Source organism: Gossypium hirsutum, chromosome D06 (genome assembly GCF_007990345.1).
Source record: "Gossypium hirsutum isolate 1008001.06 chromosome D06, Gossypium_hirsutum_v2.1, whole genome shotgun sequence".
Classification (NCBI taxonomy): domain Eukaryota; kingdom Viridiplantae; phylum Streptophyta; class Magnoliopsida; order Malvales; family Malvaceae; genus Gossypium; species Gossypium hirsutum.
Genome location: NC_053442.1, coordinates 19,904,490 through 19,976,578, shown reverse-complemented (window position 1 = coordinate 19,976,578; position 72,089 = coordinate 19,904,490). Strand labels below are relative to the sequence as shown.

The 72,089-nt window shown below is 32.9% G+C and overlaps 4 protein-coding genes and 2 long non-coding RNA genes across 6 annotated transcripts in view; 3 read left to right on the top strand and 3 right to left on the bottom strand.

Annotated features, from left to right (window-relative positions):
• The window catches only part of LOC107901507 (ATP-dependent 6-phosphofructokinase 3), a 4,521-nt gene extending 2,286 nt beyond the window's left edge, over window positions 1-2,235 (top strand). The window contains exons 8-13 of the mRNA XM_016827545.2: window positions 1-50; window positions 167-296; window positions 437-702; window positions 784-829; window positions 926-1,080; window positions 1,673-2,235. The exon at window positions 1-50 is cut by the window's left edge and continues 19 nt beyond it. Of these exons, the coding sequence (XP_016683034.1) occupies window positions 1-50; window positions 167-296; window positions 437-702; window positions 784-829; window positions 926-1,080; window positions 1,673-1,876 (851 nt within the window). The 3' untranslated portion in view covers window positions 1,877-2,235. The remainder of the gene's footprint in view (window positions 51-166; window positions 297-436; window positions 703-783; window positions 830-925; window positions 1,081-1,672) is intronic.
• A 3,265-nt stretch (window positions 2,236-5,500) lies between these two features.
• On the bottom strand, window positions 5,501-9,984 carry LOC107901506 (ATP-dependent 6-phosphofructokinase 3). The gene is made up of 13 exons (XM_016827544.2): window positions 9,755-9,984; window positions 9,057-9,103; window positions 8,920-8,959; window positions 8,613-8,675; window positions 8,377-8,514; window positions 8,112-8,270; window positions 7,917-7,970; window positions 7,648-7,716; window positions 7,402-7,531; window positions 6,996-7,261; window positions 6,869-6,914; window positions 6,618-6,772; window positions 5,501-6,025 (listed from the first exon to the last, which is right to left on the bottom strand). Exons 1-13 carry the CDS (start codon window positions 9,854-9,856, stop codon window positions 5,822-5,824), a joined length of 1,473 nt encoding a protein of 490 aa, XP_016683033.1. The 5' UTR covers window positions 9,857-9,984; the 3' UTR covers window positions 5,501-5,821.
• Window positions 9,985-20,306: 10,322 nt separating this feature from the next.
• Window positions 20,307-23,017, bottom strand: LOC121218505 (uncharacterized). The gene is made up of 3 exons (XR_005914780.1): window positions 22,847-23,017; window positions 22,677-22,762; window positions 20,307-20,997 (listed from the first exon to the last, which is right to left on the bottom strand). It is a non-coding gene; the product is annotated as an uncharacterized lncRNA (long non-coding RNA).
• Window positions 23,018-23,053: 36 nt separating this feature from the next.
• Window positions 23,054-23,874, top strand: LOC107901505 (oleosin G). The gene has a single exon (XM_016827543.2). It carries the CDS (start codon window positions 23,208-23,210, stop codon window positions 23,658-23,660), a length of 453 nt encoding a protein of 150 aa, XP_016683032.1. The 5' UTR covers window positions 23,054-23,207; the 3' UTR covers window positions 23,661-23,874.
• A 17,580-nt stretch (window positions 23,875-41,454) lies between these two features.
• Window positions 41,455-53,669, bottom strand: LOC107901504 (uncharacterized). Its single transcript, XM_041095753.1, has 22 exons — window positions 52,543-53,669; window positions 51,651-51,766; window positions 51,007-51,215; window positions 50,579-50,698; window positions 49,987-50,115; window positions 49,777-49,902; window positions 48,972-49,027; window positions 48,785-48,884; window positions 48,581-48,698; window positions 48,161-48,370; window positions 47,294-47,630; window positions 46,358-46,451; window positions 45,901-46,009; window positions 45,434-45,705; window positions 45,132-45,259; window positions 44,759-44,993; window positions 43,812-44,000; window positions 43,424-43,713; window positions 42,903-43,116; window positions 42,566-42,808; window positions 41,924-42,015; window positions 41,455-41,849 (listed from the first exon to the last, which is right to left on the bottom strand). The coding sequence occupies exons 1-22, from the start codon at window positions 53,364-53,366 to the stop codon at window positions 41,702-41,704; spliced, it is 4,359 nt and encodes a 1,452-aa protein (XP_040951687.1). The 5' UTR covers window positions 53,367-53,669; the 3' UTR covers window positions 41,455-41,701.
• Window positions 53,670-67,473: 13,804 nt separating this feature from the next.
• Window positions 67,474-69,866, top strand: LOC107901503 (uncharacterized). The gene is made up of 2 exons (XR_001685270.2): window positions 67,474-68,020; window positions 69,536-69,866. It is a non-coding gene; the product is annotated as an uncharacterized lncRNA (long non-coding RNA).
• The last annotated feature ends 2,223 nt before the right edge of the window (window positions 69,867-72,089 follow it).

The following is a 72,089-nucleotide window of genomic DNA, read 5'->3' as shown; positions in this document are numbered from 1 at the left end:
TCAAAGTAGCTGTTGCTGGAATCCCAAAGACCATTGACAATGACATACCGGTACTTCACATATTCGTAGTTGTAGTTCTCTACAAATTTCGTTATTGTTACCACTTGAAAGACTTGTCGATTAATCCATGAGATGACATCGTGCTGGGTTGCTGATTTTGGTTCAGGTTATTGACAAATCATTTGGTTTTGATACTGCGGTTGAGGAGGCTCAACGTGCCATTAATGCTGCACATGTTGAATCCCTAAGTATTGAGAATGGCGTTGGACTTGTAAAGCTAATGGGACGCTATAGTGGTATGCTTAGTTTTAATTATAATGGATGGATTCTTTACAATTATGTAATCGATGCTGCCTGGTGTCTCTAGTTTTGTTTGATTGTGGAATTGGTGTTTTTGGATCCCTTCTTTAATTTTCTTATTTAACTGCTGCTGCAGGTTTCATTGCAATGTATGCTACACTAGCCAGCCGAGATGTTGACTGTTGCTTGATTCCAGAGTCACCATTCTATCTTGAAGGAAGTGGCGGACTTTATGAATATATTGAGAAACGACTCAAAGAAAATGGACATATGGTTATTGTGATTGCTGAAGGAGCAGGACAGGATCTTGTTTCAGAGAGCTTGCAGTCCATGGACCAGCAAGATGCTTCAGGAAACAAGCTTCTTCAAGATGTTGGACTGTGGATCTCTCACGGGATAAAGGTGCTACCTTCAATTGATGCATGGCTATCGAGTAGATGTCTATGTAAAATCTACACTGAAGTCTTTTATCACTTTGTGTAGGATCATTTTGCGAAAAAGAAGATGCCCATTAATCTTAAATATATAGGTTAATGTCTCATCCACTCTTTATTTACTTTGTTCCTACTAAATTCAACCTTTCGATAATGTGCAAAGATATATGACATGAAAAATTGGCTTGCAGATCCTACATACATGATCCGGGCTATTCCTAGCATTGCTTCCGATAACGTCTACTGCACCCTACTTGCTCATAGTGCAGTTCATGGAGCAATGGCTGGGTATACAGGCTTCACTGTTGGTCCCGTCAATGGCAGACATGCTTACATTCCATTTAATGTATGTTCCACGACTCCTTTCATAAACTGTTAAAAGCTATAAATTATTGTCCAAGTGTCCATGGAACCCATCAACCATGAATGTTGCTAATCAATTTCTGTTTGTTATTCTCGCTTTGTTTGAGACAGAAACTTAGAACAAAAGTTAAATACAAGAAGGGGAAAGAAAGAACTGTGGTAGGTTGGATGTATATTTGCCAAACTTGACCCGAATCCGGAAACCTGAACCGATCAACCCAAACCCAAACCCGATTCAATCTGATTTTGACTATAAATGTCAACAACCCGAAACATGAATTAACTTAACCTGACTGAAAAGACCTGAACCCAAAACGATCCAAACCCACATGGACTTGGAATTTTCGAAATTTGAATTGACCTGATCAAGATTGGCTCAACCCAAAATTAACTCGATGAGTTCAATTGACAGGTCTAGTTGCAAGGAAGTGGCATATATGTAGGTTTAGCCATTGAGTTTTTGTTGTTCGATCTACTGGCAAAAAGATTATCATCATGGAGAGCTTCATTTGGTCTCCCACTAATATTTAAACACTTTCTTGACTGAATTTATCTTTTCTGATGGTAATTCGCAGCGTATCACCGAGAAGCAGAACAAGGTTGTGATTACAGACAGGATGTGGGCAAGGCTGCTCTCTTCGACTAACCAGCCAAGCTTCTTGAACCCCAAAGACATTGCTGAAGCCAAGGAAGAGAAACAACCTGCAACTGGCTTGTTGGATGGGGAAAATTGCAAAGACAAAAAGTCAAATACCGAAGAAGATCCTTGCATGGTTTGAAAGTTCCCTCCCACTTTTTTATGGTCACTCGGAATTAGCACTCTTTATCATCCTTAAATAATCAGTTAAATAGTAACTCGGGCTGCGTGGATTACTAAATAGTTAGAAATTTTGGTGGAGGTGGATATTAACATTAAGAAGTTCATGGTCTGCTTACATGTGTTTTGAAATGTATGATCAGCTAATCTAGGCTGCCATGGAACTGAAAGTACTGATCAACCTTGCATTGCATCATTTTTGTCTTTCATGTTCCTTTGTGTTATGTTATTTCTGTATGCCGTAAGAGAAGATAACTAATGGTTATATCACTATTCCAGGTTAGAAGCTGTTTTATGAGTAATTTATTATTATTATTATTATTTCTGTTTCTGAATCCATTAATTGGGGGCCAAAAGAAACACAAGAAACTTTATTAGTCTGCTGCTGTTGTTGTATGAATTACTTATAGTTTGAAAATTTGGTGGTGTTTTAATCAATTGGGTAAGTCAAGTTGATTTTGGATTAAGTCAATTGAGTTTTTAAAATAATCTGATTATTTATTCGTCTTTTTTGAGTTAGAATTGTTTTTAAGTTCTGTTGCGGAAGTTTCAAGTGAAGCAGAGAGCATAAGAGAAATTATGACAAAGAAAAGACTCGATTTGATTCAAAATTCAATGAATGCTGCTTGCTTACACTGTTTTCTTAAGTAGCTGAAAAGGGGATTAACTAACGGCCATTCGGTTATCACAGTTGTATATTAACAGCCTGTTAAAACTTACCGTTTAGCTTAATATAAAACGCATCGTATTACTTAATACTAAAACTCACCATTTCTAAGTAGTGTTTTTCCTCTCTAATGTTTAATGGTTGCAATTGAATTTTAAAACCATCAGCTATCCTATCCTTGCTCCTTTTTTCTCCCTTAACAATTACCCTCCTTTGTCAAAAGATCATTGACCTCAAGTATTGTAGATGACATGATAATTCTTCTCTGTATTTGAATCAAATGTTTACTTTGATCTTTTTACGAGATTACGGACTCGTTTAGATTATCTACTGAAGTAAGTTGTTTTTTTCGCAATATAAATGTTCTTACAATGTCACTTATCATCAATTTGAACTTAGACAATTAATGAGCTAAAATTTATTTGCCACAATTTCGCTATGCATGCAAAATATGAAAGACGGAAATACAAAAGAAATAACAATGAAATGTGAAATTTATTTATTCATCGTTCAAATACATAGAAAATAATTACATATTTACTACAATATTAACACATTTCCCAACACATACCTTACCAATGGCCCATTATACACTCCAATCTGGTTAGTATCATGCCCTACCAGTGGCCCACCAACCTAGTTAACAACTAACATGCTCTACCAATGGCCTATCATATTCTTCCACCTTGTTAACAACTAGCATGCCCTACCAGTGGTTTAGTACATCTGTCATTCTGGTTAGCAACTGACATGCCCTATCAGTGGCCCATCATATCCGGGTACCGAGTTTACACCCCAAGGAAGTTGTATCTGTTTCATGTTACATACCAACACATGTAGATGATTACATGCAGTAGCTTACCACACCTCATGAAGACATCTCACCTGAATTCTAAACTACAACAACCCAAATTTCGTAATATACCCAAACTAGAAGGAAACTCAAAGAAGATCAACAGAGACTGGATACTCATCGAATAACTTCAACGAAGTTGGTTCCACCAAGACTTGCACTACGATCACAACTTTATTCTAAGGTTCAAACCTCTATTGGTTCTTCTCCAACAAAGGACTTTTCCTTACACAGGTTGTCCGAGAAACACCCAGCAAAAAACAAAAGAAGAAGAATAACCCCCAAAACAAAAGTATCACCAATATATATAGCTCACAGTTCTCACAAAACTAACATATGGCTAACATGCAAAGCTAACTCACCACCTTAATGTGGCCAACATAACCATTCTAGGCAAAACCTAACTTAAGTATTCATTGCACCATAGTTAATTTCTAGCTAGATCTCAACAAGAAACCAACTAAAACTATACAGTAAACATACGTGTTCGAACATAAAACAATCGGGTCCACAATCACACAATCCACTACTAGCGAATACTAACAGAAGGATCTATCACCCAAATCTCACCAAGAGGAAGAATTGTTTGGCGGGTTCCCACAATGATCATGTCAACACATAAAAATCATCAACCTAAAATTTGCCAAAAAGGCGAATTCTTCAACCAAAACATTATAGACCTATCAAAATAACCAAACAGTCCGCCAATCATGGCGCGACAAACACTACATATACATAACTGGTGGATAGGGTGCAATTCAACCTTACCCTGGCTTAAAACAATTCACCAACTAAGACAATGTCGGGCGAGGTATTACACTTCTTCCTCCACCATAGGTTCTAATATGAACTGATAAAGTTGTGATTTGGTGCACTTATGGGTAGGGCCATATTTTGCCCCACACCAGAAGCATAGCCCTCGACGCCTCCGATCCTCCAACTCAACCTAGAAGAGCACCTTAGTAAGGGTTTTTTCATCCTTGAGAAACAAGTGCTGTAGACGATCTTGATGACACACGAGAGCCTGTAGAGGAAGTATAAGTTGGACTCGCCTTGGCAGAAGGAAAAAGGGAAGGACCCCTAAAATGACCAGCAAGCCCTCCTACAACTCCTTTCCTAGTAGTAGTAGCCAAAATTGACTCCACCTATTTAGCCACTAAATAGCCCTCCACCAAACTCTTGGGTTTAAACAATGTCAACTACTGGCGGTTGAGTATGACTCCTATTTCAATTAAATTTGAGAAATAATCTTTCAGTCAAACTCTGTTTATTTGTTTCAATCAAATTCTAATTAGTATAAATTATTTTATTATTATTTGACCTATGAATTTAGCCTATAAATAGGCTCTTTTACAACCTTAAAAAATACACTCATTAGAGATTAGAACTCGTAACACATTTAGAGAATTTTTTTTTTACGTTTTGAGGTTCTTTGTTTTCGGAGTTTAGTTTTTATTTCCATCTTTTGTACTATTCGTTCTTTTGTCATTATAGTAAAATTATCTTTGCTCGTGATTTTTTATCCTCTTTGGAGGAGTTTTTCCACGTTAAATTTATGTGTTCAATTTCTCAATTTCTTCTGCTATTTTTTACTTGTTGCTTAATCGGGTCGATCCTCAACATTGACCAATATCTTCCCTCAGATTACTGGAAAAAATGCTTAAGGCGTAAGATTCAGGAAGTCGGAGTTGGTTGACTCACAAATTCATCATGAAATTGATCTACCGAACTATGTTTTTTCAAGGATACTGACTTGGCCATTGGATCCTGGAATGATACTAAGCCAAACCTTTACCGTAGACCACGAGCATAGGTGTCCCATGTCAGAATATGGATCCCTCCTTGCCTTTGTGAGAAGAAATTATGCTATTCTAGTGCTTTGCCTTCCAGATGTAGCATCACCAACCAAACCTTGGCATGTTCATGAATCCCCTCTGCTTTGAAGAACTGTTCCAATTTGTCCCACCACCCTCGGTAGTGGGTTTGCAGATAGCTATTTGCAATTTGTTCCAATTGGAATAATAATAATAATAATAATAATAATAAATTACTCATAAAACAGCTTCTAACCTGGAATAGTGATATAACCATTAGTTATCTTCTCTTACGGCATACAGAAATAACATAACACAAAGGAACATGAAAGACAAAAATGATGCAATGCAAGGTTGATCAGTACTTTCAGTTCCATGGCAGCCTAGATTAGCTGATCATACATTTCAAAACACATGTAAGCAGACCATGAACTTCTTAATGTTAATATCCACCTCCACCAAAATTTCTAACTATTTAGTAATCCACGCAGCCCGAGTTACTATTTAACTGATTATTTAAGGATGATAAAGAGTGCTAATTCCGAGTGGCCATAAAAAAGTGGGAGGGAACTTTCAAACCATGCAAGGATCTTCTTCGGTATTTGACTTTTTGTCTTTGCAATTTTCCCCATCCAACAAGCCAGTTGCAGGTTGTTTCTCTTCCTTGGCTTCAGCAATGTCTTTGGGGTTCAAGAAGCTTGGCTGGTTAGTCGAAGAGAGCAGCCTTGCCCACATCCTGTCTGTAATCACAACCTTGTTCTGCTTCTCGGTGATACGCTGCGAATTACCATCAGAAAAGATAAATTCAGTCAAGAAAGTGTTTAAATATTAGTGGGAGACCAAATGAAGCTCTCCATGATGATAATCTTTTTGCCAGTAGATCGAACAACAAAAACTCAATGGCTAAACCTACATATATGCCACTTCCTTGCAACTAGACCTGTCAATTGAACTCATCGAGTTAATTTTGGGTTGAGCCAATCTTGATCAGGTCAATTCAAATTTCGAAAATTCCAAGTCCATGTGGGTTTGGATCGTTTTGGGTTCAGGTCTTTTCAGTCAGGTTAAGTTAATTCATGTTTCGGGTTGTTGACATTTATAGTCAAAATCAGATTGAATCGGGTTTGGGTTTGGGTTGATCGGTTCAGGTTTCCGGATTCGGGTCAAGTTTGGCAAATATACATCCAACCTACCACAGTTCTTTCTTTCCCCTTCTTGTATTTAACTTTTGTTCTAAGTTTCTGTCTCAAACAAAGCGAGAATAACAAACAGAAATTGATTAGCAACATTCATGGTTGATGGGTTCCATGGACACTTGGACAATAATTTATAGCTTTTAACAGTTTATGAAAGGAGTCGTGGAACATACATTAAATGGAATGTAAGCATGTCTGCCATTGACGGGACCAACAGTGAAGCCTGTATACCCAGCCATTGCTCCATGAACTGCACTATGAGCAAGTAGGGTGCAGTAGACGTTATCGGAAGCAATGCTAGGAATAGCCCGGATCATGTATGTAGGATCTGCAAGCCAATTTTTCATGTCATATATCTTTGCACATTATCGAAAGGTTGAATTTAGTAGGAACAAAGTAAATAAAGAGTGGATGAGACATTAACCTATATATTTAAGATTAATGGGCATCTTCTTTTTCGCAAAATGATCCTACACAAAGTGATAAAAGACTTCAGTGTAGATTTTACATAGACATCTACTCGATAGCCATGCATCAATTGAAGGTAGCACCTTTATCCCGTGAGAGATCCACAGTCCAACATCTTGAAGAAGCTTGTTTCCTGAAGCATCTTGCTGGTCCATGGACTGCAAGCTCTCTGAAACAAGATCCTGTCCTGCTCCTTCAGCAATCACAATAACCATATGTCCATTTTCTTTGAGTCGTTTCTCAATATATTCATAAAGTCCGCCACTTCCTTCAAGATAGAATGGTGACTCTGGAATCAAGCAACAGTCAACATCTCGGCTGGCTAGTGTAGCATACATTGCAATGAAACCTGCAGCAGCAGTTAAATAAGAAAATTAAAGAAGGGATCCAAAAACACCAATTCCACAATCAAACAAAACTAGAGACACCAGGCAGCATCGATTACATAATTGTAAAGAATCCATCCATTATAATTAAAACTAAGCATACCACTATAGCGTCCCATTAGCTTTACAAGTCCAACGCCATTCTCAATACTTAGGGATTCAACATGTGCAGCATTAATGGCACGTTGAGCCTCCTCAACCGCAGTATCAAAACCAAATGATTTGTCAATAACCTGAACCAAAATCAGCAACCCAGCACGATGTCATCTCATGGATTAATCGACAAGTCTTTCAAGTGGTAACAATAACGAAATTTGTAGAGAACTACAACTACGAATATGTGAAGTACCGGTATGTCATTGTCAATGGTCTTTGGGATTCCAGCAACAGCTACTTTGAGGCCACGTCGCCTAATTTCCTGCCAAGATCATTAAACATAAGAATAACAATTAGTTTCATTGTTCGGTATTCAAATTAATGAAGAATAGCTTAGATTATTCAGACAATACTTAATAGAAGCATCCTTGACTAACCCTTGGTTATATTGATCAGCCTCTACGCAACATATTTCTTATTTGACACTCAGAAACTGAAAAAAAAAATGCCAAATGCTAATACCTCAAAAATCACTGCTGCTCCTCTTTGTGTCCCGTCACCTCCGAGTATATAAACCTGAATCACTAAAGGAGACAATTAGAACCCACAAAAAGTAGCCACGTGATACCAGACATTTGAAATAAATAAATATGAGACATAAATTCAAACAAACAAAGGGGATCTCTGACAAACTCTACACTTGCACCTCATTCACACCTGATTGATTCCGCGATCCTGAATGCTGTCGACAATCTTTGAGGTGTCATGACCACCTCTTGACGTCCCAAGGACTGTACCACCACGTTTATGGATATCATTGACAACTTTGGGAGTTAGGGTGACAGTGTTCTTTGAATAAAAACCCCTGTATCCTCCCTAAAGATGTCTCAAGTAAAAGTTGTCAGTGAGATTATCAGATGATGGTATTCTCTTTGCTGATCATAAACAAAATAACCCAAGGTATTGTACCAAAATTACTTACATCTATTCCAAGAATCTTTTTAACACCATACATGTGACAGAGGCCACACACAATTTCTCTGATCACTGTGTTGAGCCCGGGGCATAGACCACCACATGTTACAATGCATGCATGCACTTCATCTGATTCAAAATACACCTAATAAACATAAGAACTGTCAGTCAGTGAACTGTCCATAGCTTATCATTCAGTAACTATAACCCAATAGCATGTAGGCAAGATGAGAATTTTTTTACCCTCTGGCGAGGTCCTGCACGTCGAAAATGCACCCCTCTTGTACTGTCCTTGTGAACAACAATCTGTAATAAAACTAGTGAATCAGTTAACCAATTGATTAAAAAGGTATATAGGTAACTAAGAATTTATAACATTAGTTGCAACATATAAAACAAACAATTGTTTTTGTCTAAAGGTTTCACTGCATTCTTTCTTGACCACATATAAACCTCAACTTCAACGAAATGCAAGCCTTAGAAAACAGAGTATAACTTCAAATAATTTTTCCATAAAATGCAAAATCCAATCAAGTAGACAAGGATTCACCTTCTGAGTGACGGTATCATCGTCATTAACAAAATACTGCCTGAGAATAAAAAAAGCCGCACAAATAAACCACCGTCAACCACAATCCAAAATTGATGAATTAGCTGATGAAACCTTTCAGTTTTAATTTTACTCACTTGACAGCTGAATAAGCTGGATTGTCTTGTAAAGGATTCGGATAGCTCTGCCACGTAAATATACACCGATAAAATAAAATGTTTTATATATATATATATATTATAAAAACAGAGAAATAACAAGAGAGAAAGTGAAAAGGAAAAGCAGCAACTTAAAGGTACTCAAAATGGAGAAAAAAAAAAGGAGCCTGAGCTCTAAGCAACCAAGAGAGAAATGAAATCAAACGCTGATCAAATTACTATCACTAAACAAAAATATCAACAACGTACACCTCGTTTCTCTTATCTAAAGTGAAGAAAAATAATGACATAAAGATGCTCAAAATGAAAGGGACCAAAAAAAAATGAATCTGAGCTCTCAGCACTCAACAGAGCAATGAAATCGAAAACCGAAAAATTACTATCATTAAACAAACAAACAAAAAAATCTTAACACTGTGCACCTCGGCTCTTTTGATCTAAAGTGACGGAAAACCGTTCACTTAAAGGTGCTGAAAATGAAAAAAAAAAAAAAACTCTTAGCTCCCAGCAACCAACAGTGCAATGAAATCCAAAGCCTGATCAAGTAAGTAACTATTACTAAACAAAAAATCTCAACAATGTGCACCACTAACTCGTCTCTATCGATCTCAAGTAAACCGGATCAGTACTTAACAAGTAAAATAAATACATAAAAAGAGAAAAAGAAGAGAAAGTACAGGAAGATCAGGGAGGTAGTCGGTGAGGTGAGGAACATCTTCGAGGACGTAACCGCCTTCGCCGGTGGCTAACTTCATCTGCGTATCGCCGGGATTTCCCATCGCTAGCTTTCTCAAGGAAAACGTGAACGTTCGATTCTCTCAATTCTCGGAGAATAGTTGGACAAGCTTTTATATATTATTATATTACGAGTATTCTCTTTTACTTTAGAAAAAACTGGAAAAGGAATTGGCCGCTAATGGTAATGCTAATATATAGGGATTGTCTTCGGAGAGGTTTTTTTTTTTTTGGTACATCGTACAGAATATTTTAAATTTTGTAATATTTTTTAAATTTAAATTTGTGAATTTATTTTAAAATTTTAGTTTTGCCTAATTTTGATATATGAATATTCATTATAATTTAATTTTCATAAATAATTAAAATCGTAATAGATTTGGTATCAACAATTTTATTTATCAAATATGAGAATAGTTGTGAGAATGAAAATTTTGTTTATATGGAAATAAAATAAAATGGTACTTTTATGATATTTCCCATTTAAAAAATAAATAAAACTATTAATTCAATATTTAATATAAATTCATTAAAAATTTTAGTATAATTTATATCAATGAAATATGAAATATAAATATTTAACCATTAAAATATTGATGGTGAAAAAAAATCGTAATCTACCCTAAAAGAAATAATCAAATGTGCGAGAAAACACTTAAAAATATAAAACACGTCGTTTGTGCTTTGGATCTAAATTCTAGTCCCATTCCCCTTCTATGGTTGTGTAGCGCACAAAACTACTTAATTTGTGTAGCGCACAAAACAGGTGGTGCTGCATTCGTTGTATTCTTTATAGTGTATATGCATCATTCCCCTTCCCACAGGTTTCGCCATGCGTCGGGCGATTTATAGTTTTCTGGTTAAAATATGCTCAAATTTATATGATTTTTTGTTGTGGAAATTTATTCTCTTTATTTCTATTTTTAAAATTTTAGATTCTCAATATTTTAGATTTAAAAATTTTACTCTCCTTATTAATATTATTAATTTTTTATTAAATTTAAGTCTATTATAATGTTATTTCTTTTATTACATAATTATTAAGTGTATATTTTTATTGTTTCAAAATGTCACATTGACAAATTTAATCGAATAATTTTAACCGTGCTAATAATTAGAACTGAATTTTTAAATCTAAAAAACAAAAATATTACAATCCTAAAAAATAATACTAAATCAATTAAATTCAAAATATACCCTAAATATAGAGACTTAAAATATATTTTTATCAATTTTTATATAATTACCAACAAAAAATTATTTTTATTTATTCTAGTGGTTGATTATTAACACTATATTATAGAACGACCATAAATAAATAAATTGATATAAAAAATAAATATTTCATTGGTTCAAATAGTAAAGTTCGAGGTTTTAAAAATTATAGTGTTTTAAGTTCAAATTTCATTGTAGATAGATTTTGATATTTTATACAAAAATATAAAATAACAAAAGTACTCTCGTAAAAAATATTACTTTAAAAAGAATGAGTTTTTTTTTTAATTCCACAACTGAATTAATGTTTAATTGACTTATAATACAAAATTAATAATAAACATGACTTGAGTCAGGTAAATATTTGAGCTTGTCTCATTAATAATAATGCTAAGTTTGATAGGAGTATTATTTTTCCACATGTTTTAGTACATAAGTAAGCAATAAACTAATTACAAATGGTAATTTTTAGCCACTCACATGACTTGTTTGTGGTAAAGATAATGATTTTTCTTCTTCTTCTTCTTCCTCCTTTTACTTATTTTGAAGAGGTTTTATTTTTTAAAAGATTTTTTACTCATCATTCTCGTTTCAAGTTTAAATTTATATAAATTATTCCTTATTTTATATGTAACTATTTTGAAATATGTGTTAAATAAACTTTTTACTCATGTTATTATACTAGTAACCAAACGTGTCATAGAAGTACTTTTTTTGTTATTCATATTTTTAATAGTTCAACGTTGAATTTATCAATATAATTGTACTTGTTATGTGCAATATCTCTTTCATATCTATCTATAATATTGTTTATATTAATATATATTTAATAGTTTTTTTTGCATAAAATAAATAGTTAATTTTTTTCTTTACTTCGAACTTAACATGCATGATCTATATGAATAAAATTTAAAAGATGATGGCTGAGTTGTTAATATATCAATCATAAAAAAGTTATGATGTAAAACCATATTAATTTTATATCGATGTAAAAATCCCTCCCATAAACTTTTTCTACAAAAAAAAAAAGTATGGAAATTTGTTTCGGGCCAGAAATGAATAAAAAGTTCTGAAAATTGAAATAAAATTTTACCACTAGTTTGTAATTTCCTATAAAATTAAAAGGGCGATTTTTCATGCTTGGGGTGAAGGCCACTGCCTCGCCTCCCTCCTCCCTCAAGATTAATTGATTTTTATTTTTAAAAAATACATTTTAATATATAAATTTAATAACAATGTGGTTTATCGTTTTATTCGGAGAAAATTAAAGTTTTAGATTTTAAAGAATAAAATTAATTACACTAAACCTTTTAAAATTATTTTAAATATTCTAAAGTGATTTTTAAATTTAAAATGTTTAATTGAATCTTCAAAAGTATTAGTATTGTCAGAATGAGATTTTTAAATTAGTTTAGCCATCAATTTTAAAATTTGAGGTGAAACTATTTGAAATGCAGAATTATTCTTTTTAATATGTCATATTCAAATTGTTCATACAATAAAAAAAACGTATTTACAATTTCATTCACATGTATAAAAATTGCTCCATGTCAAATTTAAGTTAGTACTTAGCATCCAAGCAAGTGGTTAAACTATAGGTATTCATGGCTGATTGAATCTTAATTCGATTGGCATCAGTATTGTTGTCAGTGCAGGAGGACATAGGTTCAAGTGCGTTGAAGCGCATTATCCTCCTATTTAAGAGTTTGGAAGATGCTATGGGTAGTTTTAAGCATTGTATCCAAAAAAAAGAAAATATGAATAAAACTTATAATGATATTAATGTTAAAAAAAGTTCAAGTTCAAGCACGAGCTCGACTCACCCAAATGGCTTGTTTTAATGTTAAAGAAAAATATTTTTCATTTAAATTTAATTATAAATATATATATAAATATTAAAGTAAAATTATTTTATATATTTTGAAAAGTAAATGGGTAAGGCCAACTCGGAGTTGAAAAATGAACCCAAGCTTGACCCAATGCAGGTTAGGTGACCAACGACCCATGAACACCTCTAGATTAGACGAATAGAAAAATCTTATTGATGTGATATTGTTACTTTTATGACTTAATTAGAATTTAAAATTTAGATCATAGTGCTAGAATCGTTAAAATCTTGATACAAAACTTAATAAATCATAAACCAGGATCTGTCATGTCAAATCATCAAGAATAAATCAAGAACAAAACTAGATGCGGAAGCGTACCTGAATCCATGAATTCCTTGAAGTTTTTTCTGATAATGGGGATTTGATCTTCCAAATTAGCACACAAGAAATTCAAAGAATATTTGCTCTCTCTTTACTAATGATGGGATATTAGAAAAGTTATCTTGTGTGTAATTTGAGGACCATAACCCTAATATATATAACTTTGGCACATTAGCCCTAATTTCTAATAAGCCTATCATTAATTAGAAATTAATTACTAGAATATCTACACATATTTAACTCATACTTTATTTAATAATTAAAGCCCAATAAACCTTAACCAAATTTAGATCACTTTTAATTTGGGCTAACCTATCATGATAGTCAATAATAACATGTAATTACCCTTATTATATATGTGATGTCCATATTTTCCAACAATCTCTCACTTGGACCACACATATATATACTAATTACTCTATAATTACATGTCATTATATAGCCTTATAAGCTCAAAAATTTTACTATCATATTTAAAAGGTATTTCGAACAATCTTGTCCATTACTTATGCTAACATAGAACTAAGGCAACTTTCTTTACATATATTGTAACTAAATCCATCCCTGATCTCGCATATTAATACAAACAAATGACATAGATCAAGTATGGATGTGTAGTATGGAAATTACACACAATATGATCTAAACATGTCTATTTGCAACTGCTCCTCTTTAAACTTAATTGAGGTCAGTATCAAAATAACAAACAGAGTGAATAAACTGAATATTTTATTTCTGATTAGAAAATAACTAAATACATAAATGTTTGAAAACAAACATAAAACAAGTAAAATATAAAATCCCACTAAATCATGATATCCTCAAACAATGTAACACCCATGTGAGTAGTGTGTTCATGAAAGACCTTGGGTGGTAAGCCTGTTGTGAGCGGATCCGTTATCATAGAGTTTGTCCCAATGTGCTCTATGGATATTTGACCATTTTGCACTATTTCTTTCACAACTAGGACCTTTATGTCAATATGCTTTGACTTAGATGAACTCATGTTGTTATTGGAATACAGCATTCTTGACTTATTGTCCCAAAATAATTTGAGTGGTCTTTCTACATTCTCCAAAATGCGCAGCCCAATGACAAAGTTTCGCAACCATATTCCATGGTTTGATGCCTCATAGCATGCTACAAACTCTGCTACCACAGTGGATGAAGCTACAAGTGTCTGTTTGACACTTTTCCAGAATATAACTCCTCCAGCTAATAGGTAAATATAGCTTGATGCAGATTTCCTACTATTTTGGCACCTAGCAAAATCAGAACCAGAATACCCTACGACCTCCAAAAGATCTGATCTCTTATAAGTAAGCATGTAATCTTTTGGTCTCTGAAGATATCTCATAACCCTTTTGGCTGTTATCCAATGGTCTATACTAAGGTTGCTTAAATATCTGCCTAACATCCCAACAATGTACACAATATTCGGACACGTACATACTTGAACATATATTAAACTCCCAACAGGTGATGCATGGGGAATCTTTTGCATTTCCTGAATTTCAAGGTTACTTTTAGGGCATTGAGTAAGACTAAATTTGTCTCATTTAGCAGCAGGGGTGTCACCTGGTCTACAACTTTGTACTCCAGACCTTTTGAGCACTTTATCGATATAGCTCTTTTGTGACAATCCAAGAATACCCCAAAATCACTCTCGGTGTATCTAAATTCCTAAAACAAAATAGGCGTCTCTAAGATCTTTCATCTCAAAATGCATAGATAGAAATCTTTTGGTTTCGTGCAATAAACCTATATCATTAGCGAAAAGCAAAATACCATCGACATATAAAACATATTCTTTACATGTTTTATTAGATACTGGAGCTACAACTAGTAGTTACAGAAAGAATGTCATTCCTTTAGAAAAATGAGAACCTATGAAACATCTAATAAAAGTCATAGGAATAGATAGTAATGAAACCATAATCCAATATAAAGCTAAAAATAAGTCAATCTACATAAATAATGTAAGATTTGTGATACCTAAAATATTATGCTTTCCAGCAATGCATGGAGATTAATTTTATATATCAACATTTACCATTTTCTATTGATAAAAATTTAATTATGTTATCTGTAGAAAAAAACTTCTGTAGAAATACCATTGGTAAAAAATCATAAATTTGTTTGTGATGAAAACCTTACACCACCAAGAAAAGAACAAATTAAACAACTTGAAACAAGTCATTGGTTGTTTAAAATATTAGAAAATAATTTTAGTGAAAAACCATTAAAATTATGGCAAAATAGCCTAGATATTGTGAAATTAAATTAGAAATCCCCATAAAATTATTAGAGTTAAACCAGTGATCTATACTAAACAAGATATAGATGAATTTGATATACAAATTAAAAGAATTATTAGAAAAAGGAGTAATAGAAGCAACTAATAGTCCACATTCTAGTCTAGCTTTTATGGTTAGAAACCATGCCGAAATAAAAAGAAGAAAATGTAGAATGATTATAATTATAAAAGATTAAATCAAAATATTATTTTTTATGGTTATTTTATTCCAAGAAATGATGTTTTAATTAATCAAGCTAAACAGGCAAAATATTTTAGTAAATTTGACTGTAAATCAGGATTCTGGCAAATCATGCTAACAGAAGAGTCTAAGCCTTTGAAAGCTTTTAGTGCACCTAATGGGCATTATCAATGGAAAGTAATGCCATTTGGATTATGTAATGCACCACAAATCTTTTAAAGATGGATCATAACCCTAATATATATAACTTTGACACATTAGCCCTAATTCTTAATTACCCTATCATTAATTAGAAATTAATTACTAGAATATCTACACATATTTCACCGATACTTTATTTAATAATTAAAGCACAATAAACCTTAACCAAATTTAGATCACTTTTAATTTGGGCAAACCTATCATGATAGTAAATAATAACATGTAATTACCCTTATTATATATATGATGTCCATATTTTCCAACAATCTTTAACTAGGACCACACATATATATACTAATTACTCTATAATTACATGTCATTATATAACCTTATGAGCTCAAAAATTTTACTCTCATATTTAAAAGGTATTTCGAACAATCTTGTCCATTAATTATGCTAACATAGAACCAAGGCAACTTTCCTTACATATATTGTAACTAAATCCATCTCTGATCATGTATATTAACACAAACAAATGGCATAGATCAAGTATAGATGTGTAGCATGGAAATTACATACAATATGATCTAAACATGTCTATTTGCAACTAGTCCTCTTTAAACTTAATTAAGGTCAGTATCAAAATAACAAACAAAGTGAATAAATTGAATACTTCATTTCTGATAAGAAAATAACTAAATACATAAATGTTTGAAAACAAACATAAAACAAATAAAATATAAACTCCCACTAAATCATGATATCTTCAAACAATGTAACACCCATATGAGCAATGTGCTCATAAAAGACCTTGGGTGGTAAACCTTTTGTGAGCGGATCCGTTATCATAGAGTTTGTCCTAATGTGTTCTATGGATATTTGACCATTTTGCACTATTTCTTTCACAACTAGGAACTTTATGTCAATATGCTTTGACTTAGATGAACTCATGTTGTTATTGGAATACATCACTGTTGACTTATTGTCACAAAATAATTTGAGTGGTCTTTCTACATTCTCTAAAATGCGCAGCCCAATGACAAAGTTTCGCAGCCATATTCTATGATTTGATGCCTCATAGCATGCTAGAATGTAACACCCCAAACCCGGCCTAAACATTATGGCCGAATCTGGCGATGTCACATTGTAACACCTCTTACCCGTATTCAACGCCGGAATAGGGTACGAGGCATTACCAGAACATATATACTTATAAACTTATTAAACCGAGTTATAAAATTTCATACAGATTAAAACTTTCAAATTATTGTCTTCGAATCGCTAATTAGGGCTTACGAGGCCCAATATATATTCATTCGATCCAAGCCTTATAGCTACCACCATTGTAATATATTAAATATTCAATATCTCGTAATGATTCGCTAATCTATCTCATATAATTTCACACAGATTAATTCACAATTCACAATTCTTATCATTTCAAAGCTTATAAGACACATGTACATATCTATACTAACTCGTATGAGTCTCATACTCATTCATATGCTCAATAAATCCATTAAATCATTTCAACATCGAAGAATCCACATTATGTCAGAAACAATACTATTAACAATCATAAATATTTTCATATTAATTCCATGTATCATTTACTGAACTTCATATATCATTTCATAAATATGTAATTCACTAACACATCTTGCCATATACAATATCCAATTGGTGAAATCACTTAATTCAATTCAACTTCAACAATCACAATAAATCTATCACTTGAATATGAGTCCATGTAACACTTACAACCTTTGTCAAATTAGTGAACGTCTTACAGAATTGAGTACTTATTTTCTCGATGCCATAGTCCAACTATGGTCTTACACGTAATCACATAACATATACCGATGCCATAGCCCAACTATGGTCTTACACCTAATCACATAACGTATACCGATGCCATAGCCCAGCTATGGTCTTACACATAATCACATAACATATATCGATGCCATAGCCCAGCTATGGTCTTACACGGAATCACATATCACTTATTGCCATGGTTCATCCATGGTATTTTTCGTCAATTCGTCTTTATCACGGAACGAAAGTACTCAACCCTGCGTTCTACTCAATTTGAACTTTCATTCCAATTTATCTATCTTTCTCAACAATCATAATTCAACCATAAATATGTATATAGAATAATACATTATGTCATGCATAATACTAACAAATAATTGTTTGGTTTCAGCCATATGAATTTACAATTCAATTCATAATAACTAATTGAAATGAAACATTATGTCATTTCTAATTCAATGTTTATCAAATATAATCGGGCATATGATCAATTTATATACAAATCATTCATATATTTTATATTTCCTCTTCCTCCTCTCCATTCCACATCCTTAATGTACATAACACTCTTATAAATAATACTTTCTATAATTTTACTATTCACTCACATGTATATTCAAAGCTGTCTATCCGAGTCAGAAACACTAAATTATTTTCATCTAGAGCTAAAAAACTTCAAATTAATATCCGTTAATTTTCCATAAAACTAGATTCACATATATTTTTACCATAAAATTTTCATAATTTTTTGCTTAGCCAATAAGTACAGTTTATTCTTTAAATTTTCCCCTATTTCATTGCTTAACAGTTTTGACCTATCTTCACTAAAAATTAATTATCTCACTGTATATAATTTGTATGGTACTTTCATTTATTTCACTTGAAAATAGACTCATTAAGGGTTCTAAATATATAAATTTTATCCCGTAATTATTTTTTTACAATTTTTAACAATTTTACAAAGTTAGAATAGGGGATTCCAAATTCATTCTGACCCTATCTCACTAAACTTAAAATATCTCAAAATATATAACTCTTTTGCTTACTCTATTTATTTTATATAAAAATAGAGTCATTAAACTTTCATTTCATATCTTATTCACTCTCTAATTCGATTTCCACCATTTTTGGTGATTTTTCAAAGTCATACAACTGTTTCTGTTCAAAACCATTTTGCTGCTAATTCTACTATTTCATAATTTCACTTTTTCACTTTCGATCACTATTCAATTCAATTCCACGCATATATTCATCATTCAATTACACTTAGTTGTTAAATAATCTCATATATTTTCACTTAATCAATTTCCCATTGAACACTCTGAATATACACGAATACGTAGAGAATTAGCACATAAGTGCTACACTGATATGTAGCCAAAGCTACCACTGATACGTAGCCGTAGCTACCACTGAAATATAGCCAAAGATACCACCGATATGTAGTCGTAGCTACCACTGATCAATAACACTAGAAATGTCCACAGGCCTGCTCACACAAGCTGTCAGGTGTCTGCAACACATGCTAGATCATCCAGCACCCGGAACTCACTGTAACACTGTAACACTGGTCTCTAGTGACATGTCACTTGTATCCACTTCTATTCCTAAGTTCAACCGGGAATTTACACTTAACACTTTATAAAAATATATTGCTATTATTTACACATAACTTACTTTGGTGCAACAATATAAAAATTTAGCAATTTAGTCTTTAATGTTTTCTTTTCTCTGATCAAGGTCGATTCCACTTCTTTCTTAATCTATAATAACACATTTGTCTTATTTAATACTCACATTTATCAAAACAGTCCTTGACTCAAACTTTGGTAAAATTATAATTTTACCCCTAAACTTTTGCATATTTACACTTTTGCCTCAAAGCTCGTAAATTAAACTTCATCCCTTATTCTTATGTATTATGACATGCTGAACATTTTTCCCTTCTATGGCAACATCAAATTCCCACTCTAACACTTACTTATGAACATTAGGTTTTTTTACCGATTTTGTCGTTTTACTTGTTTTCACTTAAAATCACTTAGCAAAAGTTGTTTAACATAATTTCAAGCTTCATATTCTATCATAAAACATCAAAATAAACACATTTCACCTATGGGTATTTTTCCAAATATAAACCCTAGGTTAAATTATTGCTAGAATAAGCTAAATCAAGTTACCGGGACTCTAAAATCGTAAAGAACATTAAAAAGGGGCTTGGAATCACTTACTATGGAGCTTGGAAGCTTGAAAACCCTAACTATGGCTTCCCCCTTGCTATTTTCGTTCATCATGGAGAAGATAAGCACATTTTTCCATCTTTTTCCCTTTTTAATTCTTTTTATTACTAAATTACGAAATTACCCCTAACTTAAAAATTTCCTATTTCACTTATCTCATGCCTAATTTTTTCCAAAACTTAACCAATGGTCTAATTACCATATAAAGACCTCCAATTTAAAGTTTCATAACAATTGGACACCTCTAACATGTAGAACTCAACTTTTGCACTTTTTACAATTTAGTCCTTTTGACTAAATTGAGTGTCCAAACGTCAAAATTTTCGAACGAATTTTTTTCACAAAATTATTTCGTGAAATCGTAGACCATAAAAATATAATAAAAATAAATTTTGTCTTCGTCGAATTTGTGGTCCCGAAACCACTATTCCAGCTAGGCCCAAAATCGGGTTGTTACATACAAACTCTACTGCCATAGTGGATGAAGCTACAAGTGACTGTTTGACACTTTTCCAAGATATAACTCCTCCAGCTAATAGGTTAATATAGCTTGATGTAGATTTCCTACTATCTTGGCACCTAGGGAAATCAGAATCAGAATACCCTACGACCTCCAAAAGATTTGATCTCTTATAAGTAAGCATGTAATCTTTTGGTCTCTGAAGATATCTCATAACCCTTTTAGCTGTTATCCAATGGTCTATACTAAGGTTGCTTAAATATCTGCCTAACATCCCAACAATGTACACAATATTCGGACACGTACATACTTGAGCATACATTAAACTCCCAACAGGTGATGCATGGGGAATCTTTTGCATTTCCTGAATTTCAAGGTTACTTTTAGGGCATTGAGTAAGACTAAATTTGTCTCCTTTAGCGACAAGGGTGTCACCTAGTCTACAAGTTTGCACGCTAAACCTTTTGAGCACTTTATCGATATAGCTTTTTGTGACAATCCAAGAATACCCCGAGATCAGTATCGGTGTATCTAAATTCCTAAAACAAAATAGGCGTCCCTAAGATCTTTCATCTCAAAATGCTTGGATAGAAACCTTTTGGTGTCCTGCAATAAACATATATCATTAGCGGCAAGCAAAATATCATCGACATATAAAACATATTCTTTACAGGCTTTATTAGATACTGGAGCTACAACTAGCAGTTGCAGAAAGAATGTCATTCCTTTAGAAAAATGAGAACCTATGAAACATCTAATAAAAGTCATAGGAATAGATGATAATGAAACCATAATTCAATATAAAGCTAGAAATAAATCAATCTACATAAATAAAGTAAGATTTGTGATACCTAAAATATTATGCTTTCCAGCAATGCATGGAGATTAGTTTTATATATCAACATTTACCATTTTATATTGATAAAAATTTAATTATGTTATCTGTAGAAAAAATTTCTGTAGAAATACCATTGGTAGAAAATCATAAATTTGTTTGTGATAAAAACTTTACACCACCAAGAAAAGAACAAATTAAACAACTTGAAACAAGTCATATGTTGTTTAAAATATTAGAAAATAATTATAGTAAAAAACCATTAAAATTATGGCAAAATTGCCCTAGATATTGTGAAATTAAATTAGAAAATCCCAATAAAATTATTAGAATTAAACCAGTGATCTATACTAAACAAGACATAGATGAATTTGATATACAAATTAAAAGAATTATTAGAAAAAGGATTAATAAAAATAACTAATAGTCCACATTCTAGTCCAGCCTTTATGGTTAGAAATCATGTCGAAATAAAAAGAGGAAAAGCTAGAATGGTTATTAATTATAAAAGATTAAATCAAAATATTATTTTTAATGGTTATTTTATTCCAAGAAAGAATGTTTTAATTAATCAAGCTAAACAAGCAAAATATTTTAGTAAATTTGACTGTAAATTAGGATTCTGGCAAATCATGCTAACAGAAGAGTTCAAGCCTTTGACAGCTTTGAGTGCACCTAATGGACATTATCAATGGAAAGCAATGTCATTTGGATTATGTAATGCACCACAAATCTTTTAAAGATGGACGGACTCTAATTTAATAAATATAAAAAATTTTGTGTAGTTTATATAGATGATATGTTAATATTTTCAGATACATTAGAATTACATAGAAACTATTTAAGTATCATTTCTCAAGAATTCATAAAACATGTAATTATACTAATTAGTCCTAAGAAAATAGAGCTAGAAAAAATAGAAATGGAATTCTTAGGATTAAAATTATCTGCAGATGGTCTTAAACTGCAAGATCATATTATAGTAAAAATAAAAAAAAATTCTGAAAAAATTGAAGATAAAAAGCAACTGTAACAAATTTTAAGAATTATTAATTATAGAAGAAATTGGTTTCATACTACTTAATACTAAAACGCACCGTTTGGAAGCAGTGTTTTCCCTCTCTACTGTTCAAGGGTTACAACTGAATTTGAAAAGCATCAGCTATCCTATCCTTGCTCCCAATTTCTCCGGTTTGAAGTTGTTTGCATTTTATATTCAAATCAAAATGGATTAGGTTTGAAGATAAATTTTCAGGTCTAATCTTTAATTTTTAAAGCGGAAAGTATTATTCACTGAAATGCATGCGCCGTAATGTTATTAATTGAATTATGGTTTATTTGGTAAATGAAACCCTTATGAAAATAAAAGCTAAATATAAGCGATAAAGAAATTCGAAGAAACGATATAACAAGATAAAAGACCACAAAAGGTGTGAATGAGGAAGAACACCTAGCCCAACGGAAAGCTGTTAGATGAACCGAACAATTGTGGGAGCAATCGAAGTTTTCGACCGACTTGGATTGGTGTATCCACTTCTATTAATTGTCAAATTAGCTTGATTTTAGTGGAATGTGTCAAATCTAATCTTGCTAATAAAAGATCCGAATGTATGAACTGACCTTAAACATGATTTTTTGCGCCCTTAGCTCTATTGCTGTTTGAGAAGGGAAAGGAAGCGTTACTAGAACAGAGCGGCCTTTATTAACCACGCGTCACCCCCTGGTAATTCCACAACCATGCAAAGCAGCTAAACCGAACACGCGCCACAACGCCACCACGCCCACCACCCTTAACACTCTGTTCTAGACATTTGATACCCTCACCCCCTACACACATTTCAATGTCACCCCCACCCTCCGCCACGTACCCCCCTTTCTCACTTCCTTATATCACCCCTTTCCCCCATATCTCTCTCATCTTCTTCACTCTTCTTTTCTTTTCTCCCATTTTTTCTTCTTTTCTCTTACCATCATCATAATCATGCCGATCAACGATCAAAACAGACCCATGGCTCAAAAGCTCTACGACTCAGCTCCGTCGTCTCGCCAGGTGGCTAAGTTCTTGACCGCCTCGACGTTGGGCGCAACGCTGCTTTTCTTGTCTGGGTTAACCTTGACCGGGACGGTCATTGCCTTGATAATAGCTACGCCGTTGATGGTTATCTTCAGTCCGGTTCTAGTCCCGGCCGGGATAACCATATTCTTGGTGACGACGGGGTTCTTGTTTTCGGGCGGGTGTGGGGTGGCGGCATTAACGGCGTTGTCGTGGATATACAATTACGTGCAAGGGAAACACCCACCAGGAGCTGATCAGCTCGATTACGCAAGAAACAAGCTGGCAAGTACGGCTAGGGATATGACAGAGAAGGCTAAGGAATACGGACAGTATGTGCAGCATAAAGCGCAAGAGGTGACTCAAGGGCAAGCATCTTGAATTTAGGGTTTTAAGAATGGGGGGGGGGTTTGGGTTGTTTGAGATGTTTTATGCTTTGTTAGGTTGGTGTTTCTCTTTGCATGCATTCGCAGATCATATGTTTTAAGCTTTGTAATTTGTAAGGGATGGTTATTAGCATAGAAGATTCTGGTTTCTTTGTCAATAAAAATGCAAGAAGATTGTAAAACCGAGATGACTTCAATCTTCTTTTTTATGATCTGATTCGCTCATTTTATATTTGTACCAGTAAACATCAAAATCCACTTGTTCTTTTATGATAACTAGGGAATAGGGATCTGCATGCCATTCTCCAAGTTCCAACAATATTACTAACTTGGAATCAATTTAAATTCAAATTTATTCAATCCAAATTTCTTTATTTTCAATATGGAATTAGTTTATAAGAAATATATATTACGCTTTATTTATCTTTCAACAATGTGGTATTAGTTTATAAGAAATATATATTACGTTTCTTATTTCTATTTTTTATTCATCTATCAATTTATTTATTTTAATTCCATGTAAGGCATGAGTATTATGCCAAGAGATTGTTTGCAGGAAAATGTGATTATCTTCTTATTTATGAGTTGGTATTTATGAGTTAAAAAGGGGCCATGAATAGTTTTAAAAATTCTGTAAAAAAAACAGATACAATCAAAATCTATAATAAAATTATTCAAAAATACATATTTTTAACTACTTACATCTTCATTAAAAAAAAACACTTAAGCTTAATCATCTTCTAATTAATTATACTAACATAAAAAAAAATACTTGAATGTGCATTTTTAAAGAAAAATCGACTTAAGCACTTCTATTTGGATGGATTAATCATATCATAAAATAAAAAATAAATGAATTATGATAAATTAAAATATCAAATTAAATATCAAATTGAATGTAATAAAAGAACAAAAATTGACACTCTTTGATAAAGGTATCAAGGAATGCAATCTTTCTACCGATAAATGAACAAATTTAGCTTTTATATCTTTTAAAACATGTAAATTAGTCCCTTCGTTAATTTTATCTGTTAAATGATGACATGAAACATTAATTTAAATGTTTAATTATTAATTTGGTCCCTAAACTATAGTTAAAATATCATTTTTATTTTAAAATTTTTTCTTAACAATAATTCTAAAAAAATTAAAAAATGTTAATAATAAATATAAATTGTTAAAATTATTTAAAATATTTAATATTATGTTAAAACAAAATCAAACCCAAATTTATTAAAGTCAAAACTTACATGCAAATAAGTTCTCTTTTTTGTGTGTGTGAATCATGGTACTTTTATTTTTTTGAAAAACTGAGCTCTCTTTTAACAATGGAAAACACTTCCATTTGCAATAAATTCTCGATTTGATGAGAATTATTTAATGCAATGAGACACTAAATCAATTATTGAAGACGCTGTCCGATGAAATTTTAAAAACACCTATTTCAATAAAATCATAGTTTAATTAATGTTGAAATACAACCAAATCAAAGGAAAAATACATTTACAGTAATCAAAATTATCTTTCAATTTTGCATCTATGTGGTGACAAAGAAAAAGATGAAGACAAGGAGCCCCTATTGTTGCTTCTCCACCTGTTGATAGCTTTGGTGTTTTAATTAAAATTTTACTTTTTATCTTTTATTTCTTTCCATAAATTTAGAATATTATTTTTTAAAATTTTAAAACCCATCGAGTCCTTATTCAGAATCTAAAAATTTATATTAAAAATTCAAAATCCAAAAATTGTTAAACCCAATAACTTAAAAGATAAAACTTCTTAGGTATTAAACTATAAGATCTTCAAATGGGTAAGTTTGTAATAACAAAGGGATGCAAAAATGAGTACTCACTAAAGTAGAAGAACGTAAGCATTAAATAAATTTTTATGTATCTTTTAGTTCAAACATGGATGATAAAAATGAACATTAACGATGTAATACCTAATTTACCCGGCCCAATTTTATAAATAAAAATAAAAAACAAAAAATATTAAAAGTCTATTTACAAATAAAACAGCCCAAACACTACCCAAGCCCAACCTAGCCCAACTACACCTAGCCCAGACACTATCACGGCCCAACGCAGCCCAACACGACCAGAAACCCTAGCAGCAACAACGGGCCTCCAGCGTCGCTGCCACGCACGCCTCCACGCCCCCTGCTCCGTACGGCCACACCTGCAAACAAGCAAACAAGTAAAAAACGAGCAAAAAACAACAGCAAATAAAAAAGAGCGAAATATATTTTGGTGGTATTTTTTATTTCATTTTATCTTCGGCTATAAAGCCATTTTCCAAAATTTGTAACTAGACACAACATCAATACAAGGATACAGAAAAAACTCTCAAAAAAATAGCAAATATAACATACTTTGGAGGTGATTTCTGATTCCGATCTTCCTTTTTTCTCTTATTTATTATTTTTCTTTTTTCTTTGGATTTATTTTTCATAAACTGAGTAACAAAATAAAAAAGGGGAAGAGCCCGTACCTGGTTAAGTCCGCCGTCGAACCCCTCGTTAATTCCGATCGAAACCAAATGGTTGGGGACTCCGACGTTGAAGCGGCGCATGGGGGGTGCTCCTCTGCTTTAGGCTCTCCTTCAAGATAAAAAGGGGCTGCTGATACTTACGGGTTTTTTTTAGTTTATAGGCAGTACTGGAAACGACGTCATTTGATGCCGAGCCAATGGTTTCAAAACGGCACCGTTTAGAGGCCTACGACCCGCGTGGTGACCCTACCCGAGGAAGGATCCGCGCGTTTTGACCCTTGTTGGGTGATTTACTCAAGTGGTCCCTTGATTATTATAGCGTGTTTAAGTAGATCTTTTTATTTCCTTTAAATTTTGCCTCGCATTTTATTATTTTGTTTTAATTGAATCCGCCTGAAACGCTGCGTTTTGGACGGTGGGGAATATTCCCATTTCAGTCCCCCATGTCATTCGCGCTTTGTAATTTGGACCTTTCCTTTTATTTATTTTAGATTTCTCCCCTGAATTACTGCTTTAATGCCAATTTTGTCCTCTGTTTTGTTATTATTGCTAAAATTGTTTAGTTCATTACTATTACTTTTGTTATTATTGGTATTACTATTACATTAGTTCGTATATTTACTTTTTTATATACGTAAATTACTTTATTAAATACTGATTTTGCTTCTTTTTCTTATCTAATATATTAGTATATATTTTATGTTAATCTAATATTATCTATATATTTTTAATAATTTTATTTTTATGATACTTTTTTAAAATATTTATGTTTATATATACTTTTGTGCTTTAAAAGTCAATAACATTTTTATATAATACTATTTTATACATAATTTGTATTAAGTTTTTTATTATTATACGTATACACCTAATGTATCGTCGATTTCATGTTTACATTTTTTTTACTTATTACATATATAACTTGTTTCATTTAAAATTTTATTTCATTATATACTCGATTTGTATCAACCTTTTATACATACTATTATACATATATTATCATAAGAAATTTTCCAATCCATGTGTAATATTATTTAAATTAATATGTATATATTATTTCATGTATTTTGGTTTTCTTCATTTACAATATTCACTTTAAACTTCATTTTGGTATTATTTTTTATAGTATTTATTTTTTTATCTTCATTTTTGACTTATTAAACTCATATTTATATTGTTTATTTTAAAATTTTACACATATAACTCATTTTTTTGTATTGATAATTCGTTTATTCTTTGAATGTCGATATTATTAGCATTGGCATAATGTATGATTGAGAGTATTGTTACTATGCTTGCTTGTATTTACCTATTGATTATTTGTATTTCATTAGTGTATGTTATTTACAAATCATCATTTGTGTTGTACATTATTATTCAATCGTTTTTTATTCATTCAAAAGATTACAAATGTCAAAGTTATTTCATACAAAAGTTTTCAAAAATAACGCAATACTCGAAATTTGGAATCCTCGAGAGAATGGAGGCCTAACGTATTGGGTTCCAATTTTCCTCGTTGAATCTAAATAATCAAAAATTTTATTCAATCAAAACACATAAACCAAAAACTCTTTTCGGGAATTCGATACGTCGTGTCCTAATGTATTGGATGTGACATGTCGTTTTCTCGAAATGAAGATTTTAAAAAAAATAACAAGGGCTATATTCAATGCTAGGAATTTTGAGAAATTGTGCCCTAACGTATTGGGTTTCAATTTTTCATCTGACTTAAAGCAATTGAATATCCCTTTTTAACTTCACCGCAAGAGTTTTGAAAATCAAAAGACAAGCTTATTCTCGAGGACTAAAAATGTTGTGTCCTAATGAATTGGGTGTGACATTTTATTACTCTGAGACGAGAAGGTCTTTAGCATCCACATCGATTTATCCAAGCATCTTTTATAAAATTAACATTAATAAAAGGGAGGATCATGTTTTTTTAAAATTCTTCACAAATTTTCGATATTCGAAATTAAGACCTTAATTAATCAATTCGGTACCAATTTTAGACGTTACGAGGGTGCTAACCCTTACTCGTGCGTAATCGACTCCCGAACCTATTTTCTCAAATTTCGCAGACCAAAATCATTTTCAAGGTGAGTCGATCACACCTCAATAAAAGATCGGTGGCGACTCCCATTTTCTTTTTTTAAAGTCGATCCCCGTTTTTTTAAATCTAAAAAATGGTTTCGACAGCTTGGCGACTCCACTGGGGACATAGAGAGTCAAGCCATAAAATTGATTGTTTTTTGTCTTATTGTCAAAAATTGAAAATTGATTTTAAAAAAATTACAATCCTCTCTTTGCATATGTTTGTATGATTATTGTAAATTGTGTTTTTATATCTTGGCATCATATTGCATAAAGACTGTTTGGTCTTACCCTTTTAAGTGGGAGTGAGAAACTACTCCTTCGTGAGGTTTTTACCTCCGTGCAGGATAGTGGATCACTTTCGGGATACATCCGTACCTATGTCTTCATGAGATTTTCATCTCCGTGCAGCCATAGGGAAATGTATTCCCCTAAACCGAACTCAGTCTGTATGAGCCTATAATGGGTGAAGATCGAGGAATCTGCTATTTCGGGTACCTTGAATTTAGAGCCAAACCGCATATAGAAGACCTTAGGAACCCATCCTAGGTAGAGCCCCTCCAAATCCTTAGTGGTTACCTGACTAGGTACTTTTGTTTTCCTTGCTTGCTTCTGTTTTGTACTAACCCCTCTTGTTGTGTTTTGATTATGATTGCATTGCATTTGTATCTTAGGAAAGAGATATTGATTCAAATCCAATTACTAAATTAGAAAGCTTATCATGGAATACGGATTCCTTGATAAAGTGGAAAATAATATGGCTGCCTGAATATATTCCGAGAAACACAAGAAGAGCGATGAAAGAGTTCGTGACCTTTACCTCATGGCCCGAAGATTCAAGATGATTATCTAGGAGCCATCGATATTCTAAAAAGGAGCTGATCAGCATTACGAGAATAGGCGGACAACGGATTGCGACCAAGATCAAGCAAAAAGAGATAGAGGAGGCACCCCTTTTGTAGAATTCGTAAGGTCTATCTTAGCATACGGATGATGGAAACGATCGATGTTGTCTCTTAGAATATGAGGGCAATGTCGTATATATGTCCGCTTTATGTAGAGAAATTTTCCTTCTAGTAAAGTTTTCTAAATGTAATTGAATTAGATTCAACGTCTCTTTAGGCATTCATTTCATGCATTTGCATTACATGCATTAAAATTCATTGAAAGGGTTTAATTGAGTAAATTTATTTCAGCTAATGTGGAAAACCAACCAACCAAACACCCTTACGGTACTCGTCGCAAAACTAAGGAAATGGATCAAAGATTAGAGAAACTGGAGCAAATGCAAAAAGAAATGCAAGATCAGCTACAGATGCAAATGAAAGAGTAGTTGGAAAAAATTCAACAAGAAATGACAGAAAGGATGCTGGAGTCTCAAAAGGACATGATGACTGAGCTGACGCAATTACTGACTAAAGGAGTAAATAAGGGGAAAGGCCTTATGGTAAATGATGAAGAAGAAAACAAGGATAGACCTACTTATCCTCTAGGCTTTACGCCTCTGCATGTGCAGGTTCAGACTGAGGTACCTCCGCGCAGATCCTCTGTTTCAATTGGGCTTCAGCGGTTTCAAACCGATGTTTCAATACCGATAAACTTTCTGTCTGGATCAGGTCTTAACCTTGGTGATAATCCGGTGAAGGAAAGGTGAACGCGGAATTGCTGAAACAGCTGAAGAAGGAAAGGCGAACACGGAATTGCTAAAACAGTGGGAATATAGGTATAAATGGTTGGAGGAAAAATTCAAAGCCTTAAAAAGCACTAATAGTAATTAGGGAATTGATGCTAAGGATCTAAGCTTAGTCCCAGACTTAGTACTTCCTCCCAAATTCAAAATGCCTGAATTTAAAAAATATAATGGAACTAGCTGCCCCGAAGCCCATATCACCATGTTCTGTAGAAGGATGACTGGCTACATTAACAACGATCAGCTGCTAATACACTGCTTCCAAGACAGTTTGGTAGGGGCAACGTCCAAATGGTACAATCAATTGAGCCATACTAAGATTGGTTCATGAAGGGACATAGCTAAAGCATTCATGAGGCGATACAGTCATATGACAGATATGGTTCCCGATAGAATCACTTTGCAAAACATGGAAAAGAAGCTAAGCGAAAGTTTTAGGCAGTATGCACAGAGATGGAGAGAGGTTGCAGTTCAGGTTCAACCACCCCTCTTGGAGAAAGAGACGACAATGGTCTTCATCAATACACTGATGGCCCCGTTTATCACGCATATGTTTAGAAGTGCAACAAAAAGCTTTTCTGACATAGTTATGAATTGTGAAATGATTGAGAATGCTATAAGAACCGAAAAAATTAAGGCGAAAGAGAGTAATAAGAGGTCAGCCCCAAGGAGAAGAGAAAATAAAGTGAACAACACAGGTTACTCTAAATCAGTTACTGTGAATCAACCAGGAAAGGTGGCTAATAATTAACAAAATTCATCAAGGCAAGATTCTGGCATGAAGACTGAGAAGTTCCAGTTTACACCAATCCCAATATCGTATAGGGAACTGTATTAAAATTTGTTTGATGCATATGTTGTCTCCCCTTTTCATGTGAAACCTCTACAACCTCCGTACCCCAAATGGTATGATGCGAACGTACAATGTGAATACCATGCGAGAATTACGGGGCACTCAATAGAGAATTGCACTGCCTTCAAAAAGTAAGTTGAAAGACTCATCAACATGGGTATTGTCAAGCTTGATGACTCATCTAGTGCGAAAAATTCGTTACCCAATCATAATTGATAATGGAGTGAATACAACACATGAAGAACAGTGGGAAATGTTCATATCGATGAAAAAGCAACTGAAGAAGGGATCTTATTAGATATCCGACCTTATAACCCTGAGAGTGTTTTAAGAAATTAAACTGCGGAGGAAATCCCTGTAGTTTTTAAAACTTATTTAGAGTAATGTTCAGAACGTACTCGTTACTTTTAGCCTAGGAGAAATGAGAACTTCTTTGTGAAATAGGCTCATGTCTGAACGTTATTATTCTAATGAAATACATCTTTATGACCATTTTTTAACCAACGTTCTTCCATTCTTTTGAATAATTATTTTTTATTATTTCATTCTTTTGGATTTTCTTCCACATCATTCATTCATAATCATATTGTACAAATAATCATTCATAAATACATTCTTTATGGATCCCCAGATATCAATTACATGAATGACACTGCTAGAAACTCAAATTTTCTTTCTGAGTGAGGCATGTGTTTAGAGAGATCTCATGACTTTGAAAATAGCATAGATTGTAGCTTATCTCCGGACTTGTTGAGGATGGTAGAACAAGAGGATAGATAGATCATACCTCACAAGGAATCATTATGACATGATTGCAAAGACGAAGCAAGACCTTGTTGAGTCACCTCTAGAATTCAAAGATGTTTTTATATGATCATACCAGGATATGCCCGGGTTAAGCACTGATAATGAAATCTACACAACAACACGATGACAAAAATTTACACTGTGAACGATGCAATAAAAATTCTTTACTGGGGCAATTCCTTTCTTGTTAACTCAGTATAGCTTTGCCCGTTTGAAGTCGAGTTTCCATCTCTTCAAGTTTTGTTGGATTTTATCATGATTGAAGGGGAGGATCTAAAGTTTTCTATCGTAGTTTCGCCCCAGAAGGTTCTATGAAAGAAATCTGATACCAAAAGATCTTTCACATACGAGATAAAAGTGAAAGATCTTATGTGTAAGACTTTATTGAGAAGCAATGGTTCTAATCAAAAGAGATACCATGGACTTGCCTAATCTCATGAGTTTAGATCCAATTCATAAAAAAAATAAAAAATCAAAAAAAAAGGGGGGAAACCAAAATCAAAACCAAAATAACAAATGAAATGAAAAAGAAAAAGGAGAGGCCAAGGCGAAAACCCGCAAAGGGCGCTTTGTGACCAAAGGTGAATTTGAGTTGAAAACCTGAAAAGGGCAGCACAAATTTTGAGCGAAATGGGGCACGGACATCACCATTATCGAGGACTTCTAATGGGCATTGCTTCATTTTTTAGCATTAAAGGCTGCTTCATACGCCAATGCCATCATATGCCGATATAAAATTCTAAAGAAGATTATATTGAATAATGCATTGAGCCTGAACAATAGCACGATAGCTAAGGTCTGAAATCAATTCAGAAGCAGACACCACGGTTTGTCACCGAATTTCCTAGAGATAACATCAAGAAAATTGAAAAAATGATTGAGATTTGCAAGGACTGGCATGAGAAATTACCATTTGCCCTCATCACTTGTCGAGCATCTGTACCGGGGTAACACCTCTCTCTTTGGTTTACAGGATTGAGGTAGTTTTACCTATTGAAATCCCCTCTCTCCGGGTATTAGTTGAGCTAGAGTTGGAGGGATCCAATCGCGGTGTGATCAGTTGGACCTAGGAAATGGGTTAAAAGCTATTCATCAGGGTCGGATGTACCAGAAACAAACGATACGAGCCCATAATGAACAGGGTCATTTCAGAGAATTCCACGAGAGGGTTAGATGTCGAAAAGATCCTTCTTCAACGAAAAAATTCTAGAGGGAAATGAATGTCAAACCGGGAATGTCCCTATATTGAAAAGAAGACCTTTTTCAGAGGAGCACTGATCCTGAGTGAGATTGTTAATCCTATAAACTCGGATCCAGTCAAGAAATACTTCGTTTAAAGAAGAAGAAAGGACCAAGGTGAAAATCTGCAAATGGGACTTTGAGTCAAAAAAAATGAAAATGAAAATGAAAAATAAATAATGAAAAAAAGTAAAAATGGAGAGGCTAAGGTGAAGACCTGCAAAGGGCACTTTAGGCCAAAGGGGATTTGAGTTGAAAACCCGAAAAAGACGGCTCAAATATTGATCGGAAGGGGGCATGAAGTGATCAGAGCAACTCGTATCTTGATCAGATTGGGGCATGTGGTAATCTTGTTATACCTGAACCAACAGGAAAGGGTAGGCGACATCTTGGGGCATCGATAAAGCACTGTAGATCTCCTAAACACATGTCAAACTCAGAATGGTCTTTAGAAAGTTTGTACAGAGAATTTCAAGCTGCGATATCTAGAGTACCCAATTTTCTTACTATTTATATTGAATTTTTTGTTCTTGGAATATTTCATTCTTTTCCAAAACACACATTCTCAATCAATTTCTTTGTTATTCTTCTTTACTATTTTTGATAATTTGTTTCTTCGATCTATGCTTAGAAACAACTTTATTCTTATCCATTGTTATGACCTTTTTTGCAAGCATGTTACATTGGAATAATGATTAATGGACTAATAAAACTTTCACAAGGGAAGTTTTGCATATTACTCTAGAAGCTTCTAAATAATACGAGAACCTAAAACAGGACTATTATTTAGAACGCACCAAGTTTAAAGGTTGGAAATTTGAGAAGGAATAGTCTAAATTTGGACTTTCTCTTTGGATTTTGTTGTCGAATGCATTGATTGAACAAAATGACAAGATGTCATGTTGGTGACAAAGCTTAAATAAACAAGCAAGCAATGATTATCAAACAATAGGAAGAGGTTTCCTCGAAGAAGAGAGCCTTCATTTGTGCATGACCTTTGGTACGACACCCTGGGAATGGTGTAAGGGACCAGAAAGATTTAAATTAGGTTTCCTTGAGTTGTGATAGGAAAGGATTAAGGAAAAGCCATATATTTCTACCCTTGGATTACAGTGGGAGAATGATGGTACAAATTTTGCGCCCCAATGGATTGAACTTTGAGGTTTACAGTGGGGGGCAACCTGACTAAATGTTTCTTCAGAAAAGGCCGGTCAAGCAAGAAGGTGTTGTAGCACGCCAGTCACAAAACCTTAATAAACTTCAAGTAATGACAACCTAAGCGGGATCATTCTCGGAAAAATACAAATCTGCATTTTATGCAAATTCCATTTACACATGTCTAGTTAGGAGCATTTGATTGATTTTGATCATGCCATCCTAATCATTAGGCATAATTAAGTTCATTATACAGGTCATGTTCCTCAGAGAACAGATCAGTGAAGATGGCAGATCTGGCCTCCCTAAGCAGTAGTGGAGCAGGTTAAAGATACCAGCCTTGCCTCCCTCGGTTGTAGTAGAGCAGGTTGGAGATAGCAGATCTTGCCTTCCTGCATCGACGTGAAGCAGATCGAAGATACCAGCCTTGTCTCCCTCGGTTGTAGCGGAGCAGACTTAAGATAGCAAACCTTGCCTTCCTGTACTGACAGCGAAGCAGATCGAAGATACTAGCCTTGCCTCCCTGGGTTGCAGCGGAGCAGGTTGAATATAACGAATCTTGCCTTCTTGTACTGACAACGAAGCAGATCAAAGATTGCCAGTCCTATATCCCTGACCAGTATTGGAATAGGTCGAAGATTACAAGTTCTATCTCTCTAACCAGCAGTGGAATATGTGGAATATTGTATGTCCTATCTCCCTGACCAGCAGTGGAATAGGTTGAAGATTGTATGTGCTATCTCCCTGACCAGCAGTGGAATAGGTTGAAGATTGTAAGTCCTATCTCCCTGACCAGCAGTGGAATAGGTTGATGATTGTATGCCCTATCTCCCTGACCAACAGTAGAATAGGTTGAAGATTGTATGTCCTATCTCCCTGACCAGCAATGGAATAGGTTGAAGATTGTACGTCCTATCTCCCTAACCAGCAGTAGAATAGATGGAAGATTGTAAGTCCTATCTCCCTGACCAGCAATGGAATAGGTTGAAGATTACAAGTCCTATCTCCCTAACCAACAGCAGAATAGGTGGAAGTTTAGTTTATATACCTCTGATGATGCAGCAAGATGGAATGAAGCTACATGAAGAAAGAAAAGCACCAAGAGAGGTCAAGACCCGAGAAGGCCGGGCAAATTTGGTCCTGTTGAAGTCTTTGCTTCGTTCCCATTGCACGACACCAAGTAAAGAGGGGTAGCTGTAATACCTAATTTTCCCGGCCCAATTTTATAAATAAAAATAAAAAACAAAAAATATTAAAAGTCTATTTACAAATAAAACAGCCCAGACACTACCCCAAGCCCAACCTAGCCCAACTACATCTAGCCCAAACACTATCACGGCCCAACACAGCCCAACACGACCAGAAACCCTAGCAGCAACAACGAGCCTCCAGCGCCGCTGCCACGCACGCCTCCACGCCCCCTGCTCCGTACGGCCGTACCTACGCACAAGCAAACAAGCAAAAAACGAACAGAAAACAACAGCAAATAGAAAAGAGCGAAATATATTTTGGTGGTATTTTTTATTTCGTTTTATCTTCGGCTATAAAGCCATTTTCCAGAATTTGTAACTAGAAACAACATCAATACAAGGATACAGAAAAAAACTTTCAAAAAACAGCAAATATAGCATACTTTGGAGGTGATTTCCGATTCCGATCTTCCTTTTTCCTCTTCTTTATTATTTTTCTTTTTTCTTTGGATTTGTTTTTCATAAACTGAGTAACAAAATAAAAAAGGGGAAGAGCCCGTACCTGGTTAAGTCCGCCGTCAAAACCTCTCGTTAATTCTGATCGGAACCAGATGGTTGGGGACTCCGACGTTGAAGCGGCGCATGGGGGGTGCTCCTCTGCTTTAGGCTCTCCTTCAAGATAAAAAGGGGCTGCTGATACTTACGGGTTTTTTTTAGTTTATAGGCAGTACTGGAAACGACGTCGTTTGATGCAGAGGCAATGGTTTCAAAATGGCGTCGTTTAGAGGCCTACGACCCACGTGGTGACCCGACCCGGGGAAGGATCCGCGCGTTTTGACCCTTGTTGAGTGATTTGCTCAAGTGGTCCCTTGATTATTATAGCATGTTTAAGTAGATCTTTTTATTTCCTTTAAATTTTGCCCCGCATTTTATTATTTTGTGTTAATTGAGTCCGCATGAAACACTGCGTTTTGGACGGTGGGAATATTCCCCTTTCAGTCCCCCATGTCATTCGCGCTTTGTAATTTGGACCTTTCCTTTTATTTATTTTAGATTTCTCCCCTGAATTACTGCTTTAACACCAATTTTGTCCTCTGTTTTGTTATTATTGCTAAAATTGTTTAGTTCATTACTATTACTTTTGTTATTATTGGTATTACTATTACATTAGTTCGTATATTTACTTTTTTATATACGTAAATTACTTTATTGAATACTGATTTTGCTTCTTTTTCTTATCTAATATATTAGTATATATTTTATGTTAATCTAATATTATCTATATATTTTTAACAATTTTATTTTTATGATACTTTTTAAAATATTTATGTTAATATATACTTTTGTGCTTTAAAAGTCAATAACATTTTTATATAATACTATTTTATATATAATTTGTATTAAGTTTTTTATTATTATACGTATACACCTAATGTATCATCGATTTCATGTTTACATTTTTTTACTTATTACATATATAACTTGTTTCATTTAAAATTTTAGTTCATTATATACTCGATTTATATCAACCTTTTATGCATACTATTATACATATATTATCATAAGAAATTTTTCAATCCATGTGTAATATTATTTAAATTAATATGTATATATTATTTCATGTATTTTGGTTTTCTCCATATACAATATTCACTTTAAACTTCATTTTGGTATTATTTTTTTATAGTATTTATTTTTTTATCTTCATTTTTGACTTATTAAACTCACATATGTATATTGTTTATTTTATAATTTTACACATATAACTCATTTTTTTGTATTGATAATTCGTTTATTCTTTGAATGTCGATATTATTAGCATTGGCATAATGTATGATTGAGAGTATTGTTACTATGCTTGCTTGTATTTACCTCTTGATTATTTGTATTTAATTACATGTTATTTACAAATCATCCTTTGTGTTGTACATTATTATTCAATCGTTTTTTATTCATTCAAAAGATTACAAATGTCAAAGTTATTTCATACAAAAGTTTTCAAAAATAACGCAATACTCGAAATTTGGAATTCTCGAGATAATGGAGCCCTAACGTATTGGGTTCCAATTTTCCTCGTTGAATCTAAATAATCAAAAATTTTATTCAATCAAAACACATAAACCAAAAACTCATTTTCGGGAATTCGATACGTTGTGTCCTAATTTATTGGATGTGACATGTCATTTTCTCGAAATGAAGATTTAAAAAAAAATAACAAGGGCTATATTCAATGCTAAGAATTTTGAGAAATTGTACCCTAACGTATTGGGTTTCAATTTTTCATCTGACTTAAAGCAATTGAATATCTCTTTTTAACTTCACCGCAGGAGTTTTGAAAATCAAAAGACAAGCTTATTCTCGAGGACTAAAAATGTCGTGTCCTAATGAATTGCGTGTGGCATTTTATTACTCTGAGACGAGAAGGTCTTTAGCATCCGCATCGATTTATCTAAGCATCTTTTATAAAATTAACATTAATAAAAGGGAGGATCATGTTTTTTTTTAATTCTTCACGAATTTTCGATATTCAAAATTAAGACCTTAATTAATCAATTCGGTTCCAATTTTTGGCGTTACGAGGGTGCTAACCCTTCCTCGTGCATAACCGACTCCCGAACCTGTTTTCTCAAATTTCGCAAACCAACCTGTTTTCTCAAATTTCGCAAACCAAAATCATTTTCAAGGTGAGCTGATCACACCTCAATAAAAGATCGGTGGCGACTCTCATTTTCTTTTTTTAAAGTTGATCCCTATTTTTTTAAATCTAAAAAATGGTTTTGAAAAACGAAAACATGAAAAATTTGAAAGTGAGTAATCAAAACTTTCAATTGTTTTTTTTTCTTCAATCAAGTTTTATTTATTTATTTATGGCTACAATCAAGTATGAGAAACCTTTTTCTTTTATTATTTTGGATTTGTAAAATAGGGAAGAAAGTCTTGTAAAAAGACAATGGTTTTTGAATTTTGACTTGAAAGTTTGATAAAAGGTTTTAAGGTTTCTTTTGTACATCTTTACTATTTTTTTACATATATATTTTGAATTTTTAGAAAATTTTTGTTTTTAAAAATAATTTAATTTTTTAGAATTATTGTTAAGAAAATTTTCAAGAAAATGAAAATGATATTTCAGTTATAATTCAAAGACCAAATTAATAATTAACCATTTAAAATAACCTGTCACATCATCATTTAACAAATAAAATTCAACGAAAAAATTAATTTGCACGTTTTAAGATATATAAGAATTAACTAACTTATTTTTCAATAAAAACATCAAAATACAATCCAGATTTAATCTAAATTCAGGGCTTCCTTATCTTCTCTCCCCCAATGGCTCCACCAATTAAATAATTAAAAGAAAAAAAGTAGGTGTCAAATGCTGAGCTTGGCACTTCTACAGTAAACCATATAGAGAGCGAAGTCAAAATAATTTTTTATAAGATGGAATGAAAATTTATTTTTTTATAGTCTATATTTTTATAATTTTTAAAAAATTAAATCGATTTTTTATAATTTTAATAGAGCCAAAGTACAATTTTTATTTTATTAATTTATAATTTTTAAAAAATTTAAAGAGCCTAAATAACAATTTTTCATTTTAGGGAGCGAGCCTGCCAGCCCTAAATTCGCCTCTTGTGTGGGCTTGGTACTTATAGTATTTAGTTTTTATATTATAAATGTTTCTTCGGCAGCATTTCATTTTAAGGTTTCATGTTGGACCCAAAGTTGACAAAAGTTAATGTTAAAATTTAGATTTAATCCCTCATAAAACATGGTTTTATTTTAAATTAGGATTTAATCATTTTAAAATAACTAGTTTTCTATTTACTAGTTTCTAATACCATATGATTTTACATGTTTATTTTTAATTTTTTCAATTTATTATTCAAAATTGGTAAATATATTAATTTATTTAACAATTCAAATATAATGTTCAAATACCTTATTAAAAGATTGATATTTTATAGTTCAAATCATCAAATGAAACAACTTGGAGAAGTTCATTCTTTATTATCAACATAATAATAAGAAGTGAATGACTATTCATATTTATTATCAACATGAATAAATTTATCATAAGAAATTTTTTACTACACCATTTGGAGCTTCAATTTTAATTCCCAACAATAATTCAAATCAAATGTAAAATCAATTAAACATCGAATTAATACATAAAACTATTAAAATAAATCAATTTGAAACTATACAAAAAAAATAAACACAAAACATATTCGCACTAAAATAATAAACACATTTAATAAAAATAACTTAAAAATAAATGTTTAAAATTGATTTTTTTAAAAAGTGAAGTTACATAACGTTTTCCACCTACACCAAACAAATAACAGAAAATTATTTTTAGATTGATTGATTCGCATGGTGTAAATAACTTATAATTTTTAAAAAATCATAATATTATCTTACATCATCATCAATTAAAATAATCTTCCATCTATTTCTAGTGTCATTGTCATTTTTTTATATAATTCTAACTTATTAATGATAAAAATCTCTATTTTTTATTGGTAACTTTTCTTAGATGCTACTTGAATATGCCTAATTACTAAATGCTATTTATAAAGCTAAATTTTAGGGTCTGTTTGATTGCCAGTAAAATATTTTCCGTAAAATGATTTCTGGAAAATGTTTTACTTTTCTGTAAAATGATTTACTAGAAAATATTTTCTGGTGTTTGATTGAATCTGTGTAAAATATTTTCTGCTGTTTGACAGATTCCCTAAAAATATTTTCTGAAAAAGTTGTTTTTACATATATTAATATATATTAATAAATTTTTATATTTTAAATTATTTTTACATATATTGCAATGATTTATTTATAATAATACGCAATTATTAAGCTACAATATTAATTGTTATAAATTGAAAAAAACTAATATCAAATAAATTATTTGTAATTGTGTTAAAAAAACAAGTATTGAATAATTAAAAAAATAAGTTACTGGAAAATCGATAAACAGAAGAAGTTTTCTACCGGAAATGAAGTAAGGAATGAAGGAGGCGATTGAAAGGAGAGCACGGAAAATGTCCTACGGAAATTGAAAGGGTAAGACATTTTCCCTAAATTGTAAGATATTTTCCCTAAATTGTAACCCATTTTCCCTTGTTTTGGAGTTCATTTTCCAAATGGAAAATGTTTTCTGCCAATCAAACACTGGAAAAGTTGGAAATGATTTTTCGGAAAATCAATTCCGTCAATCAAACAGACCCTTAATTGGTATATAACTTTAATATTAGTTGAGTGACAATTTAGATACTTATGTTTTTTTTTTACAAATAAAAGGTACTGATGCATTAAATAAAAGAAATAATGAAATAAATCCTAATTTTAATTCTGCCTCTATTCAAGTAATAAATCTATTTTAAAATTAGTACAATTTTTTAACATCAAAATTTTTTTAATTAAAAATTATAAATTAAATTATAAATATTTTTAAATTTATAATATCACAACTTCTATAAAGATATATTTATTGTTGAATGTATAATTATCGCCTTTATTTTACATCAACTTTTTTAACTAATACATCTAAATTAAATATTATAATTATTTTTAAATATCAATTTAATAATATGATGAAAAATAAATGGTATTCTCGCCAATTCAAAAGTTTTTCTAAATTTGTACTTTTACATATACTAATTTCTGATCCATGCATTAGATTTAAATTTATGTGCTTAATTTTTAATTATTGTTACTTGTAATTGGCAATAATATTCTCTTTGTTTTTAAATAATATACAAATTTAAAAACTGTGGCGTTAAATTGAAAAAAAAAAAAGTAAAACAACATGCAAGTGTCATAATAGTAATTTATGATAAATAAAAAAGATATTTAAACTAAATAAATAAATATATTTAATAATGGTGATTAGAAATTATTTTCAAAATAAACCCACAATAATTTTTGAAGTTGTGTTGAGTTGTCAAGCTTCAAAGATTGATAGATAGCAGTCTTTTATATCAGGACAACTTGACCATATCATATTCTGGAGTTGAGTTACGTTAAACCTTGAATATTTGTTCCCAACAAGAAGCAAAATTCGTGCTTTTCTTTAACTTTTGACATGTTGTAAACAGGGAAGCAGTAGTAGCGTCTATTTTAAGCCCAAAATGATGATCGAGGGCTCACCCGACTGGAGAGCAGAAGAATGAAAATTTTAAAACATTACAACAATGCTTGCATCCATAGAAAGGCAAAGAACAAAACTTACAGCACCAAATGAAATATACAAATGGATTCTCTAAAACCATTAGTATAATAACCCCCAATTCTTTTTATTTACATTGCAACTCCCAAAAATTAATATGTAAAAGAAATTTTGAGAACTTACAACAAATAAATGCCATTCTAGTCGCACTTGTTTTTAACCCTCTGTTTCTATTTCTACTTTGTCAAGAACTGGACTTGTTAACCAAGTTGCATACAAAAACAGTAAAAAGCAAAAGAAAGAACCTTGTTAATGCGTAAGTCTATATATGTCTTTTAGCAACGGTGCTTTATGACTGCCAAAATAGCTCAAAATCATTACTATACAATGAGCGGTCTTGTATCTCTAGATTCGCTATATGCCAGTTTATAAGTTGTGATTGGAAAAGCTTACACATTACCAGTCCAACCGGGAAAATCCACCATTCGCTTTCATCCCTGCATCCAAAACCATCTCATGTTAGAACCAAAGAATGGTAAATCCAAAACCTAAGGCATCGACTTTTACTAACATGTTAATATTCCACGGCTGAAGATTCGGGATCATTTTGCTTGATGACAGCTGATGGTGATAGTGAACATACCCACAAAGGAATGCAACACCCTGGCGTAAACATGAGATGATGATTACCATCCAGATATTGGTTCAAGCAAAAGACAGTTCACTACTTTTAACTTGCACTTGAAGCAACTCGGAATACAAAAGGATAAGAAATTTGGAGGGGAAGAGGAAAATAACTCCTCTTGCCATCAAATAATCATTGATAAGAGCGAGAAAAATGTGTGATTTAAGGGTTTTATAAAATTGAAGGAATATAAATTGTATCTTCCTCTATACTTATTTATATCTCCCCCTTGACCAGGTCCCTCATTCGTAGGTACAGCCTACCAACATTCCATTTTTACCTAGGAAATATCATTCCAGTCACCATGTCCTTTTAAATCCTACCTCCCAAAGACAATTTAAAATAAAATATTAGATTTGATTAACCATTGAGATGAGCAAATTAATCAAAACCAGACAACACAATTTCATTACCAAGACCAGATAACACAAATTCATTACCAGCTATTCTTCCTCATAGGAATTGTAGAAAAATAAGATCAAAACGATGTTAACAAGTGAAATGAAGATCAAAGTTCCAGGAACTTACAACATTAATCAAGGATGTTAAGTTCCACAAGGCGTAAAAACGTGCCAAACCTGCGGATCGCCTTGGTCCATGACTGAATAAAGCATTTATACCAGCAGGAAACGGAAGAAGAATCCCCAGAGGTAAAATAAACAAAACTAGAAAGACATCCACCAATGAAATTGAATACAACTGTAGGAAGGTAAGCAACACTAAGCTAAAATCTCCTAAAAGTAGCATTGATATGACTAAACCAACAAGATCCTGCAATCATAGACAAGGTGTTAGGTGAAAGATTTAAATTTGTAGATAAATTACAAGAAACAACTAATATAATCTTTAAATTCATGTGAGCTACCTGGTGACCACCAGGTTTAGTGTTATGGAGTATGAAAGAGAGAAGGTAAAATATATCTCTCTTCTCTTCAAGCTTTTGTAAGCTGTTAGCATCTATAAGTCCTCTGTAACTCCTTTTCCGCCTTGCAAAACCTTCGCTGCTCCGGTGACCTTGGGTTAAAGGCACATCTTCTCTTGGAGAACCAGATTCATTTGGCATGTCAGTGGTCTTCACACTGAAGTAAATAGAATAAATAACCAAGTTAAGTACCATATAGTCAAGCATCAAATGATTCTATCACATGCATATACATAATAAACTTCAACAGTTCAAAGTTTCTTTCCATGAGAGAATACAAACACAATTACTCTTTCAACTTTAGTTCCGAGGGCATCAGCCTAATACTCATCCTACTCTTGCACTGGGATGAATTTCTATTTATTCACTCAGTAACTGCTCAAATAGGCCAACCTGACTTCGGTACCAATTACATGTGTAAGTTCGGACATATAATGACACATAACATAAACATGTATTATTACCGTGAAAAAGTCTCAGTTTTGACTCCACCATTGGTATTTCCCAAGCATATAGGTTCATTTTCCTCTTCAACAGAATACACCAAAAGTCCATACTGGCGATAATTCCCAGGTGTAGCCTGTGACCAGGCAAGATCAATGCGTACACCATGGATTCTCAAAGCAGGATTAGCATGCATTTCAAGCCATCGAAGAACAGGCTGAAATGTTGCTCTCAGACGTCCGCGACGAACCAGGCGTAATTGTGCATTCAAACCTGCCACCAGCCGATACCAAGTAGTAGGGGCCACCAGCTGTAAGAGGTATAACAATTAACAGAACTTCATTATAACTAAAGTTTGGAAGATGAAAAATACTTGCACAAAGTACATGAGTAAAATATAGAACTAACCTGACTCATAAGACTGGTAAGAACATTATCAATCTGAAGGGAAAATGGAGCCATATAGCTTCCATCACCTCCAAATATTATAGCCATAGGAAATCTCTGAGGGAGGCGAGGAGGAAGGTCTGTTCTCTTTTCGTCTCCACCAAGGAAGAAGTCCACATAAGCCAGCATTAAATCAGTAGTTGCAGAGACCTACAGTGACAGAATGCCACAATTTCAATTTAAAGCTACAGCCAAGATATAGGCTTTAATAGCACTTGTATCAAGATTAAAATAACTGTTCAAACCAGTAAATATAGGACTTACGCATAAATCCAAAAAAGGTTAAAACAGAAAGACCAGTTCTCTTTTCTTTTTTTCTGGACTCAAGCATCTATATTGCCAGATATAGCACTATCTCTACTGATGATATGCTTCGGTCTTAGAGTTGGCATTTTCACCTCCAAGAATATAGCATCCATCTAACCATGTATTAAAGGAGTAATGTAACATTACTCCTTTAATTTAGTTTCTTTTTTATTTATAAACAAAACCAACAAGTTGAACAGGAAACTTAAAATCTCCAGAATTAATGATAACTTCAGGATGGTATGATTAATGGGAAGAATTTTACTCTGCCATTCCAAATTAAACACATAACAACAAGAGCCTCAAATGTAGAAACTTAAAATCTCCACAAGTATGAGAACTTCAGGATGATATGATTAATGGGAAATTTTACTCTGCCATTCCAAATTATACACATAATAACAAGAGCCTCAAATGTTTTACAATTACACTAGAGAGTTCAGAGCATAAAAGGCATCTGTCCGAGTCCACAGACATGTCTATGTCATTGGTTTACAAAAGACGACAATAAGAGAAGAAGCAAAGATAGCTCTAAGCAAACCAAGTAAAACGAAGCATAATAGTAAACAAATGAAATGAAGAGTAGAAGCAAATAAAGAAACCTTAAGCCCCTCATAGAGAGCCCGTGAACGGCACGAACGTAAGCAGGCATGATCATATTCTGATCGTACAAACTCACGTAGTCGTTGCAATCTCATTCTTCGGCGCCATTGCTGCCATGACAAAGCAAGGGGATAAGCAAGAATGGAAAGAATGGTGTAAATTGCACCTTCCCACCACTGGTAAGCAGCAATTGCATTGATCTCATCCACGAATGTATTGTATGCACCCTCATATCTGCAAGATCAAGGAAATAAAATCAATATGCAACAATGATGATTAAAAATATTAATAAAATCCAGTACACAGCACAATCAAAGATCACATGCTGCTGTATGAGAAGCAATTCAACAGAAAACTCAGCAATATACTCACACAATCTCTTTTATTTCTTCTGGAGGAGTGTGGGGCAGATGCCAAGGTTCGCTGAAAGTATTAGGGCCCATGAAATACATTCTGTGGACATGGCTCTGTGACTCTTCAACTCTGTTTGTTTCTAAGACCTGTAAGGGAAAAAAGGGAAAAATTAAAGTAAACCAAAGGGAGGAATGGGCAAACGGACAAGGGAATCAGTATACTAAACAAGGGGTAAATATAAAGAATAAAAATATCAGAGCATATAAGGCCAAGAACTATGAAAGAATAATAAAACTGAACATAGAAAACTTCTATACAACCTCATTCAATGACTCCAGGAATGGGAAAGAATGATCTCTCTGAGAGCCATGCTGAGTAGGAGCTGGGCCAGGTAACTCATCAACACCAACAAATTTCATTCGTGCAACACTAAGCACCAGTGCTAAGAGGATGAGAAGACCTAGAAGTAAAAAACCAAATAACCAAGGTCCCCCAAATGTGTAGATTAACTGTTCGAGAGCTGTAAAACAGTGTGGCATGTGATATCTGTCCGAAATGCATTCAAAAGGGCAAGGGGTTTCAGCAACACCACCTGTGAAGGAAGGAGGAGGTTTTGAATATAGAATTACCATAATGAAGGAAAAAATTGAACTTAATTTATGCTAAATAGGACATAAAACCAGAAGAAAAACCAGTCATGACAAAAACAAATCCAACAACAGCATGTATAAGAGCAGTGCATCACTTGAATATAATCTAGCTTGATACTGACAACAATGAAATGTACCTCGAACATAAACATAAACAGCACGGTGGGGAAGCTGTGAAGCAGGGCAAGGACGACAGAGAGAACTATCAGATCCACTAACATTCTTGTAAGTACCAACAGGACATTCCTGGAGAAACAGAAAGTTAACTTGAACAGCTAAAAGAGATTTCTGCATGCTAGTAGAAAGAGATGGTAGACTTGCTACAACCAATTTGAACAAGTGGACAACATTATCAGAATAAAGTAACTTCATCCAAAAAATGCATTCATATTCCATGGGCCTATAAGCTGACAATTGGATTGGATAGATTTTTTAATCCTTAACCTTCAAAAGCGTAAGCAGTTCAATGTAGAATGTTAATTTGGTGGTTAAATATTTTAAAGTTCCAAGTGTTAAAGATAAAAACCAACCAAATTCCACATCAAATGAAAAGAATCTGAAAATTTTCAAAATGCAACAGATTTGCCAACTTACTGCACAAAATGTCCCATACAGCCCCTTTGGACAAGTTTTACCAGTCACAGTTCCATTTTCTCCACCACCACTCTGGTCTCTGCCTAATCCTCCCCTGTACAAGACGATCAGAACATCACCATGATACCAAGAGGATAAACTTCATAAACAAGCGTCTACGGCAAGCATTAAGTCACAAATATAAAGTAGAAGGAAGTCCATTTTGGCAAGCGGTGACTATGCTGGTTGTAAGTTGCAACAGAGAGCTTGTTTGATACAATTTTTTTTTTATCGAAACCATTCCATCAAGACAAAGCTCCAGCTAGGTGCTTCAATTTAATGACAAAATATAGGGATCAAATACTAACTAATGCAACCAAAACCTCAAGTTCAATTACGTAACAGCATTTGATTCATAGCACCAAAATGAGATTAAGCATTACAGCATAACCATTTAAGCCCGCCACCCAAGTCCGAAAGCAAATCTTATACGATTATACTTGCAGATTAATGCCTCATTCTACAACACTCTTAAACGATATAAATCAAAGCATATAAATTCAGTGAGTTGCATAACAGTAACTCCATATAAAACCATTGAATTTCTAACATATCCATAAAACATTCCCCATTGAAATAATATTTAGGAATGGACACTTCATGTTAATAAATGGTCATGCTTCTGATTAATTTTAATATTCCTCTTTTTATGGGATTAATTTCTATATCAACTAATGCCGTCAATTGAACAAAAAGGAAGACGCTACTCGATAGTCAGAGAATGAGACAAATTCTAGGTTGAAAAGCTTGTTAGCAGCTATCATAGAATATCATTTTATGGACACAAACCACCTGTAGTATTGATTGCCAAATATATCATGGACGCAGAAATGTATCAAATGATTAGGACCAATAGTAACCTAGCATTCAGAAAAAGAAACTGCATTGGAAACAAACCTAGCATAGATGTTTCCCTTCACACTAGCAATTGGCTGGTAAACATCTCCAGTGGGAATGTCTGACCAGTGAAAATGAATCCTTCCACCCCCTCCTCCTCCACCACCTTTGGAACTACCATAGCCTCCAACACTGGAAAGACTAGCAGATTTGCCAAGAGTCAACTTCTGCAGAAACAGAAGTACAGTACCACCAGAGCCACCCCCAGGAGCTATGCTTGAACCATTAGAAAGAGAATACTCTTGTTGCCAGACAGTTTCTTCAAAACTTTCTCCATCAGCCCTCACAGCACCCTCAACAGACAAACTTGGCAATGGATGCTCCATGGAACCCATCACTGTCCAGGCATAACATCTCATAAAAATTTAAGACAAACTTAATAAAACCAGTAGCTATTCACTAAGGCTATCTGTGGTAGGGAAGATGGAAAGAAGGATGATTTTTTTTTTAATCTAATGGTTGAGATATATAATATTTTCTAGTTTGTAGCTCAAACATTATTAAAACTTTTTACTTCCCCCTTCCCATCCTACCTAAAAGACCATACAACAACTCAGATATGCTCCTTTTTTGACATACAAAAGGAATTAAACCTTTTCAACATTTTGTAATGCAAATTATAAGCTAAATAATTAAAATACTCAAATCCTAGGAGATGGAAGAGTTCATATGTCAGTAACTGCAAATCAACCGACTGGTTGCACTAAAGTTCTAACTGCCCACAGCATGATCAGTAAAATTTCACCTATTCATATAAACATTTCAGAGGAGACAGACAACGAAGTTAAACGGTACTCAGACAACCTTACTAAATGCAAAAAATAGAGCCATAAATACATGCCCACAAAAAAAACCCAAAACCCTTACCTATAACACCACCGCCTGCAGATGAATCAGCTGAGCTCTCATTTCCACTTCCACTACCAAGTTCACAGGGCAACTCTGAATTCCCATACGAAATACCACCCTCAACACAACTACCATTATAACATGCAAGCCCCCCTTTACCACCATGGCCGCCGCCGCTGCCAATACCATTGTCTAAAAAATTTCCTCTACCAGCACCGCCTACACATCCTGTACAATAACAAAAAGAAGTCCATCCAGAAATGACTTTTAACAAGTTTCTGACTCATCTTTATTTTTCTTGAAGACAATAAGAGTCGCTAAAAAGGTTGTAAAATACCATCTTCATGTGGAGTTGATTTGCTACATGCACATACATGTTTGTAGATATATTATGAGAATTTGAATAAAATATAACCTAAACAAAATGGATAAACATACCCGTCCCAGATGCACTAATTACTCCAGAAGACTGCACAGATATGGTTCTCGCCCAATGGAAATGAACAACGGATCCCTTAATAAGACCTTCGACAGTGATGTCCTCAACTCGGCATATCTAAAAAATAAACTAATGAAACAGTTAAATAAACAGAAGCAAGCATATTTCTCAGTTCATACTGCAAGACTATATTAACTAAACACCTGGAGAGTAAAAGGCAGAGACGAATTCACATTGCAATCTTCAGGTGGATGAAGTAGTTCAGTGGGGCAATCTTGGAGCTCACAATAAAGCCTTGGTGTACTGCCAAACGCAGAAAAAGGAACAGTGAAACAAAATAAGGATACAAAGCTACAATACAAGGGTGAAGGAAACAAAACCAGAACTTACACAGCATCAGATGATGCAGTCTCCAGGGGACCACGTAAAACAGATCCAGGTCCAACCTTCATGCAAAACAGATATTATTAATTCATTAATTGTACAAGACAACAAAGACACTCTCCCAGCCTAGAGTATTAAATCCCGCAGCAAGGACTCAAAACAACTAACAAATGGCATTCACAAGTATTTATACCATACATGTGGCCATGTCCATGAGAAACACCTTTCTGTTTAACCATCATTTCAATAGTCATGATGCCTATCCACCAATATCAACATGGAGGCAAGGAAAATCACAGAACTAAGAAACATGAGAAAAAATATACGTTGCTTTATTTTGATAGCTGACGTCTAATCCATCAGTTTGAATATGGAAGCAACAAAAATCAAGAGAAAAATTTGCATTGATTTATCCTCCATGTAATGGGAAAAAAACCCAACAGTCAAATTCATACTTCCATTCAAAGAGGCTTCCATAAAAAAAATATATACTGTGCTTGACATGGTAAATCACATGGAAGCAAAAAATAAATCATCATTCTTAGTAAAACTGAAGGAGCAGAGGGATCACAAAAGAAGGCAAGTTTAGAAAGATAAGTAAAACTTAATAAGCTACAAACAGAAACTAGAGTAATATCCTTATTACCCAAAACTGTTGTTCAAACAGTTAGAAGTTTAACCAGTTATACAGCTTAGCCTCCAATTTGAAATGTTCCCAGAATATACAATCAGAAATTAACAGGCAAACAAAATTTAAGAAGTTTTGAATCAAAAACAACAAAAGAATTATCACAATAAAATAATAACTCACATGAATACTGTAAAACAGAGACAGGACTAGACGTTGCGCCTGAATCGTATCTCCAGGTCCAGATAAATTCAATAAACCTTGTCCATGTACTCCCAGATTTGCATTTGAATGTACTACTGATGATTCCTGGGCAAGGTAAAGGGAAGTTGTCAAGAATGATTACATTCTGAGAAACATGCAACATAAATAGCAAGGAAGTGGATTAAACACCTTGAGAACAACTAAATTACTAGCCTCAAGCCATGAAGTTGCAACAGTTGTGTCTTCGCCACCATCTATTACCATTTTGGAATTCCACATCAAGAATATTTTCACAGTCATGCGTAAAGCCCCATAGACCTGATACGAGTCAAAAAGAGAGATTAGAAAGTATCAGAAACATAATATAAATGGGGGAAAAAGAAAACTGAGATAGAAATGGTCAAATAAAGCAGAAACAAGTAAAAAGCAGCTGAGATAGCTTATGTATAATACTGTCACTACAAATCATCTGGCTGCTTCTATAAGGATATTTCAGAACTTACAAAGACTCGTTAAAAACATTAAAATGTGTCATATGAAGAGGAAATATATGGTATAGAAGATGGAACAGAAGGGTAAAACATCAATTAAAATAAAATCAGCAACTTCAAGAAAGGTATCTGTTTTTTAAAATGTAAACAAGTAAACAACGTAGCAATGTGACAATGCTAAGACTTTTAGAAGACAACTGAATAGTATATATGGAGAATATTGCATCACATAATGATACAAAAAAGAATGAGATTTCATCATTTAAGACCAAAAAAAATGCATCAGTCACCTCGATTATAGAATCACTCATTAACAGTTCTTCTGCCAATAGTTCAAACTCTGAAGATGCATAATGTGCTAGCCCAAAGCTCAACATCCCCCCGCTCAGAAGACTTATCTGCCCTTGCACCTATATAGGGAGCAAACACTAGAATTAGGTTCCTCATACCAAACCTAATTTTACAAGCATAATCATAAAAGATGTAATACAGGAGGTCCAGAAATAGTAGCCATACCAAAAAAGGGGGAGAAAACTTAAAGAGAGGTGTTCAAATATTACAGGTGTATACTCAATTTACTGTTAGCTTTGCTGAATAAAAAAGAAAATAAAACAGAAGAAGCCACTTTGAAGCATACAAACCAATAATCATGAGTGCCGGGCGATATTGACATTGCTTAGTATCTTGTTACAACAACAAAAACTTTAAATTCTCAAACCTGAACACGACTCCAAAGCAACGGAACAGAGGCTCTGGCACGATTTTGAATATAGACATTAGTCCAAAGTGGCTGATAAGGAAACTCTAGAAGAAGAGTATCCGTATCTGTTGACAAATTATTATTGTTAACAGTGAGGCTTCGGGGGACAGCATCATAAAGGGTTCCAGCCGCACCAGCATTCTCAGGGCAGCCACGACTAGTTCCTCCTGAAAGATAGTAATCAATTGATTAAGCAATTACCAAAAATGTACTAAGTGGGAACAGAAAATAAACAGCAAACACAATCTTAAATAATGAAATCAGAAAGCTCTCAAAGGTAAAGCCATTTCCAAGCTTATCATCCAACAATAGTTCATTTACCATGGAAGTTATTCATTTATTTCAACTTCAAAAGGCATCCCTATAGCTCAAAACAATATAATCATCAAAAGTTGCCTTAAACTGCACTAAAAAAATCTAACCAATCTTTTGCTTCTTGGTCATGTGAAATTTGTCTCTTCTTTTAGCAACTAGAAAGTAATTAAATAATCATAAAACTCTACATAAAAAAATAATATGTTAATTTCTTAATCCTTATACACACTGAGCTCTTCCTATGGTCAATTATAAAATAAGATGAGAGAAAAAGGAAAAAAGTTTACCATGCACATATATTTTCGGTTCATCATGCCTGCTGAAGATATCGACTGAAACTCTTCCACCACCCCCACCACCAAAACCATCACCTCCACAAGCACTTATCCTGCCACTTCCAGTCCTGCTCTTCACAGAACATCAGATACTTTGGCATCAAACCCTAATTATGGCAGGAAATATAATGACATGTAACCCGTAGTTGCAAATCTAAGAGAGAGAGGTAATTAAAGCCAAATGCAAAGAAAATCATTTCCAGAATTGCAGCCACTAAAGCAAAATAGCAGGCCAGGTGGCCTAATGAGTACATAAGGGAGAGAGCTTCAAGCGCTCCAGTCTCCACATTAACTAAATTTAAAGTCCATTTCCAAATCCAAAATTATTCATATCTGCCTTGCTAGATATTAGAAATGTATAGCATGCAATACGTTCAGTTAAGCAAAACATTGTTTAAAAACAACTAACAGTAGACGCAAGGTGTGTTTCATCAATATCCAGCACTCTGACTCGTACGCATGATAGGATAAGTTGTAGAGCCTTAAGAAGTTTCATCAAGTAAGTCCATTTTATCATATATCACAAAGGCCTGTTACGAGCCTAATTGAACTTTCATAGTTATTATTCGATATTCTTGATCTTAAACACAAAGAAATTCGGTGCTTTCAATAAGCGATTAACATGTAAGAATTAATAGTTTACAGTTAACACCTTAGCTGGGCTACATAAAAAGCCGCTTAAGTATCAAATTAGCGCTATTGGGTAATCATTTCTTGTCTTTATTCCCTACATTTCTGTTTTTTACTTACCAAACGAAGAAAACAAGATAAACACAAACTTCTAAAACTAAATAAAACAAACAACACTAAAAGAAAGAGACAAAATAAACAAGAGAAACATTACATTTTATGGGATTTAATATAGATGCTACCACCTGATCCACCACCTCCTTTAGTCCCTCCATCGCCCCCTTCAGCCAACAAGCTCCCATTCACCTCCAACAACTCTTTAATCTCCATTTTTACCCAGCCACCACCTCCCCCTCCATAATCCACCTCCTTACTCGTTGTCCCTCCCTTACTCCCATAACTGCACGGCTCCTGCAATGATGACCATGAATAAGCATCACCGCCCCAGATATCCTCCGGTAGCTTCCTATCATCCACCAAGCAACAAGCGCCGCGGCCCCCATGACCTCCGCCCGCTCCCTCCACTCCCTGAGGCGTCCCACTCGTCTGTGGCGGCGGGTCCCCCGCCCATCCCGTAGTGTTCACGGCCGAGCCATCGAAAAAACTAGCGTTATAAGCCGCGAGCTGGAAAGTACCAGTTACTACGGTCGAATTCTCGCCTAAGGAAAAGTTCCCGCTGATATTCACGGTTATTGAACAGCCCAAAATGGGGCAATGGAATCTAACTCCAGGAAGGATGTAGAAATTACCCTTTCCCTGTATATATACGTCACGAGTAAGGTTCAAATCGGCCACAATTTGACACGTTGAATCCAGAGAACCTACCCCGCCGAGGTCATCAGTACAAGAGACCGACGGCGCGTGAGGCGGCGGCGGAGGAGGCGCCGGAGGAGAGTAATCACGATGAAACAATAGACCCTCGGAATCGGAATCAATTATCGAAAAATCCGATTCGAAACTCGAACGAGAAGCTGAGACGTAGGCGGCATCGAAGAGGAAGACGAAGAAATGGAGAAAACGGAAGTGAAATCGAGCCATTTACTACTGCTGAAAGTCATTAGAATGGGAGGTTAAGATTCGGCTCTAGAGTAAATTCCTCGATTTGGAAACACAGCAATACAATAACCGTCGAAACCACCATGAAAAATGAATTTTCTTTTCACAATTACCCTCTATAAATCTCGATTTCTCTCCAAAAACTTAAAAAATTTATAAAAGGAAAAATAAAATTGAAAACCCTATAACTTATTTCTCTCTAACGCTCTGCAACAACAACAAAATGGTTTGTAGAGAGAGAAAGAGAGAAAGTGGTCTTTTCGCAGAGAGATGAAGTAAAAGATGAAAAAAATAAAAAGAGAGCGCTTTATTAGGAGTTGAAGAAGACGAAGGGAAGATAGAAAACGGTCAGGATTACGTGAGATCGGTTCGTATTCGAGTTGTGTTTAAGATGATTGGTTAGACTTTATAAGATTACATGCTTATTCGGATATTCAATTTACTTTTTATAAATTTTCATATTCAATTTCCTTTTTGTAAATTTTGATAATATTTATATTGAGGAAAACGTTTTCGGAAACAAAATTTGATAACATATTATTCACTTATTTTCTATTTTTAAAATATTTTTACATTTACTAAATACCGTATTCAAATATTTGACTATTGATTTAATTTAGGGTAAATTACACCAACAGTCACTTAACTTTAGAGTAGCTAATAAAATAGTCACTCATGTTTCAATTCAATCACTCAACTTTCAAAAAATAACAAAATAGTCATTAACGTTATCAAAAGGTGACAAATCAATCACTTATTAATATTTTCCGTTACTGTCTTAACGGGACCGTTGACGTGGTAAGTTAACTAGCTAATGTGGCCGGTTAACTTACCACGTTGGTGAAGCAGTCAAAGGGTCAAACTTTAATGGGTCTAGGGAAAAAATCTAAATAAGTGGGTTGGTTTAGGGTAAAAAAACACAAATTGATTGTGATTAAAGAGAAGAAAAGAAAATTAGAAATAGGGTGTTAGGTTAAAATTTGATTCAAAAATTGATTAATAGTGTTAGTTTATGGTTAGAAAATCTATTCAATTTTGATTAATAGGGTTAAGGACAACAAGGATTCTGGTTTGAGAGAACACTGGTAACCCTAGATTGAGTGTCCCTGTTGCACTCCTCCAACTGCAAGCACTCAAGAGAACCAACAAACTTGGCAAAAGCCACCAATCCATCACCAGAAACGAAGCAACACTTGCGAAGGCACATCTGCTTTAGGTTAACGCATTCCTTTTCGATGGCTTCAAGACTTATGTTAGTTACCCCTCAGCAAGAAGCAATTGTAAAAGATAGCAACTTTTGCAAACCCTAAGCATTACCCATCACCTAAAATCCATTATTGCTCACATTTTGTAGACCACTCAGCATTAGATTAGTCACAAACTTGCCATAGTGCCCGATCACAGCAAGAGAAAAAATCGCTATGCTCAAACCATGTAGCTTAACCTTTGAAAAGACGAAAGATGCTGAAGACAACATGCGTGAAACTCCATGATCCCCAATAAGTGGGCAATCATTGATAGAGATGGATTGCAGCTTGGGGCAAAGCTTTTTGATAGCTTGGAGGCCCTCATTACCAATCTTTAGGCAAGATTTGATGCTCAACACAGTCAAATTACGGCAGTTGGCAACGATGGCAATAAACCTATTGTTTGAAACGTAGGGGCACTGGCAAAGATCAAGCTTCTCCAACAAATGCCTTTCTTCAGCTATCTCACATAGACCTTTATCTCCAACACGCGGAACATTCCACAAAGAAAGTACCTTTAAAGAAAGACAACCACGAGCTACAACAATAGTCCCTCCACGTAAAGAGCTGCTTCCCCTAATAGAAAGCTTTATCTTCTCATATTCTTCTTCTTCTTTTTCTCTTATTCTTTTATTGCATAAACCCTAAATTGGTCATAAAGAGATTGTTTAAATTAGTGCTAATCGCCCAACTGGATGGTTGATGGTTAATGACAACAAGAAATTTGTCAACTGTCATGTCACTTTTATGTTACGCCTATAACGGAACAATTACGTCTGTAACGAAAAATGGTTAAAATGATTATTCTGTTATTTTAAGTTGAGTGATTGTTTTGTCAGCTATCCCAAAGTTGAGTGACTGTTGATGTAATTTACCATTTAATTTATTCGGATTTAAATGTAATGCAAATAATAAATAAATTTGGATTGCAAATAGAAATTGTGAGTTTGGCTTAGATTTAAAATCAAAATTTATAAAAATTACAAATATATTATTTATTGGCGTTGCTATCAATTTTATCAAAAGTAAATTGCAAATGAGTAATTTGATGGATTTGATTAATGATAAATAATTGAATAAAATAAGGTAAAAAAACATAAATAAATATGAAAAACGATGATTCAATCGAATAAGATTTGGCGAAAGCAGGAAAATCAATTTATGAAATTTTTATTTGTTTGAAGCTGTCAATCGAATCATTTGAACCGGAAACAGGAAGATCCTCGGTTCGGTTTGATTCTTACCACAATGATAGCGGGTGGAGGGTTATCAGTTTGGAAATGCCGATCCATTGTAACGTGTGGACGGGTGTAATCATGTTTAGCTAAGATTGGATGTTCTGGATTTATTTCTCTATGGACTTCAATCTTTTGTTAAAGACCGTTTAAGCACCTCCTGGCAAGTGGCAAAAGAAGCAATTTTTTAAAACGACGGCGTAAAATCTGTGTAAGTCGGGGATTACTAATTAATTAATTTTATGAAAATTACCCTTCTTCCAAGCCTAACCTTTAAATAAATAAATGGGTAATATGGGGGTGGGAGTGATGTTTACGCGCGGGTGGGTGAGAAGGGGAATAGAACTTCTGGAGGCAATGCAAAAGCGCAGGCATCAGGATTTGATTGAATTACCCGCATGGTATCTAAGCTTGGTGTGGGATTGGACCAGCACAAGAGACAGTTACTGTGATTTTTATTAATTATTATTTGTTTTACTTAGCACAAAGGGTAAGACACGTGTAGTAATTCAAGCCAAGTGAAAAACCATCGCTTTCCTCCAGAAGATTTCTGTTCGTCCAGTAGTTAGCCTTTGGGTTTAGGGATGTAAATGAGGAATCGATGCTTATACGGTATACGAGTTGGACTAGAAAATTTTCCAATTTCAATTTGAATTTTTCTGAGTTGTGCTCAAATTCAAGTTATCGGTTGAGTAAATTTTATGATTTAATTCCAATTACTTATAAATTTAATCGAATTTTACATTTAACATTAATTTATATTATGAAATACATTTTGACTTTTGATCTTTTATATTGGAAGAGTTTTAAGTATGAATTAGTTTATTCAAGCTTAGATTCAGGTTTGAGTACAAAAATTGATAAAATAAATTTAATCGACCACAACTTAGGGCTTAGAAAATAATGTTCGATTGAGTTCAAATTGATTGTTGACTCTTAAATTTCGAGTTAAAAATATAAATATAAATATAAATGGACATGGTATATAGTAAAAAAATATAAATATAAAAGAAATTGAACACATGATAAATTTTTAAGTTATGCTTGTAGAGTTAAAAAATTACATTATTAATGTACCAAATACTAACATATTAACCCTTTATACATGTCCAAATAAATATATTATTCTTAAGTTACATAAGTAAAAAATCTCCACACACGGATTTAAAAAATTGTCATATGTTATTTTTTAATTACTCTTTTAATATACTTTAAGGACATTTGGCAACTTTTTAAATTCAGTTTGTGGATTTTTGTAGGTCAAATTTGTTGTTAGTCTATGTACTATGGGTAAGTTGTGGATTAGTTAACGTACTCCAATTTGACATTTTTATTCTCTATACTTTTAAGATTTTAGTCTTACTGAAATAGTAGTCGTTAAATTTACTAAATTAAATTATGATATTTTCAAAATTTAATGCGACAAATATTATTACATGTGCATTATTATGTCAACTTGTTTCACATAATACACGTAGAAAAGCCATGCCATTTATATATCATTTGAGTTAATATTGAAATTTAAAATTTTGAAAAATATAAGAACTAAAAATAATTAAATTAGAGAATAAACTAAATTGAGAACTTATACATAATACGGGCTTAATAGCAGGTAAAGGTATTAAAATTAATTAAATTAGAGTTAAAGAAACAAAATTCATAAACTATATATAGTTTAAAGATTATTAACAAAAATTGACCACTTGTCAAACCGTAGTGAGCATCGAATTATCTGTTTTATTTTAGTGGATATGATACAACTCAAGTCATGTTTTAAGCATGAATTTATGTGTTGGATTTGATTTGAATTGCTGTTTAATCAAATAAAATTACTTTATTTTAAATTTGGATGTGAAATTAATATTAATATAATAATTTGAATTCCTGAAATATTTTAATATGTCTTAAATAAATAAAAAAACTGGCTTTTCAAAGGCCCAACATTAAAAAAGAGAAAGTTAATAATATTATTATTTGGATATGCGGAGGGACGAAAACGGAAACTGAGCTAGAATTGTTTGATCTATTTTTTTAAAATAGAAAAATTATTAACTCATTTCATTGATGGAACATACAATTTAGTAGAAAAAATAATAAATAACCGTCGTCAGCGGTGAAAGATTAGCTCTATCAACACGACAATGGTTTAGTATTATCATCAATAGAACATTTACGACATGTTGACAATTGATTTTGTCACAACTAAAACATAACATATTTAAAGTAATTGCAAGAACTTACATGGTAAGAAAATCAATTTCAAATGGTCCAAAGCAACAAGCAAAATCGGTAAAAGAACCAAGCATCCACCAAACTAGATAGGATAACGATAAAACAATATTTAATATCACATGCAAAATCACGACTACATGCATAAGTAAGACTAAAAAACTTGTAAAAGATAAAACAAAAACTTTCAAAAGTGAAAACTTATTAAACAATGTTGAAAACAAACAAAAAACATATAAAACTTAAGACAACACGAATTCAAACCGACTTATGAAATCATTTATTATTTTGAAATGCTTTCAAAATAGAAATAAATTAAGAAGTCGACAAAAAGCCACTATTTGAGTATTTACGATCAACTCACTTCCAAGAGAAATTGTTGGTGACTAGTGGAGGTTTAGTGACGACATGCATTATCATCTGTCTTATGAGGACAACAAAGATACTCACTAAAACGAATATGCAAATTGAAAAGAAAGAAGACACGTTGGGTGAATAAAGAAAAAAAAAGGAAAAAAGAGAGAGTGATAACCAATCTAAAAGCTAACATCACCACTATACAAAACAAGAAAAAAAACATCCTTATTTTATGAATATTGATTTAGTTTCTCCACGCCACTCTATCTTACTAATGAATCTTATAATTTAATATTATAAGATTATATATTTATAATTTACTTCATGCAATTTGGTATATATATTTTTGGGAAGGATGGTACGTATAATTTTTAATATGTGTACTCTACAAACATATATATCATCATATTTAAGTATTTATAATGTAATACTTCTTGCCTGACTCGACCGTCAGGTCCAAGTTATAAGATGCTACAGTCGTTGCCGGAACAACTACTATCAAGCATACTGTAATTGTAACACCCCTATGCCATCTCTAATATCGGATTAGGGTTACGGAGCATTACAGTGCAAAACAGAACCTTCAACATCGCAACATGCACCAACATGCAATTCACATATTTATATTCGATAACATAATTAAATATGATATAAATACTTTTACGGGCCTTAAATCGAGCTTAAGTGGCCCTAAAAACAGTTTGGGAACAATCAATGACTTGTTCAAATCAAAACAGAAACTTTAAGGTAGAATTAAAAATCTGCAAAACATGGGTCACATGGTCGTGTGACTTAACTCAAGCCATGTGGACATTCAAAGTAAGGGACACATGATCGTGTCCCATCCCGTGTTTTAAACATTGTAACTCACTAACTTGTGTCACACGGCTGTGACGTAAACTGTGTGTCAGGTCCTGTGTGTATTCGAAATATGGTCACACGGTCGTGTCGCAGGCCATGTGAAACTTGCACCTAAAATTTAAAAGACACATGGCCATGTGTGGCACACGACCGGGTGACGGCTTGTGTCCCAGGTCGTGTGCAACATGTGTTGCCCCTAAAACATACCATTTCAAACACAAACCTTGCACACCAAGATACACTAATTCAACCATCTTTCACATGTTTAAAACATACATCAAACATCCAAAAACATACCAATTTCATGCTCATCCTATATCTAGCCAATGTGCCATTCTTATGGCATTGCAATTACTACCTATCCAATTCATTCAAACATACATTATAACCTAAACAAATATCTCTATATTCACACACACCATTGAACTATTTGCATCACATGTAAACTTGTCTCAAGCCACATATTTACACAGTACTTAAAGTTACCAAAAGACACAAACATGCCAAAACATTACGAGTCCAAACAAACACATATACACAAAAGGGCATAACCATACCAAGTTGACTAAATAACATAATAAAAAACTCCCTTTATAACAAGCCTTATACATGCCATCTATAACCTGGAACTTATATACCAAAAATCTACAAAAAAAGGGTTTGGATAGTGCGATCATGCTTCGATGAGATTCCAATCGATCGAGCTTTTCGATGACTTAAAGGAACAAAGAAAATAAACTACATAAGCAACCAATACTTAGTAAGCTCTTATAATAGAACTTAATGATACGAGTCACAAAGGCCCAACCCAAGCCCAAGAACGTGATGGGCTCAAATTACCACAAGGCCCAATAACGAGATCAAGGGCCCGGCAAATGCGTTCCAAACTAAATGGGACCATCCAGGAGTTCATTAGCAAGGCCTTAGATGCATATACGAGAGAAAGAGAAAATCAAGATTCACTTTTTTGTTTTCAAGAAAATCTAGAAACCAAATCTTGGCCCAATCTTGCTGTTTGGAGCGGTTTCAAGAATCAAGAAAATCAAGATATCAAATCTTGGAAATCTTGGTCTAAGAAACCAAATCTTGCAGCCAAATCGCATTGGATCTCCGTTACGAGCCTCAACGACCCAATTTCAGTAAGAGATGGAATACAAACCCAAGTTCTTGAAGGCAAGACCCAATAAGATGAGTCCAAGCCTAATCAAGAAGTCCACCCCTACTTAGTTGAAAATCAGGCCAAATTGTTAAAGGGCCCAATTTGCAAACATTTCAATTGTTTAATTTAATTTTAGACTTTAGAAATATTATATGTTAAAATTCGGCCCAAGCAGCCCAATTGCTTGGCCGAATTTCCCTTTTATTTTTTGTTAATTAGGTTTTATTTTAAGCTTTCCTAATGAGATTAGGACTAGTATAAGGCCTATTTAAAGGTATGGCCGGCCACCCTTGTAACTCACTTCTCAATTATATTGAAAATTTCAGATTTGTTTAAGTGCAGAATTCTCTTTGAGTTTTTCTCCAAGAATTCTCTCTTGAGTCTTCTTTAGAAGTTGTTTTAACAATCTTTTGATTGTGGGAGCCATCTTCAACCTTCTTCTTGCCATTGATATTCTTTGGAGGGGAGATTACAGCCGTTTGAAGAGAGTTGTGGAATCTTTCGGGATTTCAAGGCTTCTTAGGACTTATCTTTTAATTTCTTGCTGTCAATTTTTCCTTTAAATTCTGCTAGTGTCGATTCCTTTATCTAACTTGTTTTGATCTTCTTGTTTGTTTCAGCCCTCTTTAATTACTAAAGAAAATCGATCAGCCCTCGCTTTGGCAGCCAAGTTTGAGCCAAATCATCTTTTCTCCAATTGATCTCGCCGAATTTCTCCTTCTCATTCTGGTTCAATCGGTTGCTGGAATTTCAATTGATTTGCTGATTGGATTCTTAATTTCTTTTCGGATTTGGTTGGAAGGGATCATAGAACTTCTTGATTACCGATTATCAATCTTGTCCATCAATTTCCCCCTTATTGCCGCCTAAATCCCTAATTCTGTTCAAGTTTTTATTTTTATAATCTGTTAAATTTAATCTCGCTGTTTTGTGTTGCTTATCAGATTCGATTGATTGGGAAACTTTCTTGAAATCCAATTTCACGTTTTTGGTTATCAAGATTCATCACTAATAAGCATTCTCACTTTTTGGCTGAGTCTTTATTGATTTGGGAGTTACTTTATTTTAGATCTGGAATTTTAATCCTTTTCTGTTTCGTTTCGGATCTGATTGTTTAGAGCTTTCGTAGGAGTTTCTCGTGACTTGACAACTCGATTTTGGTCCGCGCGTAACCCTCTATCACTTAAACTTACCATATACATTCGATAAAACAAATAAAGATAGATTCATTTCCTTGTGAGCCAAATGCTTTTCCTATACACAAAAACTCATAGAGTTTGTTGGTGAAACATTGCACTTATAAACTTCACTAAAACATGGCATAAAACATATCAAAGTTTCAACTTCCTCAACCATATTCATCATATACTGTGCACTTGCATTTACATTACATCTCATACTTCATCTTCATATATTTCATTTCTGTAATAACATAGCTAATAATATATATATTTTTTCATTTCAACCTTAATTACCTGTTGAACCAAATGAAATAACTTCGATAAATTAGAAAATAATCATATCACCATTTAATTCTCTAAACACCATTACCATCATAACTAGAAAACATATTTTTAGACATACGATACATATAATCACACCATAGTATTAATATTCATTATCAAACCACACTAATCAAAATGTTCATCTCATATTCAAACTTATAATAAATTTCACAACAAAACATGTTACCTGAATAGCGATTGGTTGAAGAAAGAAATACCAACCTTTTCATTGATATCAGTTTTGTATATCATCCTTTTTAATATGTTATTCGTGCCCAGTGCTTGATGAATAAACCGTAACAAAATTTTGCGCCTAGCGCTAGTCGGATAAACCGACGATGTCAAATGTGTGCCCAACACTAGTCGAATAAACCAACAATATTTTGTGCCCAGTGCTAGTCAGATAAACTGACCATGTCAAATGTGTACCCAGCACTAGTTGAATAAATCGATAATGTTTTGTGCTCAGCGCTAGTCGGATAAACCGATAATATTTTGCGCCTAGCACTAGACGGATAAAATTAGAAATACATATATAATTACATAATCCATAATTTCTCATTTCGTAATTTAACCATTTTCATATATATATAATTAAGATATCAAAGTAATAATTAAAGTATTTGAAATAAATAAATAGAGTTAGAGTTCAAAGACTACGAACTCACCAGGACTAAACTGCAGTAATGACAAAAGTCCAAAGACTATTCCGAAATCTTCGTTTTTCCACGGTTGTCAACTTGTTCTTAATCTAAAATATAATTTTATTTCAATTATTAGCCCCAATTTCACATATACTGTTCAATTTATTACCTATGACTTCTTATTTATAAATTTACACATTTGCCCCAAATTTTTTTATTTAATTCTGTTTAATCTTTAAACTCAAAACATACAAATTAATCATATTTTTACACAACCCTTGCTAGCCGATTATCTAAAGTTTCCATATAGCCCTTTATAAACTATAATTTCATAATAAAACCTTGAGATTTTACCATTTCAACAATTTAGTCCTTAAACATTAAAATCAACAAAAACTACTTTAAAATATAATATTAATCAACAACCAAGATTAATATTCTACCATTAAACTTCAAAAACACACTAACTTCAACAATAGCATCTTCCAAAATATTTAACAGTTTTACAAAATAACCCTCGGATTAACTAGATTAAGCTAATACGATATCAAAAACATAAAAGTTTTAAGAAACGATTAAGAAATAAGCTTACATGCAAGAGACTAAGTGCCGAACCATCAAGCTACTTCCATGGCTATTTTTTCTTCTCCCCAACAATGTATCAAGAAAAAGATGATAACATTGTTTCTTTTATTTGTTTATACATTATTTAACTATTTACCATTTTGCCATTAATTAAACCTTCAAATTACACATTGAAATACCCATTTACCGTCCACACTCAATTTTCATGGTCTAGTTTCAACATAAGTCCCCCTACTTTAATTATTTAAACTGTTATGTTAAAAAATCAACAATAAGTAACTTTTTCACCTTTTACAATTTAATCATTTCCCTTTAATTAACTAACTAAACATCAAAATTATCAAACCAAATTTTAACACCCCTATATAATCACTCTGTAACTATTTAATAAAAATATGTATGGGATCGGTTTATAGAAACGAGATCCCGATACCTTATTTTTTAAAACCACTTGACTTTAGAGATAGCCCGCTTTAACTTAATTAATCATTCAATTAACTAAAATTATCAATTCAAAATTTACTATAATACTATATTTGACACGTGAATATTAAATAATAATATTTACAGACTCTTTCATCGAATTTGTGGTCCCGAAACCACTATTTTCGATACCATAAAAAGGACTGTTACAGTAATTATCATTTAAACAAACATTCATGTCATAAATACATTTACAATATGATATACAATTAAATCCGAGTCTTAATCGAGTTTATGAAAGCTCTTTTATAGATTCGAGCATGAAATATGACTCAATTGTAAAGTTCTAAAACTTCAGGGTTGACGTCGTGATGTCACATTCTCCATGTCGTAACATTGCCAAACAGTTTGTCACGTCACAATGTCAGGCCATTCAACGTCGCTACGTCACATATTGTCGGCCAACATTACGACAAGGAGATGTGGTCATCGGGACAAGAACTTTGTTTTTTTTGTACAAATTAGGTCATTTGGCACCTATTTCATGTTAACCTTTCAATTAACTCAATTGGTGCTTATTTGCACCGCATTTTCCTACATAAAAACATACAAGAACATACCATAACAATGCATTAATCCATTACCCAATCAACCATTTCAAGATAGCTTCTATCGGAACATCAAAACATACCAACTTATTCAAATTCAACTTATCAACCGTACCATTAGACATTCAGTATCATCATTTTACCTATATCATTCCTACTCAAACATACCATTTTGAATACCATTCTCATACCTTACACATTACCAAACAATCAAATACAAGTAAGCATTAACCTTAATAGAAACCAAACATTATAGAGGATTCAAACTAAAACTATCATTCAAAGTAAACACATATATTAAAACCTATGTACATGCCACATAATCGAGCTAAAACAATAAAAAAATCTACCGAGTCTATGGTAGGATAGTGTGGTCTTCAAGTTGGTCCGATCAAAAGGTTCCACGGATTGACAATCTATAGGGAAGAGGAAAAGTAACGAGTATGTATAACAAATTCTTGCTAAGTTCATATGAAATTTACTTAACTTACCTTGACATTGATATCAATTTAAACAATTGAACTCAATGGTATAATACATGACATCCATTCACTAACATGTGCAATTTAACAACAAAAACATATAAATTGGTTCATATGCATAGCCAAACAATAATGCTCAATTCATATTCATAAGAATCCATTCCATTCACTTATGTTCATTTCAACCATTTTGCTTCCATTTAATAATACGTTTTCATTTCTGTTTTCGCCCGAAGAACTATAGCAAATTGAACTCAAATACACGAGACTAATTTGCTCACAAGATCTGACATATTTAGGCTGCTCACATAAGCTTCAGACCAGGGTTGCTCACGCAAGTTTAGTTCAATTCTACTCACACGAGCTTCAGAGAATCCGCAACATATGCTGGATATCAAGCCATCATATTAATCCCTGATCAAACACCTATTTCCTTTTTTCGTTTGAACAATTTCCTTTTTTGTTTGGACCCTAAAGACATGTCATTCGTATCCTAATTGTTTACTAAGTTCACACGAGCACCATTATCGTTTTCGTATCATTTCAAGTCTTGTACATCATCATATACATATCATTCAATCATATAAAAATTTCACATCCACTTAGTACATCGTCTATACATAATAACATAAATAACATAGTAAGTTACATATAAACTTACCTAGAAAAAACAACAACAAACAAGGCGTCGAGGACTAATCTGTAATTTTACCTTTTTCTCGATTATCCTTTGATTGATTAAAATCCTGATCTATACGATAATTCATTTCAATTTATCAATTTCAAATATTTTATATTATCCTATTATACGCATATGTCAATTTAATTTTATTTTTTAATGTTCCCTACAAATTTTCATTCTATTCAATTTAGTCCCTAAAATCAAAATTGCCACAACTTTAAAACTCGAGCTTCGATTTCAAAAACAATATTAAATACATCCTCCTATAACCCTCTATTACCTAAAATTATAGAAATACAACATTAATATTGAAATTCATACACTTTACTCCCTATGTTCAAAAACTAGCAATTAAAATTTATAAACTATTCATTTTCATATCTAAGCTTAAAAGCTAACAATTTAACACCAATTTCATTAAGCATTCAACAATTAAAACTTTTGGAAACTTTAAAAATTTTACAAATTGGTACACGGGTTAGCTAAAGCTCCTTAGTCCTCAAAAACATAAAAATTACAAGAAAATGTTATAAATCATACCAAATGAGGGACCGAATGCTAAAGCTTCCAAAACCCTATTTTTTCTCCTTTATATGTGAGCTTGAAGAAGATGAACTAAATGTTTCATTTTTTTTCTTTTAATTTCACTAGTTAATTAATTTATTAATTAATTAATATTAACTTAATTAACCTTAAATACTTAACCTTAAGTGTAATCAACAAAAATTAGTGGGTTCCAACTAATGCCGCTACCGTTTGGCCATTTTATAGTGATCCAATTGCTTAATTAGTCGTTCAAGTAATTAAAAATCTACAGCGATGAACTTTTACAATTTAGTTCTTGTACATTAATTAACTATTTGATTGACATAATTAAATGACCAAGGTTTAATTAAACTTATACTAACCTCGTAAATATTATGTAACTTACTAACCTCATAAATATTTGACATTAACTTACAATTTAGTTCTTGTACATTAATTAACTATCTGCTTAATTAGTCGAGGACTAACCGATCAAACCAGGTTTTTTAGTTTTTTAAATTTTTAATCGAACTGGTTGGATTGGTGAATCGGTGGCCTGATCAATTTGGCCACCAATCCAGTTTAAGAAACATTGTGTAAGAGTCTTAGCCCTCTCGTTAAATGGAAAACTTACTTTTAAGCCCCTCCAGAAAAATTAAAATTAACAATTTAATGTTAGTAGTTTATAATGTTGATAGTAATAATATTTTATTATGTAGAAAAGTCTAATAAATTATAATTATTGATCAAATAGTTGTGTTGTAAAGACATAACTTTTATAAGTAAAGTTATCTTATAAAGATATAATTTTATGTACAATTGTCTCGTAAACAACACAATTCTATGAAAGGGTATCTCATGAAAAGATACACCTATTGGATATCTATATAAAAACTTTTTTGTTAGTCATTTTCACTGTTTTGATTGGAGTGTTGAGGGCGTTGTTGTATTTTAGAGACATATAAAAATATTCTATATGACTCAAAGTTGTTATTTTTGTAACGTTATTTTTTTTTTCAATTTTCCTTTTATTTATTTATTCTAACATTTAAGCCTTTCTACCCTTTAAGTAAATAAATAATATTTTTTGTCGTTCTAAAAAATAACATTTCAATTTAAATTAACACAAAAATTCTAACTTTGGACTCCAAAATTTCATAGTTCTATCTTAATCCCTAAAAAAGTTATTAGCTTCATTGTTGCTCCTTATTCAAGAGTATACGATACAAAATCTGTAGAGTAACTAGAGTTTTACCATCCTTAACTCTTTTATGCAAAAAGAATTTACAAATAATAAAAGTATCATAAAATTATAAATTAAACTTACAAATAATAAAAAATCATAAAATTATAAATTAAACTACGCTTGAAAATTCTTTCTTTCTCTTTCTTAAATGAATCATAAGTGTAGTGCCACAACAATTATATTCAAATTTTTAGATTCTTTTTTATTAAAGGATCATGTGATGATATGACATTTTGATATTGTGTCATTCATCACTCCAGAAATATCTTTTAAATAAAAATTTTAGAAGATAACATAATATAATTTTAAAGTAAGTAACATTTCATCATATAGACTAAAATTAAGAAAAATTGTCCCGTTTAGAAAATAACGCAGACCAATAAAAAATTCAGGGACCAAATTAAAAAAAAATTGCCAAGTTATAAATTAAACTCTTCATTTTCCCTTATTTCATAAAATAAATATATTTAGGTGTGTTTGTTTACCTGTAAAACCTTTTACAAAAAATATTTTCATTGTTTTCTCTGGTTTGTTCGGTGGAAAATGAATTCCCTTCGTAAACCATTATCCAAAACACAAGAAAAGAAGGTTTTTTTTAATAAGGAAAACGTCTTACCCGTTTCATTTCGGTAAGACATCTTCCAAATTTTTTCTCTTCACCAGCAAAGTTCCCCAAAGCCTCTTCCCCTTCCCCATTCCTTACCACCTCAATCTAGTGCTTGCCGCCAGCCAGCAACTCTTCTTAGCACCTTGTCAGCGTTCATGTTTTATTTTCTCCCTTTTCGCCTTTCATTGTTGAAATCTGCACTGCACCAGTCGATGACAACATTCATCTTCCTCTCTCGAAGGTAAGAACGAAAAAAAAGAAATATGTGATTGTTTTTTAGCAGCAACTTGCTCTTTTGGCCTAACTGGTTGTTGGTTAATCCCTGTTTTTCTTTTTTATGGGTTTTGTTATTTTTATGTTTCATCTTCCTTGAATTGTGGAAGCTGGATTTTTGTTTATTTTTAGTTCTTGAGCTGAATCAGATTTATGGAACTTGATTTTATTAATTTTTGGCTTTGTGGATGTTTAATTCATTTTGGGTTTCTTCTTTTTCTGGGGGGTTTTGAAATTTTGCTTGTTTTGTGATGTTTCAGGAATATCTAAGCTGGAGATTTTGTTGGGTGCTTACTTTGTGAAATTTTGGGTTTTGAATTTTTTCTTGCTTTGATGTAAATTCTGAAATATGACAAGTGGGTAGAACATTTGTTTACTGCAATCATAAATAGTCCACAAATATTTTGGAAATTTTAATATGAAAGATTAAAGATAAACAAAGTTGCATGCTTCATCCAGTTACTTAGATAATTTTGATTTGTATCCATTATTATTCAATCTCTGCTAACTAAAGTAATCTCTAATAGTTTAGGTGGTGAAGGAGCTCTTCTGTTTAACCTTTCATTATTAATATGTCTTTTTTTCTTTTTTGTTACTCCTTTCCCTTCATTTTAATATTTTACAAAGAGTTATATTTATCAAATTAAATCTTTTAAATGCAAGGTTTGATTTGTTGATATTAGTAGCAATAGCCACAAGAAAAAGAGAGTGTGGAACTAAAACATAAGTTGAGAAGTAGAGTGGCGGATGCATTGGTTAATGTAGTAGCCATAGTCAAGCTTAGTCCAAATGAGAGAAGCTTTTACTTTCTTTGCATCTTTTTATGTTTAAGGCACTTTATGTTCTGTTTGCTTAATGTTCTGATGTAGCAAATCAATGAACAATTTGAAAAGGGTGGTTGGTTTGTTACATGAACCCTAATTATGCGTAGTCTGAGTTTTCAGCTTTATTAGTTTACTTGCTACGGCTTTATGAAAACTGAAGATAGAAATCTATTTCCAAGTGTTTCATGGTGCAGTGTGATAACTAAAGCATGTATTTTCTTCAAATTGACCTAGGAACCATAAACAGTTACAATGACTTTTCCTTTACTATCATTCAACTATTTTAGAAAATATTACTCTCTTTACTCTTAATGAGAACACATTGTCTGAGATGGGACCATAACTTGATTGAGCATATAAAAAAGGGCATATGAATGCTAGGTTGCTTTTACAAACAAACTTTTAAGGAAATTGCTTTTAAAGTTAAGAAATCTCTGAAAGATGCTAATAGAGCTTTTAGTATGAATGGTAACATCAGAATATAGATATTATCATCTTGATTTTTTGTTGATGAATTTTACTCTCATACTTAGCTCAAGGGTGAAGCATCTTTTATTGATACATACTTTTCTCACTTTAATTTTTACATAGCTTATTGCACCAAGACTTATCATATTGTAATTGAGATTGAATGATCCTTATTCTCTGTCCTACTTTAGGTTGCAGGAGCCGCTGTTATTTTTGAGGTACAAAGAAGCTCTAGATCAGAAGCAAGAAAAGAGGAGCAGCGCAAACAAGAATTGAAGGTATTTGTTTATCTTTGATTGATGCTACCACTTTAATGGATCTTTTTGTTTCATACAATGATATGTTTTATTGTTAAATTAAGTAAATTATATTACCAAGATTTGCTTGGAGCAGTGGCTAGAGCTTTTGTTCAGTTTTTTGAAGTTTTAACTTGTTGCAGAGCTTAAAAATCTGCTTGATTTGTATTATTTATTGTTGATGTTGGCTTCGTTAGTTCTTGAGCTCAAACACAATTTGAAATTATTTTTTTGTAATGATTAAATATTTTTGTTGCATTATTTTGTGTAGATGGATGGTAATCAAGATCATAATGCAATTGTTAGGGTCGTGGCTTTAGTTTTAACTTTTAGGGTTCTTTAGATTAAAAAAATTAAAAACTAGGAAAGAAATCATTTCTCACCCTCGTGTGAATCAAAATTATGAAAGAGAAAATTATATTAATAATATTTTATATAGAGGTGACCATCATTGTATTAATGTGATACGGATGAGACATATTGCCTTTTTTTAATTTGTGTGACATTCTTAGAAGGAACAATTTATTACAATAAACTAAATTGGTGAATATTAGGGAGCAAGTAGTTATATTTTTATTTATAGTTGGTCATAATGTAAGGATTCAAATGATTAGATCAAGATATTATAGATCAATTGAGACAATTCATCGTTACTTTAGGGTTGTATTGAGATCTATTTTGAAATTGTATAAATTAGTTATTAGATTACTAGATGAGTCAACTCCTAGTGAAATTAGAAACAATAAGGTTTTATCCTTATTTTAAAAATTGTATTGGAGCATTAGATGGAACTTATGTTCGTGCATTCGTTCCACTTAGCATTTAAGGAAGATTTCGTAGTCATAAAGGGGGACGACACAAAATGTAATGGTTGCCATTACATTTGATTTGAAATTTTTCACTGTTCTAACTGATTGGGAAGGTAGTGCATATGATTATCGTATTTTAAGTGATGCACTTTCATGCCCAAGAGGATTAAGAATTTCAGAAGGTAAGAATTAATATTAAATACCAAATAGTTCAAGTAAACTCATAATTTATTAGTAATAATAATACCTCATATCATGATGGTTGATATAATTTAGAAGAGTTTAGTGATCATGGGCCAAAAAATGTAAAGGAACTCTTTAATCTTTGTCATTCATCATTACGATTCACTATTGAACGTGTTTGGAGATTTTGAAGAAACAATTTCGTGTGTTAGATGCTGAACCATTTTGAAATTTTCAAACTCAAGTATATATAGTTTTGGCTTGTTGTATCATTCATAATCATATAATAGAAGTTGGTTCTAATGATTTACTTAATCAATGATTATATGAGGAACCTGAGTCTAATTTGATAATACTAAGTCTTACGGAGTGAGAAGAAAGAGAAGAAGCAAGAGAATGGTCTACTAAAAGAGAGGAAATTGCACAAACTATGTGGATTGATTATATGGCTAGAAACATTAGGTAGGTTTAAGGCTCAAGGTTAATGTTTCTATGTTATATATGTTTTAGTATTAAAATTGTTATTTTTTTAATACTGGTTGGATATTGATATTGAAATTATTATTTTTTAAACTTATTGGATATTGAAATTATTGACAATAACAATTATTAACGTAGAATGGGTAAGGGTTTAGGGTTTAGAAACAAAGAAAGGACAATAAAACAATGTAGGTGGACAAAACAGTTGGAACATCATTTTCTCGAAACTTTAGTAGAGGAGGCCTAGAAAGGAAATAAGCCTTTTAATATTTTCAAAGCAGTTTCTATTAATCGAGTTGTTGCAGCTATTTTTGAAAGATTCCAAGTTCAATGTGATGCTAAGCATGTTGAAAATCATCTGAGGACTATAAAAAACTAATGGCAAATTATATGCACAATTCGGGCTGAAAGTGATTTTGGATAGGATGAGAACATGAAAATGATCACATGTAGTAGAGCGATATATGATGCAATAGTGATGGTAATATATGTATATATATGTTAAATATATTTAAGTTGGTTTTTATATATTTTTCTAATTGTGTATAATATCCAACAGACATAAAAGAAGTATGAATCATTTTTGAACAAAAGCATTGATCGTTATGATAAAATGACTTTCGTTGTCGACAAAGATATTACAACAGGGAGTTTTGCTAGAACATTTGCTGACATAAAATTGGATGATGGTAACCAAGATTTAGTGCCTGTAGACTACGATAATGAGGAGGTTGAGGAGGTAAGAGCAAAAGTATCTTCATCTGGCACATCTAAACATAAAATAAAAAATGCTTTAGAAAGTGTTGTTGATGAACAAACTAAATTTGTGGATGAACAACTTGATAAGATTGCTAATGTATTGGAACAATTTATTGCGATAAAACACCACATCTTTATAAAGAAGTGGTGTTGATGGAGGTGGAAGGATTTGATGACGACTTTCTTTGTAATGTGTTTGATTGTCTTGTGGGTCGTAA

Excerpts from the sequence above, each read along its gene's own strand:
- LOC107901506 (XM_016827544.2), bottom strand. The coding sequence starts at position 9,856 with ATGGGAAATCCCGGCGATACGCAGATGAAGTTAGCCACCGGCGAAGGC. Across the intron at positions 8,960-9,056 it reads CCAGCTTATTCAGCTGTCAA|GCAGTATTTTGTTAATGACG; the intron begins GTGAGTAAAATT and ends TTTTATTCTCAG. Across the intron at positions 6,773-6,868 it reads CATTAATCTTAAATATATAG|ATCCTACATACATGATCCGG; the intron begins GTTAATGTCTCA and ends ATTGGCTTGCAG.
- LOC107901505 (XM_016827543.2), top strand. The coding sequence starts at position 23,208 with ATGCCGATCAACGATCAAAACAGACCCATGGCTCAAAAGCTCTACGAC.
- LOC107901504 (XM_041095753.1), bottom strand. The coding sequence starts at position 53,366 with ATGGCTCGATTTCACTTCCGTTTTCTCCATTTCTTCGTCTTCCTCTTC. Across the intron at positions 51,767-52,542 it reads TATATTAAATCCCATAAAAT|GACTGGAAGTGGCAGGATAA; the intron begins GTAATGTTTCTC and ends TGTGAAGAGCAG. Across the intron at positions 45,260-45,433 it reads TCCTGGAGTCATTGAATGAG|GTCTTAGAAACAAACAGAGT; the intron begins GTTGTATAGAAG and ends TTTCCCTTACAG.